At 37.7% G+C, this 72089-nt stretch overlaps 3 protein-coding genes across 3 annotated transcripts; 2 read left to right on the forward strand and 1 right to left on the reverse strand.

Moving 5' to 3' along the window:
• Nucleotides 1–29337: 29337 nt before the first annotated feature.
• On the forward strand, nt 29338–44973 carry LOC125816264 (probable anion transporter 4, chloroplastic). The gene is made up of 8 exons (XM_049495850.1): nt 29338–29820; nt 31631–31857; nt 31984–32350; nt 35134–35178; nt 35281–35427; nt 36821–36958; nt 37047–37080; nt 44585–44973. Exons 1-8 carry the CDS (start codon nt 29416–29418, stop codon nt 44767–44769), a joined length of 1548 nt encoding a protein of 515 aa, XP_049351807.1. The 5' UTR covers nt 29338–29415; the 3' UTR covers nt 44770–44973.
• Nucleotides 44974–45171: 198 nt separating this feature from the next.
• LOC125816504 (uncharacterized) lies at nt 45172–47761 on the forward strand. Its single transcript, XM_049496119.1, has 5 exons — nt 45172–45894; nt 45995–46335; nt 46471–47065; nt 47179–47344; nt 47493–47761. The coding sequence occupies exons 1-5, from the start codon at nt 45172–45174 to the stop codon at nt 47759–47761; spliced, it is 2094 nt and encodes a 697-aa protein (XP_049352076.1).
• A 10626-nt stretch (nt 47762–58387) lies between these two features.
• LOC125816541 (uncharacterized) lies at nt 58388–59794 on the reverse strand. Its single transcript, XM_049496161.1, has 3 exons — nt 59741–59794; nt 58793–59545; nt 58388–58624 (listed from the first exon to the last, which is right to left on the reverse strand). The coding sequence occupies exons 1-3, from the start codon at nt 59792–59794 to the stop codon at nt 58388–58390; spliced, it is 1044 nt and encodes a 347-aa protein (XP_049352118.1).
• Between the last annotated feature and the right edge of the window lie 12295 nt (nt 59795–72089).

Genomic DNA, 72089 nt, shown 5'->3' on the forward strand with positions numbered 1-72089 from the left:
GATTTGGGACAAGACCAAAAAGTCCTTAAAAATAATTGATGAGCCCTCACCGACGGATTAAACCTACATTCTGTAGGCCCTACTACGGACTGTCCTAGTCGACCATAGGGGGTTCAAAGACTTGAATTTGGAACTTCAAATGATGAGACCCATGTACGGTCCGTAGGTCCACTTACAGACCATGCATACTAATTGTAAGTCCCAATTTTGACCCCTAAATTTCACCAAGTCTCAGAATCACCTACGAGACCTATCTACGACTCGTACATTGAATGACGGACCATCCTGGTGAACCATAAAAAGTACTGGACTTGACATTTTAAAATTATTAAAGGTTCCCGCCTATAATTCCCACCTATGACCCGTAAGTCAGATGATGGTCCGTTGGTGGTTCAGTTTGTCACGCCCCAAGGCTACCCCTTTGATGTAACACGGGACCTAGGATAACAAGTGACTCCAAGCTAACCCTGTGGCTGGCATATATCAAACATATTGAGGATAACTTAATAAGACATGTACTATGCGGAATCTAAAACAATGGATAACTGAAAGTGGGGAAATACCAAACTAGTCTGAAGATATAAAACATACTAAGAGTTTACTAATAACTAAAAGATAAACTTACCAACTCAATTTGATTCTACTACTATGTCTGAAAAACCTCTAACTGATGTTGAGTTGCTGGGACATGCCCCCTAGCTAACCCTAACAAAACTGAAAACTGAATATAAAGACTAAAATGAAAAACATGTCTATTGTCCTCGAAGTATGAGGACTCACCACTGGAGTTGCTGAATGTGGACCAAGAACCGATCTAAGCGCGGTCTAGATGCTGAATACCTAAACCTACATCATGAAAGGATGTAGCGTAGAGTATGCGCTAGTACTTGGAATGTACTGACCATGCAAGATATACATACTAAGCTGAACAAAGCATAATCGAGCAATGACATATACTGAGCAAGAATGTAAATACTAAAAACATAAATGAAAAGCTAAATTGAATGCAACGATCAAGTGCTAATCATGAACATGAAATGCTAAATTGAATACTGAAGTATATACTGAAAACCTGGTCAAATGCACTAGGAGTCTGACTGTGGGAGCTACTATTAACCGACATAAACCATATGAGCTAAACGTGGAGTCCGATGTATACGCCCCATCGAGAGGACCCAATATACCTTTCCAGGGGGTATAAATGCTTGACTGGCGTGATCACTAAATCTGATGCCAACATAGGGGACTTATACTCCTACGGGGGCACGTAGTTCTGGGATTATAAGGGTATGTTAACCCTAGTCCACTCGGTGCTAAGTCTACTCCCTAATGAATATGTATATAACACAAATGTAACTGAATAATTCAAAATACTGACATGCAATCTGAGAATGCAACTTTTATATACTGATAATGTAACATTCAAAATATGGAGCATGATTATCTGTTTAATTGACATAGCAAGTATAATTCGTGAACTAAAAGAATTTATACAAACTAGGGTTCTGAGTTTCATAAAAGAATTAAGAAAACTTTCCAATAAACAAGCTATTTTGATTTAGGATACTACAATAGCTAAATCATAGTAAATATCTAAGGTTTTAGAAACCCTAGGTCTAAACAAGATATAGAGAATCAAGGAACTGACTGAATTCTAGGGACCTAGTGGATGAAAGGAACCCACTAGTGAAATCCCACATAGTTGGTGATGAAATTTACAAAGAAATCCTTCGAATGTTGGTTCTGAAACTTGAAGAACATAACTGGTTGTTCTTGAAAGAAACTGGCGCCTCTTTCTCTTCTTTTCGTTCTAAATTGGATGACTTTTGGAGAATGAGGGTTCTGGGTATGTTTGACTAGGTTATCAGGCTTAGACCGAGTAAAACGACATAGTTTAGGCATCAAACGACATAGTTTAAGTGCCTAATGCATAGAGGAAAGGACCAAAATGACCCTGACTTAAAACTGACGAGTGCCATTTACTATAGGATTGATGGGCCATCGTTTGAACTACCAACCGTCATTTGGGGTCATCGTTCATGCTCTTCTCGATAGTGCTTCACTAAAACGAGCATAACTTTTTACTTTGAGCTTGGATTTTATCAAACTTGGTGGTGTTGTAAAGAGGATTCAATTATCTTTAATTTGATAGGTCATGGGCCACCTAATTCATTTTGTGCTAAAATATATGACTTTTTGAAGTTGACCCAACACCCATTTTCCTCCAATTGGCTGTTGACCCTCACCTACGGTCCGTAGGTCTAACCACAGACCGTACTGGTCGACCGTGGGTGGGATCAGAGACCATCAAAATTTAGACCTTAATGACGGAACCCTACCTATGGTCCGTGGTTCTACCTACGGTCCGTTGGTGGTTCCGTTGGTACTGGCACCAGCTTTTCAAAAAACTAGGATTTTCTTCATTTTGAGATCCGAGGTGTTACACCATCAATGCAAACACTAGTTTTAGAAAACTTTCAATTTTCCTTCGTTTCAAATTCTTGGTGTTACATTTATGAAACCCTCCTATAGTGGGGGAAAGCTTTAAATCCAATCACTGGGCAATCATGCCATGGTTGGCATTTGAGCTTTAGATTATTTAGAAATTAGACATTATACAAAATAGATGGCAACCGGGTCGTGTTCGCAGTGAATTTAAATTAGTGGGTTGATTTAAATTTATTTGATTATCAAATTAATATTGAAGTTTTAACATATTGAGTTGTATAATTAAATATTAGGTGTATTGTATTATATGAATACAATAAGCATGATATTTAGAGGAATTAATACTTAACTCTAGGCTTAAAATTTAGGAATGTCAGACTTCACATATTTAGTTGGCACAAAGATTTATGAATTTAATTATAGATTAGAGTAAGTTTTGGATCTAGGCCAGACCTATAGTAATATGGGTGTCTATGGACTCACTTGCTTACTGATATTACATATTTGATAGATTTAGAACATTCTGAAGTTTTACGAAAGGGAAAGGTAAAATCTTGAGGATTCGTGACACATTTTCAGTATTCAAGGTATGTTAAGACTTTCAGACTTCGTTGAAGGACGTTTTACTAATTAAAGATTAAAAATGGAATAGACAATGGGTAAGGGAAAAATATGGGGGTCTCGTACCAATGGTGTAACAGGCATTGGTATGAGTACTAGTGTTATAAAGGGAAAGTTTATTACTATAAAATGACGGATTTTAATCCGAGAATGCCAAAATATGGGCATAAGTTGATGTATTATTGACTTGAATTCTTTTTGTGCTTATGTTTCTTTATCAAACCCGTACATTGATACGCTCAAATTACACCTCTCTAAAGAAGCATAAGTGATCATTATCAAGTAAAGAACCCAACTTGTAGGTTGAGATCGATCCCACGAGAAATATGATTTAGACTTAAACTTAACTCACAATTATATCTTTTTAGTTAAACTATTTCCGAGAAAAGTAAATAGGGGGGTTTTGTAACTAAAGTAACAAATTGTTGATTTGAATCAATAAGTAACAAGTAAGAAAGATTCATAGTTTGAGATATCAATATAAGATGGAAACTAGGGTATATGTGTTCCCCATAAACTCTTAACGCAGTAATCCTAATAATAGTAATTTTATCCTAGTGTTTGACATGCAAAGTCGATAAGTTATGTATCCCTACGTGATTGGTAACCTTAGTAGGAACTTTCACTCGTGACATGGTAAATCTACGAGTGCGTACTTTACTAACCCTTACCTTTGCCCAGATTTGTCATCGTGTCAACTTAGTTGGGTATTCACCCTCACGTCAATTGATTAAAGTCAGACTATTAGATAACAACAAATCCTTAACTAAATCTCTGTTGTTTAAACCTTTTCTCATTCGTTACCCCCTTGGTAAGGCAAGTAGGAACAAGGCATGTTCTAACATTGTACATCACTAGAAAGACTTCTAAACGAAAAGATTAACAATACATGCGTAAACATTTTTCAAGAACTACTTAGTTATTGTTCATACATTGTTAATTGCTCATGGTTCCCACAACCCTAGTTGTGGATTTAGCTACTCATGCTTGAGAGTTCACAATTCATAATTAGGTTACAAGAAATACAATTAGAATAGATGAAAGCCGAAATATTGAATTCAAATTCAAAGTGCAATTGCATAAACCAACTTCCGAAAATTAAATTGCTAAGAGTTTGCAAAATAATTCCAAAAGACCAAAAAAAAAACTGCAATAATGTCTAACTCCAAAAAATGGAAATTACAACCCATATTTATAGAGTTTAAATCCTAAACCAACTAGGAAAGGAAAATAAGGAAAATTATTCCAGGACGCGGTTTCGACTTACGGCAGGACCTACGGTCTGTGGGTCGCCTCCGTGGTTCAGGTACTAAAACTCCATATCTCTGATCAAATCAACGGATGTGCAGGACGATCCGTCACTCGACCTATGGTCCTTCATTGCTTATGTGGTTCCACACTTGGTCAGAATTCCTTGAAATTCACCTACGGTCTATGGTTGGCTTCGTTGGTTGTTGCTGCTGCCAATTTAGTCCCGTTTTCTCTCAACTGCTTTCGAACCAATTTCCTGCAAAAGTTACATAAAAAACATTACATCTACTAAAAAAATAGACCAAGATACACACAAACTCTAAGTTAAATGCATCAACAATATCATAAACTCACGGTATATCAACACCCTCAACTTAAATGTGTTCGTTGCCCTCAAGCGACACACTAAAACTCTAAACGACACTATTGTAGAAGCAAACATACAAACTCAAGCAATCACATGGCTTTGTCAACCAATTTTATCCCTTAGAGCAAATCTTTTCATTTAGACTCAACAAGCTAACTCATGCGGATCAAATCATGACATAGACCGACAAATAGATATCACCACATACACTTTCAACAACCACCAAGGTACCAACTTTCCAACAATGTAACTAGTGCCCTCACTTCAAAGAAATCCTCATTCACACAACAAATATGATTTTTAAGTTGAAGGATTTAGTCAACACTCACAATCAAAAGTGAACTCAAATACAGTTAGTGCTCAATACCATAGGCTTGCCCTTATTTTCACTGCATAGACTGTTTAGGCAAGTCACTAGGATCACCATATGATTTTCTTAGCTTGTAACGTAGGCTCAGGGTCAGGTAGGATACATTTGGGTAGTTTTAGTGATTTTTTATGCCCTCCTTGACATTACATTGGCTATTTACCTCTTTTCTCAACCAATTATGACATATTTTTTTCTTCTCTTTTCCTTGACTTTCTTCAGCACATATGTGACTTTGATTTTTTCATTCTTCTTTTTCACTTTTCTTTTTTCAGTTTTCTGTTTCACTTTTCTTTTTCTATTATTCAGCCTCATTATCACTCTTTCTTTGTTTCTTTTGAACTCAGTCACATCTTTTTCTATCCTTTTTCTTCTTCTACACACAACTCTTTCCATACCCCTTTTTTAGTTTTCTTTTCATATCCATCCTCAACTTCTGTATTTTGCATGAGTTGGGGTGCACAATGTCCACGGTCGGACCAGGGGCGAGATATATGTAACTTCTGAATTAGGCACCCTTAACTTAGGATTTTGGCCTAAGTCAAGGTGCACATGTCCAAGGAGGGACCAGGGCAAAAACAGTCTTTTAGGGAAGGGGAGTTAGGTGTATTGAAAGAAGTGGTCAACATTAGGCTCAAACATTTGGATTAAAGAGAGAATTTATTTCTTTTGGTTGGATCCTTTTAGGCTTAAGTGGACTCATTTGAACAAGGGCTTATGATCATTTCCTAATTCCTAGCCAAGATTGTCTTAACAGGACCAATGGGGCAAGTTCTAGATTGACACATACTGCATCAACATATACAATCATCTCACACACTTTTGGCACATTGTTTCACTATTGAATTATAAAATCACCTAGTTCAAGTTTTACCTTAAGCATGTTATCATACCAGTTCCTATCATGTCATATGAAGATCCAATACATTCAACTCATTCAGACTATAGATCTAGCACATTTTGAATTTTTTTTTAGGACATGTATCAATTTTTATGCTTCTTATGCCATCATGCTTTCATTCTTTCTATCTACTTCTATACATACAATCCTACACATGCCGATTCAACAGAAAAGTAAAACAGTCCCTTGGGGAAAAAGAACATAGGCAAGTAAACCCCAAGGGAGAGTTATGAGTTGGGTTACTCAGACTTCACCCTATCACTCACAACCCATTTACCCCACCCCCACGAAAAATTGGAGCACTCAATGCACAAAAATGAAAAATAAAACATAGGGTGAAGCAAACTTATGGCGCATAAGCGCCGATGACCCATTAAGAAGCGGGTGGGTACGGTTTCCCGGAACACGCTGGATCAGTAATTGGAATGCCATCAGTAGGGCCCTCATCAACAGTGGGAAAGTGCTCCTTGAACCTGATGGACTAACACCTATCTCACGGGTCCTATTCTATCTATATCTTGCCAACGCTAAACTAAAAATTAATAAACGACTATCTAGAAAACTTCAAATTTAAGAAAAACTCCTTATATCAAAAAGTAAATTCCTATAGTTGGTCGGATTATACATCTTGGGTTGCCTCCCAAGAAGGGTTTGATTTAACGTCGCGGCATGACGCAGACCCCTTGGTTACTCAGACTTCACCAAGACTCCATTCCTCTATCACCTCATTTACACTCTCAGCTTGCCTGACTTTGTTCCTTCCTTGTTCTTGAGTTCAACCACTCCATGTGGAAATACTTGGGTTACTCTGAATGGCCCGGTCCATTTGGTCTTGAGATTTCCAGGAAACAAGAGCAACCTTGAGTTAAATAACAACACCAGATCATGGTACTTTGTCATCTTCGCCTTGTATAAGGCTGAACTCTCATATGCTTTTAGGCGAAACTCATCGAGTTCATTCTCTCATTCAGTATTTGACTTGAAGTGGCACCGCAATCTAAATTCAACTTCTTGAGTGCCCACATTGCTTTATGCTCTAGCTCTACAGGAAAATGACATGACTTCCCAAATACAAGTTGGTAGGGGGACATACCTATGGGAGTCTTGAGTGTAGTGCGATAGGCCTATAGAGCATCATCAAGCCTTCTTGACCAATTAGTTAAGTTGGCGTTCACAGTCATTGCAAGAATTTGCTTTATCTCTCTATTTGACACCTCAACTTTCCCACTATACTGTGGATGATAAGGAGTGGCTAAATTACGACGATCACCATATTTTTCTAGCAACGCCTTGAACAACTTGATACAAAGTGAGAACCTCCATCGCTGATAATTTCCCTAGGTGTACTAAATTTGGAGAAGATACTCTTTTTCAGGAATGCGGTGACGCTCTTTCCCTCATTGTTTGAAAGTGCAATTGCTTCTACCCATTTTGATACATAGTCAACCGCAACAAGAATATACTTCATCATATGCGAACTCACAAACTAACCCATGAAGTCAAGGCCCCACACATCGAATAACTCAATCACCAATATCGGTTTCATAGGTAGTTCTTGCTTTTTTAAAATTCCTACTTCTCGTTGGCAACGATCACAAGACTTGGCAAAATCATGAGCATCTTGGTGGATGGTAGGCTAGTAATATGCACACTACAAGATCTTATGAGCAGTCTGAATACCACTATGGTTCCCACTAACACGTGATGAATGACACGCCTCAAGTATACTCATCATCTCAACCTCAGGCACACAACGACGAATAATCCCATCAGCACAAACACGTAACAAGTAAGGCTCTTCCCAAAAAAATTTCTCCACATCAGACATGAACTTTTTTCTTTGGTGAAATGACAGATCCAAAGGCACCAAATCACTTGCCAAATAATTAGCAAAATCTACGAACCATGGAATAAGGTCATAAGAAGCAATCAATAGCTTCTCATCAGGGAATGCATCATTAATCTCTGCCCCATCTCCTAGCTTAAGCATAGATTCCTCCTCCAATCTGGACAAATGATCGACGACTTGATTTTTTCTTCCCTTTCTATCCTTACCTCAAAATCAAACTCTAGCAACAAAAGCACCCATCTAATCAACCTTGGTTTTACATCCTTTTTAGCCATGAGATACCTCAATGCAGAATGGTCAGTATGCAGTATGACCTTAGTACCAAGCAAGTAGGATCTAAATTTCTCAGATGCAAAAACCACATAAAGGAGTTCCTTTTAAGTCACACTATAGTTCTTTTGAGCCACATTCAGAGCTTTGTTGGCATAGTAAATCGGATGAAGAATCTTCTCTCGCCTCTGTCCTAATACCACACCAAGCGCCACCCCACTCGCATCACACATCACTTCAAATGGTTGTCCCCAATCCGGTGAAATAATGATAGGTACCGAAGTTAACTTTTCTTTCAACTCTCCAAATGCTCTCATACAAGCATCATCAAAATCAAACTTACACTTCTTTTCGAGTATCTTGCACAATGGGTGTGCAATTTTTGAGAAATCTTTTATGAACCTCCGGCAGAAACCTGCATGCCCAAGAAAACTTCGAACACCTTTTACAGAGTTGGGTGGTGGAAGCTTTTCTATTACCTCAACTTTGGCTCTATCAACCTCAATACCTTTCTATGAAATTCGATGACCCAGAACTACTCTCTTTACCATGAAGTGATACTTTTTCCAGTTGAGCACAAGATTGCACTCTTCACACAATTTTAGTAACCTCAGCTAAATGTTTCAAACAATCATCAAACGATGCACCTATCACAAAGAAACCATCCATAAATACCTCTATCGTACCCTCCATCATATCTGAAAATATCGACATCATACAACGTTGGAAGGTCGCTGGAACATTACATAACCCAAATGGCATTCGTTTGAAGGCGAAAGTCCCATAAGGACAAGTGAAATTGGTCTTTTCTTGGTCTTCCAAAGCTATGGAGATTTGATAGTATCGCAAATACCCATCTAGAAAACAATATCAGCCCTTGCCAGCGAGACGATCCAGCATCTGGTCCATAAAAGGCATCGAAAAGTGATCTATTTTTGTCCATGCGTTTAGCTTGCAGTAGTCCATACACACTCTCCACCCAGTCACTGGACTCATTGGAACAAGTTTGTTTTTAGCATTAGGAAGCACAATGATCCCTCATTTCTTAGGTACACACTAAATAAGGCAGACCCAACTGCTTTTAGCAATGGGGTATATGACTCCAGCATCCAACCATTTAATAATCTCTTTTTTCACAACCTCTTGCATAGAGGGATTTAGTCTCCTTTGAGGCTCAATACTTGGCTTATTGTCCGGCATGAGTTGGATTTTGTGAGAGCAAATGCCCGGGGAAATCCCAATAATGTCCTCAATAGTCCATCTAATAGCCCTCTTAAACCACTTCAGTACTGATACCAAGGCCTCTATTTGCCCTTTACTCAAGTCACCAACAATGATTACAGGCAACATGCTATTTTGTCACAAGAATACGTACCGCAAGTGGGATGAAAGAACCTTAAGTTCCAGTTTTGGAGGCTCATCAACAGATGGTTTTGCAGGTGGTGTGTCACGATTCTTCATATCTAATTCCAACCGTTTTGGCTTGAAACGAAACTCGAACCTATCAAGTGCAGCAACTAGCTCATCAGACTCATATATACCATCACTGTCAAAATTCATCATCGCCACTTCTAGAGAATCAACCCCTAACCTTTCCTCAATGGATACCTCAATTCTTTCCCCATAATGTGATTCACCACGGATATCAATTTAAGATCACGTTCATACTTCATAGATCTATAGATGTTAAAAGTTACCTCCTCATTGTTTAATCATAACTTCATCTATCCTCTCTCCATATCAACCAAGGCACACCCAGTAGCAAGAAATGGTCTCCTTAAAATGATGGGAACCTCAAAATCAACCTCACAATCTAATATCACAAGGTCCACCGAAAAGATGAATGACTCTAATTTCACAAGAACATTTTGCAACACTCCAATGGGCCTCTTCACAGTTCTATCAGCCATAAGTAAACGTATCACAGTCGGTTTTAGAGCTCCTAAACCCAAATTCTTATAAATCGGCAGTGGCATCAAATTAATGCTGGCACCCAAATCACACAGGGCCTTCGCAAAGTGCAACATACCAATGGTACAAGGAATAGTGAAAGCTCCAGGATCCTCTTTCTTATGCACAAGTGACCTAGTAGCAATAGCACTACAATGTTGTAACTTTTCTTCATCCTCAAAACTGACAGCCCACTTTTTGGTCACCAAGTCCTTCATGAATTTTGCATACCCAGGCATTTGCTCCAAAGCTTCTATCAACGGGACATTTATGGAAAGTTGTTTCAACATTGCTATAAACCTGTGGTATTTTCCTTCTTCGGTCTATTTCACCAACCTCTGTGGAAAGGGAGGTGGTGGTCTAGGCATGGGAACAACTTTTTGGGTCACCTCAACTTCTTTTTCTATAGCATCTTTCGAATCTCCAGTAACCTCAATCTCATCCGCATCTTTATCTACCACTTCTTCAATCTCAGACGACAAGGGGGGATCAATAGTCTATTTTCCTCCGCGAGTAGTGACTGCCATACAATGCCTATCATTTTGTGGATTTTGGATGGTGCTGCTAGAATGTGTGCCAGGCTGACGTGGATTCACAATAGTGGACAACTGACTAAACTGTTGATCAAGTTGCTTGATCGACACTACATGGACATCAACTTTCTGACCAATCCTAGACAAATCATTACGCATCTCCTTTACATTTTCATCAGTTGCATCAAACCTCTTCATCATCTTCTGCATCATATCTTCAATGAGATTCATACTAGTACCACCCTCTCTATTACCAAATTCTCTATTACCAGGTGGAACATAAGGCCCAACTTTCTCATTCATGTTGTCATAGTTGTTTCGGTTGTAGTTGTTATCACGATTGACGTTCCCATCCCAGACATAATTCCCCTCTCGATTGTAGTTGCCATAGTTCCGACCTTGGTTTCCTTGACCTTGGTGCCAATTATCAAATTGGAACCTTGGGTGTTGATTTGGAAACCCCCATCTGATCATTAACCAAATTCGCATCCTCCTTATAGTAACATTCCTCAACTGGCGGTGGTGGAGTTCTAGTTAGATAATTTTCCACATTCACTTGTTATGCACTCCCACTCACATGCTTTAGGACTAATCCAATTTCTGTCCTCATTTGAGCCATCTCTTCACGAATGTCAACATTTGATTGACTTGGTGCAGTTTGGACAACAAACGTGCTCCTACCAGTATTTGCCTTTCTAGTGCTCCATGCCTTATTTTTTTGTGAAATCCTTTCAAGTTTTTCAGCGATCTCCACAAAAGTGCACTCACCATATGATCCTCCAACAATGGTATCTAACACAACCCTTCCATTATCATCCTGTCCTGTGTTGAAGTACGCCTTCAATGACTCATCATTTATGCGGTGATTCAGAACACTCCTCATAAACCCAGTGAACCTATCCCAAGAACTGCTTATCGACTCTCCGGGCAGTGTCATGAAGTTATTCAGTTTATCCTTAAGATTTAATTTTGGGACACCGGAAAATACCTTTCTATGAACACCTTATACAGTCGGTCCCATGTATAGATCGAATTATATGGAAGCTCAGAAAGCCATACAACAGCATCACCAATCAACGACAGTGGGAATCTCTCAAATCTATAACATCCATATCCAACTCTGGTCGTCCTACACAAATCTTACAAACAGTTGACAATTTATCCATGTGAGCATATGGATCTTTCAAAGCCAACCTAGCAAACAACCCTCTTATCGTAAGCATTTGTATAAGACTGCTGGTCACCACAAATGTATGTCTTGTAGGTAGAAGAGGGAGAACAATAGGCCCATCTTATCAAACTAAATCATAGACAACCTTGTAGTTATCATGAAACCTTGGTGCTGGCGGATCTGCACCCTTTCTTCATTTTTGATTAGATTACCACCATGAACCTGAGCAGGCACATTAACAACTCCAGGAGGCTGCAATTCAACTCCATCTCCTTGACCCTCCTCGATTGGATTATTGTGTACCCCTAGATTTTCCATTTTTCTCAAAGTTTTTTCTTAGTTCAGGATCGTAGTGGGTCAAGGGTTTGCCTCGGCTCTGTGTACTTGGCATACACTAGAGTATAAACCTGTAGGAAACAAAAACAAAAAAAAAACATAAAATCAGGAAATACTTGACTAAAATTCAACAATGTAGTTTATTTAATCTAAAAGTTGTATTCCCCGGTAGCAGCGTCGAAACTTGACACGCTCAAATTACACCTCCCTAAAGAAGCATAAGCGATCGTTAGGTGAAATGATCTAATGGACCCGTGTACTTGTATGTTTTTGCATTGTGGATCCTTCTACTTAACTCCTTACCAAATAAACCCTTAAAGTCAATCAAAAGATGATTTTTAAACCCCTTATATCATGTGTGTAGTCCACTCTCCCTTAAATAGATGACATGTCAAATCCATATCACATAAACTAATAACACATCTTAGTTATCTTCATTAACTATTTTTAAAAATTATTAATCAAATATGAAATAAAAGGTAAAATAATTCTTTAAACTAAATTCTTATTTCTGTCACCTTCCCCCAATTTCCGCCCACCCCTCCTGACTAACAACCACCATCACTACCACCACTTACACCCTCATAGTATCTTTTTCATCCATTTGAACTTGTCTTCATACAAAAAAAGATGGTTTCTTCCATTTAACTTGTCTTCATACAAAAAAAAATAGGGACATTGAAAATGAAAGTCTTGAAAAGAAAATCTTGAATCTTAAATTATATCTAAATTAATCTCTATTTGTTTCCTTTTCTTTTCCTTCCTTTGTAAGCCTTTTGTATTTGAAAATTTTACTCTTTAATTGTGGTATTTGGTGAAACTAAAATGAATTTTTTTTAAAAAAATAAAAAATAATTGGGTCTACTAATGGGGTGGGGTGGCTGAAAAAGTGAGTTGAGGCAAAGATGGAGTAAGGGAAAGTTAAAGCCTTAAAGAGGGAGTTGAGGCGGATATGGGGTTGGAGATAACCGAAAATGGGGGTTAGGGCAGATATGGGAGGTGAGGGATGACTGAAAAGGGGGATTAGGGTGGAGGGTGGGCTGAAAAGGAAGGTTGGGGTAGGGATATGGGTGGGGGATGACTGAAGAAGGTAAGCTGAGGGGAAGAAGAAGACTTTTTTTTATAAAAAAATTATTATTTTATATTTTTGAAATTTAAATATGTTCTTCACTTGCCTTTACATGTGTGTTACACTCTCTCGCCAACTCATTCATTTTAATACCACATAAGCATGGTCAATAGTCAGAAGGTTTTGATATACTGTATTTTAATGAGTTAAAGGGTTCAAATAATAATTGGTTGAGTAGAAGGGTCCATAATACAAACACATACAAGTATAGGGGTCCATGAGTTCATTTCACCCCGATCGTTATCAAGTAAAGAACCCAACTTGAGGGTTGGGGTCGATCCCAGGAGGGATATAGTTTAGACTTAAACTTAACTAACAATTATCTCATTTTAGTCAAACTATTTTCGAGAAAAGTAAACAGTGAGTTTTGTAACTAAAGTAACAAGTTATTGATTTGAATCAATAAGTAACAAGTAAGGAAGATTCACAGTTTGAGATATCAATATAAGATGGAAACTAGCGTATATGTGTTCCCCACAAGCTCTTAACGCAGTAATCCTAATAATAGTAATCATATCATAGTGTTTGACATGCAAGGCCGATAAGTTATGTATCCCTACGTGATTGGTAATCTTAGTAGGAACTTTCACTCACGACTTGGTAAATCTACGAGTGTGTGCTTTACTAACCCTTACCTTCACCACATATTAGTCATTGTGTCAACTTAGTTGGGTATTCACCCTCAAGTCAATTGACTAAAGTCAGACTATTAGATAGCAGCAAATCCTTAACTAAATCTATGTTGTTTAATACTTTTCTCATTCCTTACCCCCTTGGTTAGGCAAGTAGGAACAAGGTGAGTTCTAGCGGTGTACACCACTAGAAAGACTTCTAAACGAAAAGATTAACAATACATGCATAAACATTATTCAAAAACTACTTAGTTATTAATCATACATTGTTAATTGCTCATGGTTCCCAAAACCCTAGTTGTGGATTTAGATACTCATGCTTGAGAGTTCACAATTCATAATTAGGTTAAAAGTAATCATGAACTTATAATTGAATAGATGAAAGCCGAAATCTTGAATTGAAATTCAACGTGCAATTGCATAAACCAACTTTCGGAAATTAAATTGCTAAGAGTTTGCAAAATAATACCCTAAAGACCAAAAAAAAGTCTACAATAATGTCTAACTCCAAAAAATGGAAATTACAACCCATATTTATAGAGTTTAAATACTAAACCAACTAGGAAAGAAAAATTAGTCTAAGACGCGGTTTTTACTAACGAAAGGATCTACGGACCGTGGTTTGACCTACGGTATGTGGGTCGCCTCTGTGGTTCAGGTACTGGAACTCCATATCTCTGAAGAGATCGATAGATGTGCAGGATGATCCATCACTCGACCTACGATCTGTTATTGCTTATGTGGTTCCACACTTGGTTAGAATTCCCTAAACTTCACCTACGGGCCGTCACTAGACCTACGGTCCATGGTTGGCTTCATTGGTTGTTGCTACTGCCAATTTAGTCCCATTTTCTCTCAACCGCTTCCGAACCAATTTCCTGCAAAATATTACATAAAAAACATTATATCTACTAACAAAATAGCCCAAGACACACACAAACTCTAAGTGAAATGCATCAAAAATACCATAAACTCACGATATATCATATATTAGTGATAGTTGAGGTAATTATACATGCTAGAATTGCATTTGCAATTACAATTCATCAATTAAACCTCAACTACTAATTGAACCCCTTCAAATCAAAAATTAAATCAGTAAATACTAACACTCATAAGCTAATTTAAGCATTCAATCACATAATCACACCCCCAAGAATGGAGATTTTAGCTACACATAGTAAAGAGCAAGAAATAGTTACCAACTAAGTTTTCCATTAGTTTGGGTAACAATCTACAAGTCTTCCAAGTTGTTGAATTAACTTCCAAAACAATAAAATCCTAAATATATACTTACAGACTTAAAGAACGGTGTTAGGGATCAAAAACCCAATGTAGGGACTATAAAAAATTCAGAACTGTCACTCAAAACTTCAGATCTCTACAACTCTCTTTTCAAAATTGCATTTATACTCTTTCAGATTTTTAGTTTCTGAGCCATTCAATGAAATTAGTCGGGCATCGCCGACCTGGTCGGCGATGCGCTGAATGTTCCTTCCATCGCTTTCTTGGCCTGACTTTTCACCCTCTATTTGTTGTAACTTTAGGAGATCGAGGTCGGGCTTGCCGACCTGTTCGACGCTGCGCCAAGTGCTCCTTCTTCTCATCTTTTGACTTGCCTTTTTGCCAGTCACTCTGTAACTTTAGGCGACCAGAACGTCCTTCGCCGATCCAGTCGGCGATTCGCTGATTTACCTTTTCAATCGCCGAGTTGTCTTTGTCCATGGGCTAGCCTGCTGGAACTTTTAGCGATCATCAGTCTTTTTTTTCTTCAGCTTTTTCGCTCTTTTTTTGTCCGGTAATGTCCTTGCCTTGCTCTTTTGACTTCATTGCTGAAAAATAGCATTTAAACATAAGTTTAGAGCCTAAATAGGCATTTAGGACATTAAAACTCTAGATATTAAGCCTTAAATGAGTCAAAATCCCCGACTCATCAATATATCATACCAATATTTAATTGATTGAGATGCGTCATCATCCCCTTTTATCGAAATCATATTGTGCACATGCATTGACATGAGAATGTGTATAAGTTGGTCACATGGAGATTGTTCGGGCTGGGATTGTGAGATGTTATGATTATAAGTTGGGAACACGGAGATTGTCCATGCTATGGATTGTTTGATTTTATGATAGTGCTTTGAGATCGTCTACACAGACACATGGAGATCGTCTGTGTCGGTATATGGACCTCGCGAGTCTCTCATGGGTCATGAACTCTTGATGTATTTCTGAGAAGTATTATGTATATACGGTTGAGAGAGTACTTGGTATCTGAGGTATATCATTTCATGGTATTTCATTGCATTACATGTCATTACATCTTTTATTTGTATTTTCTTATATATTTATTGGGTGATTGGACATTACGTGATATTTGATTACCCCTATTTGATAAAATTTGAATGATAAGTATAATGTAGACTTGTAAAATTAAAGGATGATTTTCTTAAATATTGTTTTACTATTTTTTTAATTGTCGGTCTATGAGACATATTGTGTACACGTGGTTTCGTACTCATACTACACTTGTTTCACACTTTTGTGCTTCATATTCGATTCTGAATACGAGCACATCTTGTGCAACTTTTCTTTAGTCTGAGTTTGGAGTATCTTGGAGTTGTGGTGAGTTGATGACTGTTCCGCAGGTCACACCTCACTCTATCTTATTATTTATTCTGTTGTTTTAGTATTCAGATAGGATTCCTCTTACGTTTATACTTGTCATTTTAGTTTCAGACTTGTACCATATTTTAGAAGCTCTTTTGTTTATGACACCAAAATCTTGGGTGGTATTTTACCTTTCCGCATTTCGTACTTATTAAAAAACTTAGTGTTTGAGATGTTCTACTTATTGTTTATCTTTTAACCTTGATTATTTAGTTAAAAGTAGTGGGTTGGCTTACCTATCGGTTGAGAACATAGGTGTCATCACGACATGTGAATTTTGGGTCGTGACAGAAGGGGATAAAAATGAAATTTTCTTTGTGCAAGAATTTTGGACATGATAAGACAGGATGTCCAATTGCTGTAAGTTTTGCTTTATATTTTTCAATTTTATTAATGAAATTTATTTTGTCAATACTTCTGAATTCAATTTGGAATATTCTGTAGACAAATGGCTATAATACTGGAATTTCAACTACAAGAATTGCTACAACACATGTTAGCAGAGCTGACACTACTTTAGAAGCTTATACATGTGTAACTATTGGTGTAACTACTTCAACAGCTGCTCGAAGTGCACGATGTAATGGTGGAAGTGTTGGTGCAACTACTAGAAGACCAACCACTACTTCAAAAACTACTTAAAGGGCAACAACTACTGGTGAAAATGTTGGTGCAACTATTAAAAGACCAACTACTACTTCAGCAACGGCTGAAAGGGCAAAAACTATGGGTGGAAGTGCTACAAATATTTCTGTAAATTTTGCAAGTGTTACTCAACCAACAAGTCAATTTATTACTCAACAGTCAACTACTGGTACTAGTGACTCAAAGAGGAGTAGTAAAGTTAAAAGAGGTGGTGCAAATCCTGGATATAAGAGTCCAAGAACAACTGGTTTTCGTGTGCTATTTGGAGCAACTGGTAGTGTCATAAAGAGGGTAAGTATTTTCATTTAAGGACCTTTAGTTTGATTCTATAGAATCTCTAACTGATATTATTATTGTCCTTTAGCAGTTTGGAACTACTGATACATTGTTACATAGTGCTATATTGAAGATTTCAGCGCCTACCAATATTGATCTTGGTTACAAACCCAATGGACTAAGGTGGAAGGGTGGAACTGCAATTACTCAAAGGCAACTACAAGAACAAAGTTACAAATGAGTCAACTCTTCTTCACGCACTCATGCCACTACAAGCACCCAGTCCAAAGGAACTCATGTCACACCAGCCATGCAGTCCACACCAAGCACTCATGACACATAGTATGTCATAGTAAAGACTCATGTTTTGTCTAGCTTAATTCTCAATGGCATTGTCTATGGTATTTTTCAATTGTAATTTTAAACTTTTTTTTTATTTTAGTTTACTTTTCATCTATTGTGTTAACTTGCTATGACAAACAAGTTATATTTGTTTATGAATTTGTGGATAGATAGCCATAAGCCTTAAGCTGGATATTTTTATTACATTATATTTCATTACCATAGTACTCAAATGAAAAAAAATCATCAAGACATCTTAAATACAAAAGATAGAAACCAAATGACAACAATCACACAACATTGATATCAATACTAAAGCTTGATCTCCCCTGTCTCTCTTGCCTTCCATGTCTTTCATTCTTGCCTACCTTCCATGATCAACATTTGTTGATGGATTCTTCATGTAGTATTGTTTTTGGTATGTAGTATCAGTCATATCAGCCCATCGGAAAAAATCACATCCATTACCATTTCAGTATTATTGATAGCCCCTAAACATTCTTCCTGAATTAGTTGATGTTTTTGACATCTTAGGTTCAACATGAAGCCTATGTTGTTAAAATTGAAAATTCATTGTGAAGAACAAGAAAATTGAACGAGTAAAAAATTAAAGTAAAAGATCGACTAGGCTTGATTGATTGTGGATAACAAGAAGAAATTTGGAGAGAGATAAATGAGTGAGAGATAAGAAATTTGGGGAATTTGAAGAGAAAGATGTGTAACGACCCTAAAAATGAACAAGTGAAACTAAAGCCTAACGTGTGTGCGTTTGTGTTTGTCATGAGGTTTGATATTGTTGTATGTTGTCCCGAGCTTTGGTTGAGGGGTTTAGGGGTCCAACGTCAAGGTACGAATCCCCAAGGACCACCCTAGGGGTCCTTGATGAAGACCCTTAGTCTAACCCCCAAGCCCCTAAAGAATCACCAAAGTTGGCCAAACTTGCATGACCTACAGATAGGGTTCACGACCCATAGGTTCATCCACGCCCCGTGGATGGCCTCCATAGGTCATCACCCCCAAAACCATGCCACATCCCCAGACCACGGAGCAACAGAATGATCCGTTAATGGACTCACGGTCCGTGAGTCCAGGGATCGTGAATGGTACCTGTAATGTCAAGGGACGTGACCAACTTAGGGGTGAAGTGGTAAATTCACCCCAAGTCCCAATTAGTATGTGGATGGTTATTTTAAGTATTTTAAGGTATTTTAAGAGTATTAAAACATTAAAACACTCATTTAGATTTCATCTCTCAAATCAAACCCTTCCCTCCTAAAAAGTTCTCTCTAGAAACTCCATTGGAGATCAAGGTCAAGTTCAAGCTAGGGTTGGGGATTTCAAGGTGTTTATTCTTCAATTTCATGGGATTATTCAAGTATAAAGTATAGTTATCCTTCATCTAGGGTTAGTTTTCACCCTAGAGTCAATTTCAAAGAAGTTTCAAAGTTTTCAAGTTCATGAAAAACTCTAGGTTTTTACTCAATCTCATGGGTTCTTGCATCAAACGTTTTCAAATGACAAGTTAAGATTATATTGATATTTAATTGATGATTTAAGATGAAAAAATCTATGAACCCATGGTTTCTCTTGATTCCTAAATTGTGACTTATGAAGTGGGTTTGTTGATCATGAATGAATGTTAATGGATTTATGCTTAGATTGATTTAGATTGTTGAATTGATCATCATCTATGCCTAATTATGGTGAATTGAGGATTGGTGATCATATCCTTGAAAGGGCAAGTTTGACCTAATTTCATGTTAATGTAGAATTGTGCTTGAATTGTTGATCCACTTGAAAGGTAGAGGTGTTTAATTACTATGTACATTGTGATCATGGCTTTGAAGGCATAGTGTGATGAATTGAAGTATTATCATGATGTTGTATAATGTGAAGGATTTACATGTGATTCAATGATCGAATGATGATTTTGTATTCACTGTATTTGTGTTAGTATTTCTCAATTTGACAATCATGAATGAAAATGATGGAATGTAAAGGGTTTCTATAATGTGAATGTTGATTCTAGAATTGGTAGGAATTATGCATTCCATTCATATATGAATGATGAATGTGTCTTGACTTGATGGCTATGAATTGATAGGCTTTATGCATTCTTTTCATAAATGATCTAATGTAACGAAGACTCTAGAATTGATAAGCTAGTGGCATTCCTTTGTTAATTATTCAATGTACTATGAATCGATAGGCTAGTGGCATTCCTTTCATGAGTATAAGAATGTAATAAGGGACTATGAATCGATAGGCTTATAGCATTCCTTCTTTGGTAATGATGTATCATGGGTCGATAGGCCTATGGCATTCCTCCCTAATACACTAATGTAATGTGAATGAAATAATCTATGGGAATGTAGGATAACCACCGAGTGGATATGGTTAGATGGAAACTCTCCCAATGTTAGGTTAGAGTTCTAATGAACATCTTCCTATCCCATAACTATATGCCCACATAGGATATTAGCTAGCGGATTCCATCCTAGCTAATGTTAACCGGTTTACCTTAGGCAAGTAGACCAACCCTTACGATGTGGGATAGTACATCGGATTCCATGATCTAGCTCTCATGGTCTATGTCAGTTAAATGCTTATTCCCATCATGTGAGATGTGCACTCTAGTTACTTGATAGGTACTATAAAGTGTAGGTAGTAGTATGAGATGCTATTTATACATTGCATGAGTAGGCTTTAAATGGTCTATAGAGAGTTCTCTAAGTGCTAATGACTAAATGTATGAAAGTCCTCTAAATGCATGAATGTGTCCTAAATGAACCTAATGAAGAATGTTGGTTTAAATGCTTAAATGTAAAGATGCATGCTATACTTGGATTATATTATGAGTTACTTCCTTGTCATGTCTATTGTATATGAATATGCCTTGTCTAGGGTGACTTCAAAGAAGTAGTTAGTGTGAGTAGTAGTATGTGATGCTACTTGCACATTGCACAAGTATAACTTAGAGTTGTCTTAGATGTTGGTCTTAATGTGATAATGTTATTCATGTAATGTTTGTGTCTCTTAAATTCTTTGTTGTGTAAAGGTGGAACAGATGAATGGTAAGTTCACTTTTGGTGACCTTAAGGTGGTGCCTTAGTGTGGGTGGTGGTATGGGATGCTATCCATACATTGCACAAGGTATAGCTTGAGGGTTACTTGCGGTGGAGGTTCAAGGTGAAGGTAAATGGTTATATGTTATTTTGCTCAAATGTGAATTATGTGACTTTGTATGTTGGTGGTGACTTATTTTATGCATCTCTTGTATCAATGTTCATGAAATTTTACAAAAATGGCATAAAACATGACTTTCAACAAAATGTCCCTTTTAAAGCATGTTTTTGCATGGTCATCATACTTAGTACATTTCTGTGTGCTAACCCATATTTCTTTACTCTTATGAAGTGTAGGGATTGGCTCTCGATTTGATTCTCCATAGTGAAGCTTTTGATTAGAGTTCTCTCAAGAACTCTTTTGGTAAGTCCTCATATGTCGAGGACAAGGACTTTATGTTTCTAGTTTTTTTTTATGTTTTAAGACTTTTGTCTATACTTCGATTGTAAAGGGGCGTGACCCTATCTTGTTAAAGTTTGTCTAAGATGGCCATGTGAGACTTAGTATTCCGCTGCTTTATAATCGAGTTTTTGATAATTTGGTTTTAAATAAAGTGTTATTTCTGCACATTTACAATATGTCAAATGCAATGAATGAGCTTAGAGGCTTGTATTAGACCCCTTCGGGGTTGAGTCCACCGTGTTACGACTACGAGGTGCTTTCGTGTCGTGACAAACTTGGTATGAGAGCATAAAATTTTGGAAATGGTCTTTAGGATCAATGTCTCACAAGCCACGTCTAGTAGAGTCTTGTTCATCGGTGTGGGTCGCGACACATCTATGAGCGAGAGGCTATAGGACGTTAGAAAGTTACACTTCTTTCATATTTTCAAAGTCGTGCCTTAGAGTGAAGTTCTATAAGTGTCCTTTTCCTAATCCTTATCTTGTGTTTATAGGAAATGAATACAAGGGCTAACCCGAGGAAACTGGAAGAAGAGATTGTTAATGACGGAGTTCCTCTGCAAAATGATCAAGGTCTTCAAGGTGACCAAGTGCCTCAAGAGAATGAAGTTTCGGTGGTTCCCCTGGACATGACTAATGAAGAGATTAGGTCGGCTTTTCTAACCCAATCCTGAGCCATGATGGCTCAAGTGAATAGAGATGTGGGTCCTAGGGTGAATGCTAATGAGAGTACCGTCACCTCAAGATTGAGAGACTTTGTGAGGATGAATCCTCTTATCTTTCTTGGCTCTAGAGTGGGAGAAGATCCCCAAGAATTCTTGGATGAAGTTTATAAGATAGTACATGCTATGTGAGTAACTTCTAGGGAGAAGGCGGAGTTGGCTTCCTACCAATTGAAATATGTGTCCCAAGTGTGGTTCACTCAATGGAAAGCCAATAGGCCGGTTGAAGCGGGTCCTATAGAATGAGAGGAGTTTAAGAAAGCTTTGTTTAGTAAGTACTTTCCTCGTGAGAAGAGGGAGGTGAAGATGAAAGAGTTTATAAACCTTAGGCAAGGTACTATGAGTGTGGAGGAGTATTCCTTGAAGTTTACCCTATTGTCTAAGTATGCACCATCCTTGGTGTCTAAGCTTAGGGATGAAATGAGTAGGTTTGTTACTGGTGTATCCGACCTAGTTAAGGAAGAGTGTCGTACGACGATGCTCTATGATGATATGAACATCTCTAGACTTGTTGTGTATGCTCAATCTATTGAGGCGTCCAAACTCAAGAAGGTGAATAGGGGTTTGAAGAGGGGAAGATCCGATGAGCAAGGTCAACCTAGGTTCAAGAAGCGAGCTCCAAACCAGGATTCTTCAAGTGCTCCTAAGGCTAGTGAGGATAAAGGTGGTGGATCTCAATTTTCTAAACCTCTTTGTGCCACTTGTGGGAAGAGGCATCATGGGAAGTGCCTAGCCAGTACTAGTGGGTGTTATGGGTGTGGCTAAAGTGATCATCAAGTGAGAAATTATCCTACTCTTACGACTAGAGGAAGGGAGGCCAAACAAGCTCCTTATGATGGCATGGATCCCAATGCTCCAAAGAAGAACCGTTTGAATGCCCTTCAAGCTAACAAGGACAAAAGAGCTAATCCAGATGAAGGTACCGGTGATTTATAGTTCCTTTTTGTTGGGATGAGATACCTATGTTGTTTCATGATAGCCTTAGTTGGGTTTTCTCCAGTGGGGGATGGTATGTTGAATAGTAAGGTTGTTGAGAGTGTTGATATCATTTTCTCTTTCCTTCTATTCTTATTCAAGCTTGTGACCAAGAGTTCCTAGTAGCTTGTTGCATGTTTTGGAGTCTTAAATGAATATGAGTTTCCATGGTCTCCTTCTGTTGTGCATGATCTAATTGAATTCTTGCATAAATGAGAAATAAATGAGTTTTCATGAATTGTTTTCCTCATGTTAATATGCATCTATGATGAGTTGCCTAAATGTTTCATGAGTTGACTTGTTGAGCATGGTTAAATGTGTTCTTGAAAAAGTCGCATAATGTGCTTTTATGTGAAAATTGTATAATGTGCCTAATGATGTTGTAATGAGAATGATCTGAGTTTGAGAAGGAATTTCCTCCAATGTAATGAGAAATGTGAAGTTTTGATGCATAATGAGTTTGTAGATGTAGCTCATACCTTCTTTTAGTGTTTTGAGCTTATTGATGTGGAGTTAATGTTTTCTCCTATGTTTATTCATTTGTATTGATGTTGCATGCATGATTGTGGGCTGCTAGTCATGAGTCGATACCCCTTAATGCGTTTCAAGTGTCATTCGAGGACAAATGTTGCTAAGTGGGGGATAATGTAATGACCCTAAAAATGAACTAATGAAACTAGAGCTTAACGTGTGTGCGTTTGTGTTTGTCATGAGGTTTGATGTTGTTGTATGTTGTCCCGAGCTTTGGTTGAGGGGTTTAGGGGTCCAACGTCTACGTACGACACCCCAAGGACCACCCTAGGGGTCCTTGAGGAAGACCCTTAGTCTAAACCCCAAGCTCCCAAAGAATCACCAAAGTTGGCCAAAGTTTCATGACCTACGGATAGGGTTCACGACCCGTAGGTCCATTCACTCCCTGTGGATGGCCTCAATAGGTCAACACCCCCAAAACCATGCCACATCCCCAGACCACGGACCAACAGCACGGTCCATGATTGGATTCACGGTCCGTGAGTCCAGGGCTCGTGAATGGTACTTGTAATCTGTCAAGGGAGACGACCAACTTAGGGTTGAAGTGGTAAATTCTCCCCAAGTCCCAATAAGTATGTGGACGGTTATTTTAAGTGTTTTAAGGTATTTTAAGATTATTAAAACATTAAAACACTCATTTATATTTCATCTCTCAAATCAAAACCCTTTCCTCCTAAAAAGTTCTCTCTAGAAACTCCATTGGAGATCAATGTCAAGTTCAAGCTAGGGTTGGGAATTTCAAGCTGTTTGCTCTTCAATTTCGTGGGATTATTCAAGTATAAAGTATGGTGATCCATCTTCTAGGGTTAGCTTTCACCCTAGAGTCAATTTCAAAGAAGTTTCAAAGTTTTCAAGTTATTGAAAAACCCTAGGTTTTTACTCAATCTCATGGGTTCTTGCATCAAACGTTTTCAAATGATAAGTTATGATTATGTTGATCTTTAATTGATGATTTAAGATGCAAAACTCTATGAACTCATGGTTTCTCTCAATTCCTAAATTGTGACTTATGAAGTGGGTTTTGTTGACCATGAATGAATGTTAATGGATTTATGCTTAGATTGATTTAGATTGTTGACTTGTATCATCATCTATGCCTAATTATGGTGAATTGAATTGAGGATTGGTGATCATATCCTTGAAAGGGCAAGTTTGACCTAATTTCATGTTAATGTAGAATTGTGCTTGAATTGTTGATCCACTTGAAAGGTAGAGGTGTTTACTTAATATATACATTGTGATCATGGACTTGAAGGCATAGTGTGATGAATTGAAGTATTATCATGATGTTGTATAATGTGAAGGATTTGCATGTGATTCAATGATAGAATGATGATCTTGTATTCAATGTATTTGTGTTAGTATTTCTCAATTTGACACTCATGAATGAAAATGATGGAATGTAAAGGGTTTCTATAATGTGAATGTTGAATCTAGAATTGGTAGGCATTATGCATTCCTTTCATATATGAGTGATGAATGTGTCTTGACTTAATATCTATGAATTGATAAGCTTTATGCATTCTTTTCATAAATGATCTAATGTAACGAAGACTCTAGAATCGATAGGCTAGTTGCATTCCTTTCTTAATGAGTCAATGTACCATGAATCGATAGGCTAGTGGCATTCCTTTCTTAATGAGTCAATGTACCATGAATCGATAGGCTAGTGGCATTCCTTTCATGAGTATAAAATGTAATGAGGGACCATGAATCGATAGGCTTATAGCATTCCTTTCACCCTAGAGCTATCCTTGAATGTACCATGAATCGATATGCTTATAACATTCCTTCATTGGTAATGATGTATCATGGGTCGATAGGCCTATGACATTCCTCCCTAATACACTAATATAATGTGATTGAAATAATCTATGGGAATGTAGGATAACCACCGAGTGGATATGGTTAGATGGAAACTCTCCCAATGTTAGGTTAGATTTCCAATGAACATCTTCCTATCCCATAACTATGTTCCCACATAGGATATTAGCTAGCAGATTCCATCCGAGCTAATGTTAATTGGTTTACCTTAGGCAAGTAGACCAACCCTTACGATGTGGGATAGTACATCGGATTCCATTATCTAGCTCTCATGGTCTATGTCGGTTAAACGCTTATTCCCATCAAGTGAGATGTGCACTCTAGTTACTTGATAGGTACTACAAATTGTAGGTAGTAGTATGAGATGCTATCTATACATTGCACGAGTAGGCTTTGAAGGGGCTATTGTGAGTTCTCTAAGTGTTAATGACTAAATGTATGAAAGTCCTCTAAATGCATGAATGTGTCCTAAATGAACCTAATGAAGAATGTTGGTTTAAATGCTTAAATGTAAAGATGCATGCTATACTTGGATTGTATTATGATTACTTCCTTGTCATGTCTATTGTATATGAATGTGCCTTGTCTAGGGTGACTTCAAAGAAGTACTTAGTGTGAGTTGTAGTATAGGATGCTACTTGCACATTGCACAAGTATAACTTAGAGTTGTCTTAGATGTTGGTCTTAATGTGATGATGTGATTCATGTAATTTTTGTGTCTCTTAAATGCTTTGTTGTGTAAAGGTGGAACGAATGAATGGTAAGTTCACTTTTGGTGACCTTAAGGTGGTGCCTTAGTGTGGGTGGTGGTATGGGACGCTATCCATACATTGCACAAGGTATAGCTTGAGGGTTACTTGAGGTGGAGGTTCAAGGTAAAGGTAAAGGGTTATATGTGATTTTGCTCAAATGTGAATTATGTGACTTTGTATGTTGGTGGTGACTTATATTATGCCTCTCTTGTATCAATGTTCATGAAGTTTTACAAAAATGGCATAAAACATGGCTTTCAACAAAATGTCTCTTTTAAAGCATGTTTTTGCATGGTCATCATACTTAGTACATTTTTGTGTGCTAACCCATATTTCTTTACTCTTATGAAGTGTAGCGATTGACACTCGATTTGATTTCCATAGTGAAGCTTGGGATTAGAGTTCTCTCAAGACCTATTTTGGTATGTCCTCATATGTCGAGGACAAGGACTTTATGTTTCTAGTTTTTTATGTTTTAAGACTTTTGTCTATACTTCGATTGTAAAGGGGTGTGACCCTATCTTGTTAAAGTTTGTCTAAGATGGCCATGTGAGACTTAGTATTCCGTTGCTTTATAATTGAGTTTTTGATAGTTTGGTTTTAAATAAAGTTTTTATTCCGCACTATTTCTATTTGTCAAATGCAATGAATGAGCTAAGTGGCTTGTATTAGACCCCTTCGGGGTCAAGTACGCCGTGTTACGACTAGGGGGTGCTCTCGGGTCGTGACAAGATGACTGATGTAATAGCCAAAAATGACTGTTATTAGCTTTTTAAAAGCCTATCACGCTTTTAAAGTGAGTGTAATTCACGCACTTGAGCTGTTTTTGCCACATATGATGACAAGTCAGAAAAAAAAGGATTTAAAATGTCATGTTTCAGTGGGTTTGAGGGTTCAGTTGACAAAATCGTGAATAAAAGGATGGCAGGCGACAAATGGAGCCAAGTATAGGAGCCTCCTAGACCATTCCGCCTTTATAAAATAACGTTTGGCTTTAAAACAACATGTAGCTTATGAGATTTAAAAAAATTATTAATGCATTGCTTGATTATATTGAATTTTTAAGATACTTTATAATTTGTCTTTAGAGATAAAGGCTAGATCAGGAACTTAAAGTTAACATGAAGTAATAGAAAAATTATTTACTCCCTCCGTCCATTTTTATTTGTCATGTTGTGTTTTTTGAAAGTCAGTTTGACTAATTTTTAAAGTTAAATTAGATTAAATTAATTCGATATTTTAAACAAAAAAAATTAGATATTCAAAAACTATAAAAAAAATGTACTATAAATTACTTTTTTTTTTTTTTTGCATATTACTATGATGAAAAAATACATCATAAAATATTAATGAAAATTGTTTTTATAGTTTTACCTTAAAAAAAGGAAACTATGACAATCATATCATATATAATATATTTATATAAAAGAGAACCTAGATCCGCCTACGTGGTGCCACCACAAGCAATAATTTCCTTTTAAATTTATTTATCTCCAAAAATACCCTTCCCCTTTCATGAAAAGATGTGACTTTTATGAAAAGTTATGACTTTTATGAACATTTGCGACTTTTATGAAGAGTTGCGACTTTTATTCCAAAGAATTGTGACATTTTCGATAAGGCACAAAAAACATTTGTTCACACTGCCCTTTATGTTTATAAATAGAGGGATTTCCTCTCATTTTAAAACAACGAAAATTCTGAACTTCTTCTTCTTCTTTTGCACAATTAAATATTTGTGTACTTTGCTCCTGTTGAGTGACTCACTAACACCATTGTTTCTGTATCAATACACTTGTGAATAGAATCGTTCCATCCTGAGAGGATCTATTCCTTCAAACCTCAGGTACTAGAGGGGAATAATTTTCTTAAGGGGGACATTGTGCATTCAGTGGACTCATTTTTTCCTTTCTGTTTCATTCTATTGTTATAGATCCTGGTATATTTTTAACAATCATTAATTTGTGCTTATGATATTAATTGTTATTTTTGAGTACATGTTTTAAACGTTGTTGTTTATGTTTCCATAAAGTTATTGGTATAATTGTTAGTATAGATAAAGATTATAGAAAATTTAATATCACATGTTGATGTTCATCTAATTTCCCAAAAGTATCAAATAGTAACACTTTCTAGAGGCAAATGATAAATTATAAAATCAAATTAAAGATGATTGATTGAAATAAATGATAAGATGTTATAATTATCATTTTCCTTTATATTATTAATGTTCTTTACTACGTAATCAGACAACATAGTGTTTTAGCTTTAATGACTGATATGTTTTAAGTATTATTTTATAAATTTTGTAATGTCAAATTTCCGCGTGAAGCGTGGGTAATTTTACTAGTATATATATATATATATATATATATATATATATATATATATATATATATATATATAAAAGAGAACCTTATGTCCGCCTACGTGGTGCCACTACAAACCAGAATTCCCTTTTAATTTATTTATTTCCAAAATTAGCCTTCTCCTTTTATGAAAAGTTGCGACTTTAATGAAGAGTAGCGACTTTTATGAAGAGTTGCGACTTTTATGAAAATTGCTACTTTTATGAAAAGTTGTGACCTTTTCGAAGGATTGCAACTTTTCCAAATAATTGTAACCTTTTCGATAAGACACAATAAACATTTGTTCACATTACCCTTTGTTGTCTATAAATAGAAGAATTTTCTTTCATTTTAAAACTACAAAATTTTTGAACCTCCTCTTCTTATTCTTCACAATTAAATATTTGTATACTTTTGTCCTGTTGAGTGACTCACTGACCATTGTTTATGTTACATATTCTGGTATGTATTTTTATCGTCATTAATTTATACTTATGCTATTAAGGATAAATGATAAGATGTAATAATTTTCATTTTCCTTTACATTATTAATGTTTGTTACTATGAAATTTTGTATGTAAGATAATATAGTGTTTTAGTTTTAATGACTAATAGATTTTAAGTATCATTTTAAAAATTCCGTGATATTAATTTTAGTAGTTAAAAATGAAAGGAAGTAGTATATGAATTATCTAATTGAAGGACGCCTGCAATTATGTAATAATCCAAATATAAGAAGAAAAATTGAACGACGCTAACAAATAGCAATTATCTGATCCATGGAGCTGAGTGGAACAAACGGACTCCGTAACAGCATTTGCGAAAACTGAGAATTACGTCAAATCACATATGCTATTTATTCATCATCAAGTTCAAGCCGCCGTGACATTAGGGAACAAAATTAAATGCCTTGAACGAGGTATCATCCGTAATTCAATGCAAAATCATTTTCGATAACACCACAGCACTATTCTCTAGATGAATTCTCCAGCGACTCTCCGATATCTAAGCCCTAGTTCGAGCTTTAGGAAACCTAATTCCTTTGGTAAACAGTTAGTATTCAACATCAAGTTGCCTTCAAACTGCAAATTTCCGCCCAATCACAACTGTTGTTTCAAATTGATAACTGCTAACACTTTCTTCAGAACCGAGGTTCCGGTTCGGAGTAATCGAATACGAGCTTCTTCCAATGATTCTCAATCTCAATCAGTACAGCGACAAGGGAGCTTTGTGGAGTTCATCACATCGGAGAGAGTGAAAGTTGTGGCAATGTTAGCCTTGTCTTTGGCTTTATGTAACGCAGATCGAGTTGTCATGTCAGTCGCTATAGTTCCCCTATCTCTTTCTCATGGTTGGCGTCAATCTTTTGCTGGTGTTGTTCAGGTACTTTCATTAATTTTTTTCTACTCCACACCCTATTTCTTCCCCAATTCAATTAATTACATTCTGAAATATTCTAGTAAATAAATTTGGAAATTGCTCACATGGATGGTTGTGGATTTAATAAGAGTAAATATACATATTTTTATGAATATACCAGTAAAAAGTTTATCTCTTATATCTTACATTCAACTTAGTAGAACATCATATCTTAAATTCATGACCGCTCCAAGTGTGGATACGTTAGAGTGCTTGTATATAAACTTGCAAGTTCAAAATTTTGGCTTGGAAAATGAAGTCCACAAGTTCATTGGCCAAGTTAAAGAAGCATTCTCTTGACTAAAAGAAAGAAAGAAATAAGTCAACTAGGATAATTCTGTCTACATTGGCTAGTGTCAAAGCTGACTTTCTTTGATTTTCATCAGCAATGCCAGTCAATCAACCTTTTCTCCTTTTACTTAACATGGTTTTTCGTCTCCTTGATTGCTTGAAGAGATCCAAGCTTAAAATGAATTATTATGTGACCTTTTCGATGATATCAAGTCACTAATCTTTTATGTTGCTAACTTTTTCTTTGAACTATTATAGGGTGGATCTGCTGTAAGAAAAGTTCGATTTGATTCATAAATTCAATTTTTACCTCAGATCCTAGGCGTCTACCTAGTTAGGATTCAAGTCAGAGCTCTTGTAAAAGTATCGTCAAGGTGTAAAGAAGAGGGAGGGTTTATATGAAGTAGATCAGTTAGTAGATTTCCTAGGCTCTTTGTATTCATGACTTCTTGCCTTGTAATTTTTGTTTGGTTGCGAGCATTCCCTCATTGCAGATGAATACAACTTTACCATTTTCAAAAGTAAAATAAAATATCATCAAGGTGTGGAAATGCTTGTCTTATATGAGAATCTGATTTCATTAATTTTAGTTCCAAAGTTAATTTTCTAAAAGGAAAAAAGGTGATGTCCTCTGTTTTAGTCTAGGTTTATCAGAACCGTCGTAATAGATTTTCATCTAACATTTTATGTTTTCTGTTCACTTCTTTCCTTTCTTTTCTTCTAGGTGGGGTGGGGGTGTGAATGGGAGGAATTAAATGTGACAAAATCTGAGGGTACAAATCTGATATTCACATGGTCTGTTTTAACAATCTATGAAAGCTAACAACTCATAAATCAAATTCAAACGAACACCTTCCCCATGTCCCACCACACCATATAAAATCCGTGGAGGGTGTGGGGGAGAGCTTTCTTAATTTCCTTCTCAAGGTCCAATGGCTCACATGCAGCGGCACCTCACATTGGGCAACCAACATATGGTAAATGCCAAAAAAATTTCATAGACTTATATTGAACACTTTCAACGTATGCGTTATAAGTGCGAAAAAACTTCTCATAAACTTTTAGGTAGAGAAGGGCAATAAATCCCAACCAATCGAACTCATTTGGATTGGACAGTTGCTGAAAATTGTTATTTCTTTCGGTGCTCTTATTTTCTGATGTGAAAATTTGAAAACTAAACTATTCTCTCCCAAAAACCTGATGTTGGACATCTAAATGCAGTTTGAATTTGATTGTGTGAGTCTTTTATGGTAAAGCATTTTCCTGATAAATATGCATTTCTTGAATTGAGCCAAAGAACTAGATTTTCAAGGTACTGACCAATTTCTGAATTCACATGTTACTATAGTAGCTATAATAACATACGAAAAAAAATCTTTGACTTGAAATGAAAGAAATCGACTAACAAATCATGTTTCCACTTCTGTTCTGACCTTGCATTTGATATTCAGTGTTCTGATTGATAAATAGTTACTAATGGCAGTCATCATTTCTCTGGGGATACCTGATCTCGCCAATAGCCGGGGGGACTCTGGTGGATTACTACGGAGGTAAGTTAGTGATGGCATGGGGTGTGGCTTTATGGTCCATGGCGACACTTCTAACTCCTTGGGCAGCAGAAGCATCATTATGGGTCTTACTTGCCATGAGGATGCTGCTAGGAATTGCCGAAGGGGTTGCTCTTCCTTGCATGAATAGTATGATTGCAAGGTATTGAAGTCAAGAAACTTTTGAATTTATAATATGGTCTCTATACTAAATAGTTGTGATAGTAGTCTGTAGAACTGAAAGATCTGGTTTAACATGTTGCTTTAAAACTGGTGCTTTTCCCTGTAGATGGTTTCCTCCTACTGAGCGCTCAAGGGCTGTCGGACTTGCCATGGCTGGTTTTCAACTTGGAAGTGCTATTGGACTTACCTTTTCTCCTATACTTATGTCACAAGGTGGCCTATTCGGACCATTTGTGATATTTGGCTTGTCCGGATTCCTATGGGTTTTAGTGTGGGTTTCTGCTACCTCTAGTACTCCTGAACATAGTCAGCAAATATCCATTCATGAATTGAGGTATATACAGAACAAGGGGCAGATACACACTATAGTTGAGGGTAAATCAAAAACAAGTAAAGGGATCCCTCCTTTCAGGCGTTTACTCTCCAAACTACCGACATGGTCTATAATTGTTGCAAATGCCATGCATAGCTGGGTACGCATATATATCTCTAATAGTATAATTATAACTCTATGAATGCAAAACTGTCTACTTCTGTGCTAGCTTGCTTAATTTTATAGAGGTGCTAGTCTACAGTTCCTTATCAAGAAGTCCATATCTTATTGGATCAAGAATTTGTAAAGCACCATCATATTAGGTGTAAATATTACAAGTTATTGATATCCTGAAGGAAATTCACTTTGTTTCAAATTATTGAGTTTCATAACATGCTGAAGGTACTTATATGTCTCCTCTTAGTGCAATACATATTTACAATAGACCCTTGCGGTCAAGCCTGTCCCCGGACCCCACGCATAGCTAGAGCTTTAGTGAACTGAGCTGCCTCTTCTATTTCTAAATATCTGTCGATGTCTTTTGGTTTGCTAAATTTTAAAAATTGTGAGCAAGTCTCACGCCTCTAGCCTAGACACTAGGCGGCACCAACACTCGATGCCTTCGCTGGCCCGAACGAACCCATATCATGGCATAAACATAGAACATACATCTAGACATGAGCAGAATGCATAATTTAAAAGAACTTGAGGGATTCGTTTAACATAAGGGAATAAGTCTTGTAAATAAAGTATTTTTCATAAATCATTGTTTAAGTTCGTGAAGTAGCACATAGGTCAAAACTGGAATACAGGTCATAAGAGTACACTAACTGACCATCTATAAAGCCTCTAACATGACTGAATAAACTGTTTATCGGGACAAGGCTCCCTGCCTAGCCATACGCTTAACCAACCGAATGGACTTACTATATAGTCTAAGAACTAATGGAGCGCACCAAGAGCTGAAACATAAAACTTAACATTCTGCTCAACCATCTTGAATACCTGATTCTACATCATTTAAAATGCAACGCCCTCGACAATAGGTAAGTACATATGGAATTGAACTGTATGTAAGATAACATGATGTGAACTGCATAATTGAAGATCATGAGTAAAACATAGAGTAAACGGATCATAACTCAAAAAGAGGGTCTTTTCTTATCATAATGTACTCTACTTCTTAGGTTAACCCGACATAACCACCATGGAAACACATGGAGTCTGATCTCGGCCTGATTAACTAAGTTGCCTCATACCTTGTTGGATATGAGACGTACATAAATGATTTGCTAGCAAATGATCCGTACATGCTCTTCGGAAAACATGAGGATTTACCCAAATCAACGAAACGATCCTAAACCTACCGCGGCAAATGTAGTTCCGGGCATTCATTATTTGAACTCATCCTTCTCAATGTTAACCATTACTCCAAAAACTTGCCCTGAATAACTTTAAGCTCATATATCATAATTTGGTGTAATGCCCATGAAAAAAATGTTTAGCTTGGAAACCCCATAATTCATGACGTGAATCATGTGTATATATTGTAGAGATTATGAGAGATACATGTTTGGCCTAAAATCCCATAAGCCATAGTTCATAAATCATATTGTTGAGCCTCGGCTTAAATCATAGTTCATAAATCATATTGTTGGAGCCTTGGCTCAAATCATAGTTCATAAATCATATTGTGAAGACTTGGGTCAAATCGTATAGGTTTTTCTTTTATAAGCAAGTTCTTGAAAGAAATTATGAGAAATCTGAAGAAAATATTATTGATTGTGAATTTTCATTATTACATAGAGAACCCTATTTATAGACACTATAATACAATTCTTTACCAGTAGGAGACTATAAACTAATCCTATTCTGTGTAAGATTGTGTAAACCTTTCTCATTCTAACAGAAATTATTAATATCCTCTTTGAAGGAAAAAAACATATTTTTCAATTTTCATAAACCATACTTTGTATCAAAATTGTGGAGCTCATTGAATCGAATAATTATGAGCATATACATATAATTCATACATGAGTTCAAATTAAATTATTATTACACAGAGAACCCTATTTATAGACACTATAATACAATTATTTACCAAGTAGGAGACTATAAACTATTCCTATTCTGTGTAAGATTGTGTAAACCTTTCTCATTCTAACAGAAATCATTAAAATCCTCTTTGAAGGAAAAAAACATATTTTTCAATTTTCATAAACCATACTTTGTATCAAAATTGTGGAGCTCATTGAATCAAATAATTATGAGCATATACATATAATTCATACATGAGTTCAAATTAAATCTACATGAACGAACATCACTGAATTCATAGGATATCCTTAATTGGTTCATGAATGGAAATTCATGGAAAACATGGTTTTTTGTACATAACTTAATAGTTCATGAATGCAATTACATAGACATGGCAAAAACGGATTGTAGGGAGGAACAATGATGCTCCCACACTTAGAGTTAGCCTTACACACCTTAGATCGCTCCAATTGAAATTCTAATGTTGAAGAAGAGTCCCAAAAGTCTATTCTTGAACCTTGAGATGTGTTCTCTTAGAAACCCTAGAATGATGATAGGTTCTTGCTTGGGATGCATAAGTATGTGGATGCTTAGTGAGCTGTTATGACAGCGAAATAGATGATGTATGGGTTTTCTATGGAAGAAAAATTTGGAGAAAAGAGAAGAAATTCAGTGGTTCACTCGCCTACATTGTAGTAAGAGCCAGTGATTGTGCCACATTTGCATGAGGTGCTTATAATATATATTTTGTATTATGTTAGGTGTCGTATAGATTACAGGCTTTGTAAAAGTGTCTAACTGAAAATTCTGTGACAACTTAAAGGAGCTGTCTATGTATTGCTCCTATCTTATACTTAGTTTCTAAATTATTCAGTCTTAGTTGGTAATTCTTTGTTCTTGATGCAGGGATTCTTTGTTATATTATCATGGATGCCCATTTACTTCAAAACAGTGAGTAACTATTGCAGATGGGTGTCGTTATTACATCCTCTAAGTGACTTCAATATATTTTTTGTGATGATTGTAGTGATATAGCTGTATCTGTCCTTTTAGATATATCATGTTGATCTTAGACAAGCAGCATGGTTTAGTGCTGTTCCGTGGAGTATGATGGCGTTGACTGGCTATTTTGCTGGGGTTCTGTCAGACTTGATGATCCAAAGAGGCATAAGTGTGACCCTAACCCGGAAAGTTATGCAGGTAAATTTTCTCCATATCCCTTGTTTTTTTGTTGTCCTCTGGATCGTTGTTTTGATAACTGATCATGTTCAATCCTTCCCCTTGACTTGAAGAGTAGTAAGGTCATATGAAATATATAAAGCCGACGAGGTTGGGGTCATCCCATGGGAGAGAAGTGTAGGTGATAATTCACTTTTCTTAAAGTAATCCTTGAAACAAAGTTGGCTTTGCAATTACATCTAGGGATTATAGCTCAAGAAAACTAGAACTTGACTAGGGAATTTAAACAAACACTTGGTATGCAATTTACTAGAGAATGTAGTAAGAAGAAGAGAATGGCACTAGGATTGCTCCTCCTTCCTGTATGCTATATTATGGGTATAAGGGTGTCCAATTCTTTTCATGTGACATCAATATCACAAATAATCTTGTCTTTCAACTTCTTGGTTTGAGATCTTGTCAAGGGCCTCATTGGAACTTCCAAAGCTTCACAGTTGTCCTTCAAGGAGTAGAGCTTCTATGGATGCTATCGCATGTGGAGCTTAAGTTTTGCAGGGACTGACATTTTTCTAGGTGGAGCATCAACTTCTGTTTTCCTGTACATGCTTTACCTTGGGTTGTATGCCCTATATACCCAAAAAGGTTCATGCATGCTTTATGGCTTATGATGAGTGTCCCTTACACTACGAGCTAATTGCTTTTTAGTTTTTTTTAATGTATTTGATTAGAATTTTGAATAATATGTTTTTTCACTCTTAACGTAGGATTTGTAGCTTAGTATTTAGTAAGTTGTATTAGACCCCACTTGTGGGATTTCACTGGGTATGTTGTATTTAGTAAGTTGTATCCATTTTATACTACATGTACTTATAAATTAACTTTATATACTTTTGGCTTTTGAATTTTATCCAATTTTTAATGTATTCCATATTTTTTTCGTAGCTTATACATTTTCAAATTTTATTCTTTTAATAAAGCTAAATTTACATTAAATGTTGCCTACATTTCATCTTGGGGACGTCCAGCCCCAATGTTTTGGAAAATGGCATTTCCCTTGTATCTCTGCCTTTAAACACAGGCTATCGCAGTTGTAACAAGCCACATCTCTTTACGTGTTAAAAGTTGAATATTTTCTAATAGCATGTGGTAGAGATGGGTTGTCATCAGAAGCCACTGGTTCTACGGGATAGTCTGGTCAAAGTACAAGCTTAAAGCAGCCTTATTCAGTAGTGGAACTGTTAATCTACTTTCTTTCAAATTATTTTTGTTCGATGCTCAGTTAAATCTTGTTGAATATTATTGATATAAGGGAATATTTAATTATTGTTTCTTCTTTTTCTGGTCTTTGTTTTGTTTTTTCGTGCCACACTCGGTAAGACTTGTATCAAACACAACTTATTTGTTCCTTTTGCAGTCAGTTGGTTTTTTCGGCCCCGGTTTTGCTCTCATTGGTTTAACCACAGCACCAAGTCCATCCATAGCATCTGCTTGGCTTACTTTAGCTGTAGGACTGAAAGCATTTAGTCATTGTGGCTTCCTTGTCAACCTTCAGGTTAGCATTTAAAGATATACACTTCATGAAACAGTGAAGCAAAAGTTTTCATTTGTGGAACTGATTTTCCATTTATATATATTGACAGGAGATTGCCCCGCAGTATTCTGGCGTTCTCCATGGTAATTCTTGTTCATTTTCTCGAACTTTTTCCACTTGTTGGAATAGGCTAGTCCTGATCCTGATGTTAGTTACTTGTTCCCATGTCTCTATTTATCTGGCAAACATGAAACAGCATTTTGTTGTTATTGTTTAATGTTAGTTTATTTTGTTGAGAGGCTGTTCCATATTTTCTGTCTGTCTGCATCCACTTCTCATTTGATACATACTGAAAGAAAGGGAAACATTTTTGAAGTGGTTACTAGAAAATAAGTAAGAAAACAGGCCCCAATATCTTTCAGAACTTCTTTTTCTTGGTCACTGTGCACAAAGTATTCTCAAAGGAGACTCCCACAACATCCTCATAATAGTTTCTGCTCTCAATTTTTTATTTTTTGGATTACTTGTATTTTGCCGATTAAAGGCTATAAGCCGCACGACCATTCAAGAGTTCATGGCACCACTGCCAATGCTGCTGTGATCTTTTTACTCCTCTTTTTCAGGCTTTCTTTTTTGTATATCTTTTTACTGGGTTAACTTTGAACAACTAATAAGCAGATAAGTCTACATTGTATGAGGAACTCTGATTTGATTTTATCATTTCAATTCATATAAAAGTTTAACTTGCTTCCTTGGCATTATCTGTACAACAGCTAATGTATTGCTTCTCAATTATCAAAAAAATAAATAAATACCATCTTATATGGCATTGTTTCCTTTTTGGTTCAAAAAGTCTGAACATCTTTTTATATTTGAGAACTCTACGATCCAAAATTTCCATTTATCCCTAAAGACATGCTCTTTTATAAATTGACATGGCATGTTGAACCACTAGCTATTTAGGACACTTTTGGTAGTTACATATACTTAGTTTATCTCTATATTAATATATATATAAATCTCTAACTAGGCAAAAAAAGATATTCGTTTTCAAATATTAGGTACACACTACTTTTATCATTTGAAATTTCAATTCTTTCATCATATAATATAATAAGTATATAACAGTGCCATAATTTTTTTTTAATTTTTTTTTAGAGAATTGGTAACATTGTATTCTTAAGCATTAAGGATATGCAGGGGACCTTTAGAAAATCAGAAAAGAACAAAAAACATAATACTTACAAGGGTCCTAAGAATTCTATAAAGTTGATCTGAATCCTCTAATCCTATCTTTTTACACCAAAAATATAGAGATACAATGCAATTCCATTTAACCTTGTGAATGGAATTGGATATATCTTTAAAATTCCTACTATTCCTCTCCTTCCACACTATCCACTAAATGCAATGTGGAATCAAATTCCACCAGGTCTTGCGTCTCTAGCTACCTCCTCTCCTGATCCAACAACTAAGTAAATCAGCTGCATGTTCTGGCATAGTCCATTTCACTTCTGAAAAGTTGAGAAACATGGACCATATTTGTGCTGTGAAAGTATAATGTAAGAATAGGTGATTGTTAGTTTCCCCTGTCTTCCCACATAAAGAGCGCCAAGGAAGTAGGATCTTTCTTTTCTTCCTCAAGACTTCATGTGTCAAGCATGCCTTTCTAATGACCAACCAAGTAAAGCACTTAACTTTTGTTGGTGCTGCAGGCCTCTAGATATTTTTCCATGAACTCCGGTATCTGCTACTTTGCGAGTTGCACTCCTTTTTATACGCCCTGCCAACTGTGAAGATACCATCCTTACTGTGAGACCATCTAACAACATCATTGACAGTATTGGTGCACAAAATAATAGGTCAGGAAACATGTCTTTTAGGGGGGGTTTGTTTGATCCATACATCCCACCAGAATCTAGGTCTCCTTCCATCCCCCACCTTGATATGTAAATTTGCTTCTAACTTGGGCCATAAGTTTCTAATAGCTCCCCAAACCCCCGCTCCATAAGCATCCGTGCTTATGTTACTACACCAGAATCCATCCTCCCCATATTTACATTTAATCAAATCTTTCCACAAAGCTTGCTTCTCATCAGTGTATCTCCACAACCATTTCATCAAAAGACTGTTGTTATGCTTCCTCAAATCTCTGATGCCCAAACCACCTTTATCTTTTCTATGCAAAACTATCACCCACTTGACCAAATTGTATCCTTTGTTCTCTTTGCATCCATGCCAAAGGAAATCTCTCCTAAGTTTGTCCAATTTCTTAGCGACTTTTGCCGGTATAGTGAAAAGAGATATAACATATATTGGGAGAGAATCTAGAACAAAGTTGATAAGGATGTGTCTACCACCAAAAGAAATGTATTGAGCCTTCCATATGGCTAGTCTTTTTTCAGTCTTCTCGACTATGTTGTCCCATATCTCCAAATCTTTGTGTTTATTACCTGAAGGCATACCCAAATAGGTTGTGGGCAATTTCTCCACTCTGCAGCCCAAAATGTCAGCTAGCCTTTGGATGTTTGTCACATCCTTAATAGGATATAAACTGTTCTTTCCCCAATTAACTTTCAAACCTGTACAAGCTTCAAAAACAACAAAATTAGTTTGATGAGTCTGAATTGCTCCTCCTGTGGCTCACAGAGAATCACGGTGTCATCTGAATAAAGTAGATGGCAAATCTCTTTAATATCACCATTGTTTCCACTAATCTGGAAACCTCTGATCCACTTGTTTTGAGTAGCAATCCTTATCAAACTATCAAATCCCTCCATTACCAGGATAAACAAAAAGGGTGAAAGAGGATCACCCTGTCTGATTCCCCTTCCTGAAGAGAAAAACCCTCCCGGTTCTCCATTTACAAGAATGGAGAATCTCACCGTGCTTATGCAAAATTTTATCCATCCCACCCATCTTTCTCCAAAACCCATTTGTCTCAAGGTATTTAGTAGGAAACCCGAATTTACATGATCATATGCTTTTTCAATGTCCAGCTTGCACATTACCCCAGAAATGTTTCCTTTCAACCTGGAGTCAACACACTCACTTGCAATGAGAGTTGCATCCATTATTTGTCTTCCTTTAATAAAGGCCATTTGGTTTTTGTTGACAAGCTTATCAATCACTCTTTTCAGCCTTTCTGCCAGTAGTTTTGCTATCACCTTGTGAACTCCAGTAATCGGACTTATTGGCCTGAAATCTTTAAGTTCAGCAACACTGGCTTTCTTGGGGATGAGTGCTACAAAAGTAGCATTAAAGCTCTTCTCAATAATCTGTCTAGCATGGAATTCTTGTATAGCCTTTATAATATCCTCTTTTAGGATCTCCCAGAAAGACAAGTAAAAGGACATGGGAAAACCATCAGGTCCAGGTGCTTTCTCCATAGCACAGAGCTTTGAGCAGCCTAAGATCTCTTCCTCCTCAAAAGGACCCTCTAGTTCTATCTGCTCCTCCACACTAATGGTTGTGATCCCATGTAATTGTAGCCTAGGCCTCCACTCCTCTGATTCTGTGTACAAATTTTGGTAGAAGCTTTTGATGGTCTCTTTAATGATAGAAGGGTCATTAGTATTGCATCCATCCACCATCAGAGACTCAATGGAATTGTACCTCTTATGGGAAGTAGCTATTCTGTGAAAAAACTTAGTATTTTCAATAATTAGGACTCTTCTCTAAAGATCCATACTGGGTGAAATCAAGATTATATTTTTAGATCTTTTGGAAGCTTAAATTTATGCGTTTTCAAGTATTTGCGCCCCCGCATTTTTTGTCCGAATTCTGAAATATTTTAATCAAAATTTAAGATGGTCCTATTTTCCTATTCTTTTTCTATATGAATTAAACTGGATTATAAAAAACCTATATGCCAATCACCCAAGTCATTGTCCATCTATTTTGTCAGGAGAAGTAAATGGTTGTAACTTATCACCAACTGGCTCAACCCCTTCTATAAATCACTCCTGCTGAAGCACCCTTTTTGCACCTTCATCAAAACTAATTCATTCTAAAACCGCCATATATGATTTCCTAATTCTTTCTTCCTTTGTTTCTTTCCTTGTTTTTTCCTTGCTCGGACTCAGATGTGGGTGTCCGGTACAGGTGTAAATCTAGAGTCGGATTGTTCATGATCTAAATTTTAAGGCCTGGGAGTACGAATCTAGGTTTGGATACAAGTGCGGGGATTCAGTTAAAATAATTCAAATATCTAAAATTAGAGTTATAAGAATGTGCCTAAACTATGGTGGACTATATTGAAAGAAAGGAATGTACCAATTTATGAGAGTATTTTTGAATCTGGAATTATTTCCAAGTATAGTTGCATCTCTTTTTTTTGGTGTGCAGCATGGCTATTTCTAATGATATCGAGGTCAAGATAGAGTTCTTGAGTTCATTGCACTTCTGGTTACCAAATATTTTATATAAATTATCTTTTAACGTGAAAAAAAATCATATGCCTAAATTATGATTTCACTCTAACTTTTGTTTGCCCGACAAAGAGGCAATCAAGAAAGCTGCATAAGTGGATATATAACCTACAGAAAGTAAGCTAATCCAACCAATCTTGCTTGTACAATGAAAAAGGTCACTGACTTATCTCTCCGGCGAATTAAATTGGCCAAATTTGTGCGTTCATGAACCATGCTAAAGTTTCAATCAATTCCTGACAATATCCACACCGAGAAATTAACATAAATCCAGTAGTCCAAAGTCCAAACAAGATGTTCAAATAAGAACATGTCTTTTCTTCACCAGATCGATACTAACTTACCTACTCTTGCTCGTACCAGATCTAAGAGGACGAGGCCTGATTCCCAGACCCATAACTCATTCCTTCCTAACTCAGAAATCATTGTATGTGTTTCGGGTTTCTCTATCGATTTTGGTCAAAGTACCCAAAATCATTGACCATATTTGGTATGGATTCCACACTTACACCCACGCCGTGTCAACATGAATGTGACATTGAAAGTGAAGAGTCCGAGCAACTTAGCCAATATCACAATCACCAAAGTCATTGTCAGTCTATTTTATCAGGAAAAGCACAATGGCCCAACCCCTCTAAAAAATACTTCTATTGAAGCACCTTCTTGCACATCTCTTCTAAAACCACCATAACATAATTTCCTATTTCCTTCCTTTGTTTCTTTCCTTGTTTTTCCCTTATGTTTTCGTCATGTGCAAATATTTTTTGGGAGCCTTATATTTATAGTTGGGGTTGGTGTGGCGGTGGAACTGCACCTATATGCAAATTAATACACCTCAGTAGTGCAATGTAAGTCATTGCTGAAGTGATCACATCTACTACATACTTTAGGCATTGGAAAATCAGAGCAAAGCATTCAAATTTGATAGGCAATGTACATTTCACAAGGAGATGAAGGAACATATCATTTATAAGTAATACTTTTGCTTTCCTCGGGCAATTTTATCTCTTCGTTCCTTCATTCTTTTTTATGTAGAAATTGATTTTGGGCTTAACTTAACTCAAAAAATTAGTTTAGGAAGGAGAATGCCTAAGTCCGTATAACTATAAGAAGATCATAACTCATTCCCTTAATCCATATGGAACATGACACTCCCCTATGCCCAGGACTGTAACTGGAGTATGGATAACAAAACATAGGCCCAACATTGAAACACACCAATAAGGATTAATGAGTCTTGCTCAGATACCAATTGAAAAAATGAATTGGGGCCTAACTAGGGATGGCAATGGGGCGGTGTGGGGCGGGTTTAGTCAAACCCACAAAATTCTCAACCTGCCTTGCCCCACATACTGTTTTTTCCCTATTTTTAACCTGCTCCGCCCCGCATAAACCCGCTCCACTTACGTTATTACTGCATTATGCATAGAGTAAGTAATTGTCGGTAAATTCACTGTTGCAACTTTTCTTCTTCTTTATGTTATGTATGTATACAAATATAATTCATAAGGCTTGTATCTCAAAATAAAGACAACTCTGATTTTGGCTCCTGTACTTTTACGTCATATGACTTTTTTTTTGGTCTTTTGCGAATGATTTGAAAATAGAGTTGTAGCCTAGAAAAAGATCGTATTACCACATTTTTATTCACTTTTTTTAATCTCACATATGATATCAAAAAAACAAGTACTCTTGAACATTAACCATATGTTCTACTCAGCAGCTTTTTAAGTCAAACACATGTACAAGAGAAGAACCAATTCTATTATTGATGATGATTCCTTGTCCTTTTAAGTCAAACACATGTAAAAAGGAAGAAGCGTTTCTATTGTCATTGGAAAAAAAACTCAAATAAATTTACCTTGATATTTTGACAATGATTCCTCATTTCCTTGTTCCACTTTATTTTTCCTCCGCCCTCGGTTGCCCATTGTTTTTCACCTGTGTGCACAATTTAAAAAAACTAAGGTTTTGATCCGCCCCACACCATCCCGCATAGTCTTAAACCCGCACTGCCCCGCACCCACATTGCCCCATTGCTATCCCTAGGCCTAACTCAACTCCTAAAGTTAGCTCATTAGGGGAGGATTGTCAAAGTCTATACAAGAAAATCACAACATTTAGCTCATGAGGGGAGGTTTACTAGGGATGGCAATGGGGCGGGGTGGGTTAAACTTAACCCGCAAAATTTTTAATCTGCCCCGCCCCGCCCCGCCTAACAATTTTTTTCATTTTCAACCCGCCCGCCCCGCTTCGCATAGACCCATTCCTCATGATCCCGCCCTGCATACTTTTTTTAATATTTTCTTTTTCTAGTTAAGTTTGACACTAAAAATAAAATTCATAAAAATAAATTCATTTTTTCATTAAGTTGTATTAATTTAATAGGATTGTGACTTAAAATTTTATTTTTTAGAGGTAAATTGGGAAACATGTAAGAAATTGAATTTTTTTTATTAAATCATTTTCATTTACTATCTTGAATATTTTAGTATAGTAGCTTTAAAGAAATTATCTTAATAAATAATGATCCATCACTCTTATAACATGTAAAAATTAAGTTAAATTTAAACCCACATAAAATCACACATACCCCCGCCCCGCCCCGCCCCGTATTAGTTTTTAAAAAATCCACTTCAACCCGCCCCGCATCACCTTAAACCCACCCCGTCTCGCATAGCCTTAAACTCGCCCTACCTCGCATCCGCCCGCCCCATTGCCATCCCTAAGGATTACCCAAGTCTACATAAGGAAATCACAACATTTTTTATATTAGTTTAATAACTTTTTTAGTAATTCAAGTGCCAATAGTTTGGCAACCCTTTCTTCCAAATAACTTGGAAAACCAATGAGAAAAGAAAAGCAATCATTGTTTTGAAGATGTTAACCGTGGAGGTTAGAGGACTCTTTTTGGGCTTGACGTTAGGTCTTTGAGATAGTGCATTACTGAATTAATCAATACTCAACCTGGTGGTATTGGTCAGAGGCCCGATATGTTATTTAGGGTATTATTTTAAAGTAAGTTGGCCTAGTTTGTGTTGAATTGCACTTGTGTTAGCATAACATTTTGGGTTTCGATATGATCTTACATGCATGCTTTCCCATGAAAGCAATTTGTATTATAGAAAATTGCATGTTGTGTTAGCAGCTCAATCTGTATTCATATTATTGATGCTGTTTCAGTGAGCTAACTGAGTAACTTATTCTTTGTGTATAGGTATATCGAACACTGCTGGTACTTTGGCTGCGATAATTGGAACTGTTGGTGCTGGATTCTTTGTTGAACTGGTGGGATCTTTCAAGGGATTTTTGGTGCTTACATCAGTCTTGTATTTTGCTGCTGCTGTCTTCTGGAATGTATTTTCCACCGGGGAGAGAGTAAAGTTTGATGATTCCACTTAGATTAATTTTTTGATGGTTTGTTTTCCTGTTTACTTCATCAGTCCAAAAGGATGGATAGGTGTATTATAGCCAAAGTTTCTTTCTCAAAAGAGGAATGGAAGGACCCGTAGTCCTTGTTCTCCATTATAACGATGTAAATATAGTCAAGTTCTATGAGATAACTGATGATTGTGTTGTTTTTATTTTTACAAGTTGGGAATGCACACAGATTCACCACTAAACTTGCCTGTAAATGTTTAATATCACGTCCAATTCATTATTCCCCAATTTCATTTGAAGTAAAATTAGTACCCCTGTGATTGATGTGGCGAAAAAGGTTAAATCAATCCTATTATTGCGTCTGGAAGTGAAAATAGAGTTGAAGAGTCCAAATGACATTTTCTAATTGGATGTTAGAGATCAATGTATTATGAAACTTGGTGGAGATTCAGCCAAAAGCTGAAAAAGTGCCTAAACCATGGTCTCACTGAGAGGCATTTAAAACAGGCTTTCTATAGATCTTTGAATTATGTCACTAAACTTCTTGTTGATGCAGTGTGTGCAGGATCATTTATGAGGAAGCCATTCTCAGAGAGCATACAACTGATGGACAAACTGTCAAAGAATAACAGGGCACGGTACACCTGGGATACAAAAGTAGGAGATCTGGGGTACACATTTGAACTGTCGGTTGAACAAAGGAAGAGAGAAGAAGAAAGAGATCAAGATACGGCACACATGAGGACCCAAATAGATCTACTCACGAAGCATATTTTCTCCAAGTCTGAAAAGATAAGTGTTGTGAGCCAACCAAACAGGTTTGAAGATCAGGATATAGATCTAGATGAGGAGGCAAACTACCTGGGAAACCAAGGAGGTTTCCGGAATTATAACTCGGGGAACCAAGGTTACAATTCTGGAAATGTAGGTCGGAACTTCTCAAGGGAAGGACAGTATGATAGGCTAGCAAACAGAGAGCATGGAAACTGGCAGAATAGAGATGGGTATAGAAATGACCGCAGTGGTGTATATGGGCCCCAAGGTAATAGTGATCGGGCAAGTGGTAGTTCCAGTGGGTCTAAGCTCGAAGACATGTTGGCCAAGATGCTACAAAAAGTGGAATCAACTGATGCAGGGGTGAATGAGGTGAAAAGTAATTTCTCCGAGTCAACTCGTAGACTCTCACACCACCTCCATCAAGCATATTGAGCAACAGTTGGGGCAACTTTCAGACTCATTAAATCAGAGGAAGAATGGGTCACTACCAAGTGACACGATTCAAAACCCTAAGAAAGATGGGCATTACATGGCTAGCGCCACCAGGAGTGGTAAGATTCGTACTGACCCAATTTCTACAGGTACTAAACATGAGCAGGTATTGGAGCAAGCTAGAAGAGATGAGGATGAAGCTGAGCAAGTAGATGACTTGGAGGATTCTCAACCAATAGCTAACCCAACAAGAGTGAAAGAAAAAGAGGTTGAGGGAACCTTGGCTTTACAACAAATCCCAAGACCACCTCCTCATTTCCCTCAAAGGCTTAAAAAGAAAGTCGAAGATGGGAAATTTGCTAAGTTCAGCACCATGTTGTGACAGTTGTCGGTAAACATCCCACTGGTGGAACCACTAGAACAAATGTGAAGATATGCCAAGTTCATAAAGGACTTGGTCACAAAGAAAAGTGTTGTAAGTATTGATTTAACTGACAATGTTCATCACTGCAGTGCTATTGCTACCAGGTCTATGGTACAGAAGAAGGAGGATCCGGGTAAATTTACCATACCGTACACTATCGGATCAATTGAATTTGCAAAGGCCTTGTGTGATCTAGGGGCTAGTATCAACTTGATGCCGCTGGCCATCTATAAGCAACTGGGGTTAGGAGTTCCAAAACCCACAACAATGAGGTTGATAATGGCAGATAGGTCAGGGAAGCGACTTGTAGGCATTCTATGTAATGTGCTCGTGAAGGTGGACACGTTCATCTTTCCGACAGACTTCGTGATCTTGGATTGCGAAGTGGATTTCGAGGTTTCCATTATTTTGGGAAGACCATTTCTGACCACAGGACGAGCAATGGTAGATGTTGAGCGAGGAGAACTGAAGTTCGGACTCAACAAAGAAAAGGTAAAGTTTAATATTTGCAAGTCCATGAAGCAGCCACGTGATATGAATGTGGTGTCTGCAATAGCGGTTTTTGATGAAGAAGAAATAGGAGAAACAATTGAAGAGAGAATGGCTGTTGAAACCTTAGTTGCGGTGTTGATGAACTTTGAAGTTTTCCGTTTTGACTATGTAGAGACTGTGAATGCTTTGAGGGTATAGGAGTACACTCTTATGCTCCAAAGAAGTTGGACCTGGATCTGAAAAATAGGTCAAGTCCTCCAGCAAAACCATCCATTGAGTAGACACATATGCTGGAACTGAAACAGTTACCCAGTCACCTGAGGTATGTATTTTTGGGAACTAACAACACTTTACCTGTGATTTTGGCTGCAGATTTGAATGATGAACAGGTCCAAGCTCTGATCAAAGTGTTGATTAGATACAAGAGAGCCATTGGGTGGACCATTGCTGACATCATTGGGATACCTTTGGGTATATGCACCCATAAAATTCAACTTGAGGAGGACTGCAACCTAAGTATTGAACACCAGCGGAGGCTAAACCCACCTATGCAAGATGTGGTCAAAAAGGAGATCATCAAGTGGTAAGATATCGGGGTGGTATACCCTATTTCTGACAGTCACTGGGTCAGTCCAGTGCAATGTGTGCCCGAAATGGGGTGGTATGACTGTGGTTGCAAATGCCAAGAATGAGTTGGTCCCGCAGAGGCCAGTCACTAGATGGCGAGTGTGCATGGATTACAGGAAGTTGAACAAGTGGACCTTGAAGGATCATTTTTCAATGCCTTTCATGGACCAAATGCTTGACAGGTTGGCTGGCAAAGGGTGGTACTACGTTTTAGATGGATACTCTGGCTACAACCAGATATCAATTGCTCATGAAGATTAGGAAAAGACCACATTTACATGTCCCTATGGCACCTTTGAATTTAAACACATGCCATTTGGACTATGTAATGCACTAGCAACTTTCCAGAGGTGTATGATGTCTATCTTCTCAGACATGGTGGAGAATACTCTAGAAGTCTTTATGGATGACTTTTCAGTGGTAGGTGATACCTTTAATGATTGTTTGCTGAATCTTAGCAGGGCCCTACAGAGATGCGAGGAGGCCAACCTAGTGCTGAAGTGGGAGAAATGTCATTTCATGGTCAAGGAAGGCATAGTCCTTGGGCATAAGGTGTCACAAAAGGGGATAGAGGTCGACAAGCCCAACATTGAGCTGATTGAAAAGTTTCCTCCACCTATTTGTGTGAAGGGTGTTCAGAGTTTCTTAGGACATGCCAGATTCTATAGGTGTTTCATCAAGGACTTATCTAAGATTACACACCCCATCTACAATCTTTTGGAGAAGGAGGTGAAGTTTGTTTTTGATGAGGCATGTCTCAGAGCTTTTGAATGCCTAAAGGAGAAGTTGATTTCTGCAGCGGTGATCATTGACCCAGACTGGGCTGAGCCATTTGAGGTAATGTGAGATGCTAGTAGTACTTCTTTGGGAGTTGTGTTGGGGCAGAAACGCAACAAGATGTTTCATCTGATTTACTATGCTAGTAAGTCACTGAATGGAGCACAGCAAAATTACACAGTTACTGAACAGGAATTGCTCGCCATGGTGTATGCTTTTGAAAAGTTCAGAGCTTACTTCCTGGGCACTAGAGTGATAGTCCATACAGACCATGTAGCTCTGAGATACCTCATGGCAAAGAAGAATGTCAAACCAAGGTTGATCAGGTGGGTATTACTTCTTCAGGAGTTTGATTTTGAGGTTAAAGATAGGAAAGGTTGTGAGAACCAAGTAGTTGATCACCTATCAAGATTGGAGGCTGAAAATAAAGAGGAACTCGAGCTCGACATAAATGATTCGTTTCTGGATGAATAGGTATTAGCCGCTACTCTTGATCTTATTCCTTGGTTTGTTGATTTTGCTAACTATCTCGTTAGTGATTTAATGCCTAAGGGGCTGACATATCAACAAAGAAAAAGGTTCCTGCATGATGTGGGTAAGTATTTTGGGATGAGCCTTATTTGTACAGGGTGTGTGCTGACAACATCATTAGGCGATGTGTTCCTGAAGCTGAGATGTTGCATATTCTAGAAGCCTGTCACTCCTCTCTGGTAGGTGGTCATCATGGAGGTGCTCAGACAGCTCATAAGATACTTCAGTGTGGTGTCTATTGGCCCACAATTCATCAGGATACGATGGATGTGGTAAGAAGTTGTGATGTGTGCCAGTGATAAGGAGCCATCTCTCGGCGCCATGAGTTACCTATGACACCTATTCTGGAGGTGGAGTTGTTTGATGTGTGGGGAATCGACTTCATGGGCCCATTTGTGAGCTCCTATGGGCAGAAGTACATATTGGTTGTAGTGGACTATGTGTCCAAATGGGTTGAGGCAGTTACTTTGCTTGAGAATGATGGCAAGAGTGTTGCTGGTTTTCTGAAGAAGAATATCTTCTCAAGGTTCGGCACACCCAGAGTTATTATCAGTGATGGCGCGTCCCATTACTGCAATAAGGTATTCAGTTCTCTTCTGGCTAAATATAGAGTTAAACAGCACAAGGTAGCAACACCTTATAATCCACAGACCAGTGGCCAAGTGGAGGTCTCCAACAGAGAAATTAAAGCAATTCTGGCTAAAACGATGGATCCCAACAGGACAGATTGGGCACAGAAGTTAGATGATGCTCTATGGGCATATCACACAGCTTTCAAGATGTTTATTGGTATGTCTCCATATAAGTTGGTCTTTGGAAAGGCATTTCATTTGCCGGTTGAGCTTGAGCATAAAGCACTTTGGGCATTGAAGGAGCTGAACCTTAGTTGGAGCGAAACTGCAAGCTTGAGATTGGATCAGATTAATGAGATGGATGAGTTTCATCTGAGAGCTTATGAGAGGCCTGCACTGTATAAGGAGAGGATGAAGCTATATCATGACAAGCATATTGAGAAAAGAAGCTTCACTCCTGGTGAGTTGGTATTACTTTTTAACTCCCGACTTTGTCTGTTTCTGGGAAAATTGAGATCCAAATGGTTTGGACCTTTTAAGGTAACGCAGGTGTTTCAGTCTGGTGCTATTGAGCTGGAAAATGATAAGGGCGAGATGTTCAAGGCCAATGGTCAGCGAATCAAGGCATACTTGGGTGTTCCTGAGGATGTGAAAATTGTGGAGGAATGTAAACTTGATGAAATCTGAGTAATCAAGTAACCTGCATCGCGCCGCGACGTTAAATTGTGCGCTTCTTGGGAGGATGTTAACTTTCACGGTCCGTCGTCCACAACCCAGTACTTCCAGGAAACTGACCCAACCCGCGTGAAAGAAAGATTGAATTTAAATGTATATATTGCTCTTCAAATGCCAAAGGGCAGTTTCTCTTTATTTTCTCTTCCATAACGTTTATCAAAATCATACCTAGGCTTTCATCATCCATAAGTTCCAAATTCTTGGAAATTTTGAAACCCTAGTTCTAATGTCAAAGAATCACAGTGTGGGTCATTAGTTCTCTGAAGTAGTCGAACCATAAGTGTGCTCTTATTCAAAGTAAGTCTCCAAATTCACTTGTTATATGCTTAATTTTATTTAGAAACAAGTTAGAATTGCTTATATTTGATCAAAATTAAGCATGATTGTGTGAGTACTGATCTTTGATGATATCTACTTAGGAGGGTTTGATGAATTGTTGTTGGTTTATCTGAATTTTGTCTAAATTGGTTGTGATACTTTGTGGGGTAGTTAAATTCATGGAAGTTAGTGTTTATGTTTGGGTACGTATTTGGATGGATGAGTGTTATTATGGTTGGCTTTGTGTATAATTGAGACTCAGTCGTGTTAGTAGTGCATTTTGATCCTGTGTAGAAAAGGGTTTGGTGTTGTAAATATGTAATATAGTGAATGTGGGGAAGAAGATGACTAAATAAATGGCCAAGTGTAAGACCACGATAGGTTTTAGGGACCGTGGAAGCTACCACAAGCCGTGAAACCAATCGTGGATCACACTTGAATTCCTTCCAGCTATCAGGTAAGTTCACGGCCAGTATCACGGACCGTGGTTCAACCCACGGGTCATGTAACCGTCCGTGAACATTACTTGGTTAACCTCCTACTGCACACTAAGTCTGTGTTAAATCAACGAGGGGTATAACGGATCGTGGTATCTACCACGACCTGTGAAAGCTTTTATAGAGTGTACTTGGTTTTGTATAATTTTAATTTTTCTATATTTTTATTTGTCTTCTTTTGATTCTATGGCCCTTCCCAATGATAGATTGGGTGACGACATTTTTAAGGTAAGGCGTCACAATGTAATTACACCGGGGAAGTCTGAGTACCCAATAGTGTGTCATTTTATTAAGTTTTTTACTAACTGGTGTTGTGTTTATCAGGTACTATAGCTCCCCGGAGAAAGAACACAACCAAACCTGCCCGCCCCCCCCCCCCCCCCCCCCCCACTACTTCTCAATCAGAGTGTCATGATGGATCCAAGTGTAGTAGTTCCGAGGTGCAAATAAATACCACCATTGAGGATCACTCACGTCAGGATACTAGAGGACAAACAAAGAGGGCTATTCTCTAGGACACTCATCCCCAGTCTGAAGAGGGAGGAAGTCGTTCCGGTAGCAATGAAGAATCGGGTGGTGAATCTAATGTTGGTTCAGATAGCCAGTCTTCTGATAATTCGGGGGGCAGTGCAGAGTCTGAAAGTGGCTCTCAGGAAGATGCAAACACCTCTCCACCTGCAGTAAATACAGAAGCTGAAACTAGAGTATGAGAGGAAGCAACTGCTATAGATGAGGATGTAGAGATCACCACTGATGATACCATGGTGATGTATGTGAACATCAATGAACCTGTTCCTGTAGTGAGACCGCATCTGATTGAATGTTTCCATTCCATGTGGACTGTGAATTGGTCCGAAGAATTCTTCAACAATGGTATTGTGACCAAGAATGGCAGCTTTAAGAAACGATCAATCATGCCTAAGGCTAGGGTTGTGGTAGCTAATATCAAAGCATTCCCCGACATTTATCGGACATTTCAATTTCATCAGTTCGACTGGATGAACAATGCACCTGGAGAATACTCTAGCCACCTGGCTAGAGAGTTTTATTCATCTTATGCAGCTATACTGATAAACTTTGCGTAAACAGAAACAACAAAGTGTGGACAGAGAGACATTGCCATTACCTGGGGTCCACTCAACTCAATTATAGTTCGGGGCAAATTGATTTATATCTCTGAGGCCACTATTAGCAGGATGTTGCATGGCCTGAAATACACTGCACCAACTTTAGTTGGCCTTTTTTAGGGCAAACATCATGAAGTCATCAATGATACTACAATGGAAATTTGGGATTCTCAAGAGAGGGTCTTGCGCTAGATTGCAAGGCATATTGCCATAGATGGGGAGAATGCAGTTTGGGTCACAATAACGCCAACACTTATTACAAAAGCTTCACTTTCTTTTCCAGCCAAGTTTTGGTGGGTTGTTGTCCATGCGCAATTGAGACCGACAGCTAATGATAACACCTTGTCTCCTTCACTGGCGTCTTTGGTTGCATGCCTCATGGTTTGTTATCCGGTAAATATGGGGTGGATCATATCAACTGATCTACGAGACAGGGCACTGAATGAGAGGGTTGGACTTCCATTTCCCTGTCTGATAGGGAAACTATGCCGCCAAGCGAACATTTTGCCAAACAGGCTGATCGACAGATGGGGTGAAGCAGCCAGCCTTATCCAGGTTTCTAAAATCAAGGATGTCAAGAACCATCTCTTTGGTACGAAATCTGCAGAGTGGGTACTTTAGTTATTACTCCCCCAGAGCAGGGGGAGTAATCACAGCCTTCCACAAAGGCACCACCACCACTAGCTTCTGCCTCACAGGCTCCAGGTACCTATGTCACTATTCCTATGATTTTTCTTGAGAAATTGGTTACAGATCAGTGCCAAACTAGGACATTAGTAGACCAGATTGTACATCGGATGCCTCAGCAAATAGAGAGAGATGTGTTAGCAACGAAGAAAGAGATTAAAGATGAGATGTAGAAGGAGATGGCTGTCTTAAAAGACAGGATGGATGGTTTGGAGAACCTTGTCCAAGATCGTTTCCATGCCGCCGGTTCAGTAGATACTGAAGAGTTCAAAGCACAATTGGCCGAGATGCGTACTCAGGTTGCTAAACTGGCTGAAAAGCTAGTGCAGGTGCCCACTCCAGTCATGTCAGAGTCGTTGATGCAATTGCTAAATCAAGCACCCTCCACACAATCACTTGACAAGTTTTGGGGTGAACTACCTAAGAGTAAGTCCGGCAAGAGAAAACACAGAGCCAGAGAATCTGATGAGGAGATACCTGCTAACCTATCCAGAGAGGAAAGAAGGAAAGAAAAGAAAGTCCGCAAGGCATCAAGGAAGGCAGTTAGAGAAAAACAATCCCTTGAGCAACAACAACGAGATGTAGTGTTAGCTGGAGTTTCTGGTAGCGGAGCACCTGCCCCGATGAGTAGTAGCCAACCTGATCATGTGCTGAGTTCTGAGAATACACCCATTGATAAGGGTGCCGATGCTGAGTTGACTACAGGCACGTAGAGCGTCGTAGGTATGATCCCTCCTCACAGCCCTGTTTGACTTTCTCAATTGACTTTGAGGGCAAAGTCCTTTTTTTTGGAAGGGGGTCGTGAGAAACCTTCCATTCTAAGTTGTTAGAATGAATGGAGGTTGACTTTGTGTTTACTGTAAAAATTGATTTTGTGTTTGTGTGTTGAGCTGTGCAACAGCTAGTCTGTTAAAAATGACGACCTGAATCTGAAACTTGACTATTAGGATCTTTAGATGACATCTTAGATACTTACATGTTGAGCATTGTTAGTCTGATCAATAAATTGGTGAACCAAGAAACTGGAGAATGTAGTCCTGTGTCATGTGTTTGTGAGTGTTGTTTGAAGTCTAATACTAGCTGCAGAAACTAGAACTTTCCCAAGTAGTCTTGCTTAAGTATGAGAATAACCGGATAAGAAAGGATCAGTAGGCCATTTTTGTAAGCCAATAAAAAGCCAAAAATAGAACTACCAAATAAAAAGATTACCACTTGAACCCGATTTGAGCCTAAAAGTCAGTTTTTGTTCTTACCCAGTAAATATCATATTCTTTGATTTCTGAAGATACGATGTCACAACTTAGGCCAAAAAGAAGAAGTGAAAAGAAGGTTCAACCAGTGAGCTGAGTGCATATAAAAAAAAAGTGTGAAGAAAAGAAAAGGAAAAGAAGAAAAGAAAAAAATGGTTGCTGGGATGTGCTGAAATGAAGTAAAAGAGGGAATCGCTTAGAAAAGAGTTGTGTGCAAACGAAACTTTGGAAAACCAAGGGACTAGTCACTCACAAACCCAAATATCTATTCCCTAGCCTGAGACTATGTTACAAGCCAATAAAGTCCTAAAGTGATTCTATTCCGGGTGTTTGAAAGATAGAGCATAGATATCAAGGGCAAGCATATGGTAGTTTGTTGTTAGTGTTAGAAGTTCTTTGAGAGTGTGAGCGTAGTACTTAGTCCCAATTATCATGAGTGAGGGACTTCTTTGGTGTGAGGACACAGTGATTGTATTTGAGAGTAGATTGTGTTAGTTGATAATTCACAAGCATAAGCATGATTGACTGTAAGTAATGAGATGTCATAGATTGATCCTTGCATGTTAAATTCATGGTGTTGGATACAAATTGTGTTTGAGATGGCTGCTGCGTAGTTTCAAAAGGGTTTGAATTATTTGAGGACCGAATGTATTGTTTTCTCATCACTTGAGGACAAGTAATGGTTCTAAGTTGAGGGTGTTAATGTGCCGCAAAATCTTGGCACATTTGATGCTCAAAAACTAAGGATTAATACTAGAATTGAGTGCATTTTTGTAAGCTTTGATGTGTTTGTTGAATGTGTACACAGATTCTTGCTTGTGTGGAAAACTGAAAAAAAAGAAGGTGACCAAGTGAAGACCATGAGCACCTAGACAGGTAGTGTCCTTGTCACGAATCATGGTACTGGTCATGAAGCTGAACCAGTGAATGGGAAAGGAGAAGTTGAAAAAGGAACTGAACCAAGTGAAGATCACAGACGACTTCATGAGTCATAGTCCTCACAACGGCCCGTGGTGCATGTCGTGCTAATGATGCAGTGAGGGGGATTTGGAAAGTTGAAGAGAGAAGTTACCAAGTGAAGAACATGGACAACTACACGGTTTGTGGTCATTGTCACAACCCGTGGTGCATGTCGTCATAATTATACAATGAAGGGGCTTTGGAAAGTTGAAGAGAGAAGTTACCAAGTGAAGACCACATACAACTACATGGCCCGTGGTCATTGTCACGACCCGTGGTGTATGTCGTGGTGATGACACAGTGTACAGGTCTTAAAGAACCTGCTTTGGGGGATTCCAAGTGAAGACCACGAAGGGCTTCACGGACCGTGAAGCCCTTGACGGGCCGTAGAAGTGGGCGTGAAGGGTCCTACTTCGAGTAGGACTCTTTTTTAAAACGCTTATTTGAATTAATTAGGTCAATTTTTTATGTTTTATCTATCTTTCATCGAACAACGAACGAATTTCCATAATTCATAGCTTTTGGTTTTCGATTTTAGATATTGAATTAAGTTTGAAGTTCGGTTTTCCAGTTCTTGAAATATCAAAGTGGTTGTTGATTGCTTATTCTCGTAAGTACTTTCTAACATGTTTCCATTCGATATTTCTAAAAATTTACGTGAAATCATGAGTGGCTAAGCACCACAACTGGGGTTGTGGGATCCATGACGGAATTCTAATTGTGATTTCGTAAAACGAGTGAAAGGCAATTTGTGCTTACAAATTGTAGTTTAGTTTTCATTATTCATGTATTCTAATGAGTGCACGCATTAGGATGAGCCTGTATGTGTCATTTGTTCGAGAGAAAAATGATAGTTAGGAAAAAGCTAAACTAATCTAACTAATGGAGTCAAAGTTCGAGTTCGAGAGAAAAGGACCTTAACACCATTATAGGCGAGGGTAAATCGTGTAACACTCTAGGACCGAGAGGAATTGACTGAAGATTATCTAAGTAGACTGAGAAGTGTCAGATATAGCTAATCGCATGTAGTTTGTAGATGTAAGTTTCTTGAAACTCAATTACGTAAGGACATTAGAGGCAACGTTATAAGGAACACAATCCTAGTTTCAGTAATTATTGAAACAACTTCAAAACTGATATTTTGTTCATTGTTGAATTAGACTTTACTTTATAATTTTGGTTACTAAAGCGTTAACGCTAAACCCAAATTTACTTTCAGCAATTATTTATTAAGGAAATAATAATGACATTAGAGTAAAACGCGATAGTGAAATCATTTTTGTAAAGAAATTCTCTGTGGGATCGACCTCAACTCACGTTGAGTTCTGTAAATTGACTTCGACCGTTTATATCTCTTGATTGAGGTGTAAGTTTGGACGTATCAATAGAGCATCATCAAACTTTCAAGACCAATTAGTCCTATTTGCATTCACCGTCTTGGCAAGGATACTCTTGATCTCCTGATTCGAGACTTCAACTTGGCCGCTCGTTTGGGGATGATACAGAGTCGCCACTTTGTGTTTCACTCCATATTTTCTCAATGCGGATGCGAAATTCTTGTTGCAAAAATGGGATTCCCCATCACTAATAATAGCCCAAGGAGTACCAAATCTAGCAAAGATGTAGCGTTTCAGGAATTGAACAACACTTTTCCCTTCATTGTTTGGAAGTGCAACAACCTCCACCCATTTAGAAACATAATCTACGACCACCAAAATATACTTATTACCAAATGAACTCACAAATGGACCCATTAAATCTATTCCCCAAACATCAAATAGCTCAACTTCTAAAATGGGTGTAAGAGGCAACTCGTGTCTTTTAGACACTCCACCTTGTTTTTGACATTGAGTGCACTTCTTAACAAACTCATGAGCATCTTTGTAGAGGGACGTCCAGTAGTAACCACTTTGAAGGACTTTAGCAGTTGTATGTACACCACCAAGATGACCCCCAACCGGTAATGCATGACAAGCATGGAGAATTTCGATGGCTTCTTCTTCCAGAACACATCTCCTAATAATATGGTTTGCACACTCTCTAAATAAATATTGTTCATCTCGAAAGTACTTCTTAACATCGAACAATAACCTCTTTTGTTGGTAGAAGTTCAGTTCTTCCGACATTAATCCACACACTACGTAATTGGCAAAATCAGCATACCAATGAGGTTGTTTGAGAGTTACCGTGAATACATGTTCATAGGGAATGGAATCATTTATGTTGATCTATAGCTCGTTATTTTCCTTTCCTTCCAATCTTGATAAGTGGTCAGCCACCTGATTTTCACAACCTCTCATATCTTTTTTACTTCAAAGTCGAATGATTACAATAGTAGCACCCACCTTATCAATCTTGGCTTGGCATCCTTCTTTGCCATCAGATAACGTAGTGCAGCATGATCAGTGTGAACAAACACTTTAGTACCTAGCAAGTATGCCCGGAACTTCTCAAACGCATATACTACCGCAAGTAATTCTTGTTCTGTAATTGTGTAGTTACGTTGAGCACTGTTAGAGTTTTTCTTGCTTCATAAATGGGGTGAAATAGTTTGTTGCGTTTTTGCCCCAATACAACGCCTAATGTCATGCCGCTTGCATCACACATCACTTTGAAGAATTCTGACCAATCGGGAATAATGATAACCGGGGTGGAGACCAATATTTCTTTCAAGCACTTGAAAGCCACCATGAAACCATTATGAAAGTGGAATTTCACCTCCTTCTCCAAGAGTTTGCATAGAGGATGTGCAGTCTTTGAGAAGTCTTTGATGAACCTCCGGTAAAATCCGGTATGTCCCAAGAAACTACGAACATCCTTTACCAAAATTGGTGATGGTAACTTCTCAATCACTGCAATCTTCGCTTTATCAACCTCCGGCCCCTTTTGCGACACTTTGTGACCAAGAACTATACTTCCTTGAAGTGGCATTTTTCCCAATTTAGGACCAAGTTTGTCTCCACACATATTTGGAGAACTTGTCCTAAGTGTTTTAAACATGCTTCAAAAGTGTCAACCACAACCGAGAAGTCATCCATGAATACCTCCATTGAATCCTCCACCATGTTAGCAAAAATAGATAGCATGCAACGTTGAAATGTTGCCGGAGCATTACATAACACGAATGACATATGTTTGAAGGCAAAAGTTCCATATGGGCAGGTGAAGGTGGTTTCCTCTTGCTCTTCTGGAGCAATGGAGATTTGGTTATAACCGGAATACCCATCCAATAAGCAATACCAACCTCTCTCTAAAAGTCGATCAAGCATTTGATCCATGAAAGGCATAGGAAAGTGATCCTTTTCGGTCCATGAGTTTAATTTCTGGTAATCCATGCATACTCACCATCCGATCGCCGGTCTCATAGATATAAGCTCCCCATTTTCATTTGGGACTACTGTGATGCCTCTTTTTTTGGGTACACATTGCTTACCTATTTGATATCCACAATAGGGTAGATCGCACCCACGTCCAACCACTTTATTATCTCCTTTTTCACCACCTCTTGCATTGGTGGGTTCAATCTCCGTTGATGTTCAACACTCGGCTTACAATCACTATCAAACTGAATTTTGTGAGTGCAAATGCCAAGAGGAATGCCCACTATGTCAGCGATACTCCAACCTATAGCTTTTATATGCCTCCTTAACACCTTAAAGAGAAATTTTACCTACCATTCAAGCAAGTCAGCTGCAATGATCACCGGTAAGGTGTTATATGCCCTCAAGAAAGCATATCGGAGATGGGAGGACTTTCTCAATTTTTTAGATCAATGTCCAACTTCAATGGGATATTTTAGTAACCCCCCCCCCCTTATGCCTGAAAGAGCAGCTACTACCTCTTCGTAGCCTTGAATTTCAAACTCATCATAGTTAGCAAGCACGGCTTCAAGTGGTTCACTCATACACATCAAATGGCTCACACTAGCCACTGCCTTATCAATAACATCAATAGTGGAAACCACATGAATATCTCTTGGGTGTTTCATTGACTTACAAACATTAAAGGTTGCTTCATCTTCGTTCACCCGGAACTTCAGTTCTCCGCTTTCAACATCAACCAATGCTCTCCCGGTTGCCAAGAATGATCTTCCCAAAATGATGGGAATTTCAGCATCTATTTCACAATCGAGAATGATAAAATCATCCGGGAAAATGAATCGGTCAACCTTTACCAAGATGTCATATAGTATCCCTACAAAATGTTTAATTGATCGGTCCTTCATCAAGAGTCTCATTGTTGTGGCTTTTGGTTCACCCAACCCAAGTTGTTTATAGATTGCATATGGCATTAGGTTGATGATTTCTCCCAAATCGCATAGGGCTTTAGCAAATTGGAGCATGCCGGTGCAAGGAATAGTGAACACTCCGGGATCTTCTCTCTTTTTTATCAGCTCATTAGTCATAATTGCACTACAACAATGAGAAACTTCAATTGTCTCAAAATCCAAGCTCCTTTTCTTTTTGACTAACTTGTTCATGAACTTGGCATAACCCGGCGTTTCCAACAATGCTTCCACTGGAGGGAGACTAATTGGCAATGTCTTGAACACCGATAAAAACTTCGTGAACTTCTCATCCTCATTCTTCTTCTTGAGGCATTGGGGAAATGGAGGAGATAGTTTGGGCAAAGGTTTCTTAACTTTTGGGATTGGATTGTGTTTCTCCACATCTTTTTATGGCCCTTTGGCAATGCTTTGATGGATGGGTATTTCTTCTTCCTCCATATCTTTGTCTTCTTCATGCATTTGAGCTTCTTCATTGCCCGTCACATCACCTATTGCTACCTTTACACTACGAGTAACCATAGCCAGCCCTCTATCATCATCTTTCATTGTCATTTTTGGTTTCAATTATGCTGAAAGTAAACTCAATTGACCTTCAAGTATCTTGATTGCATCTACATAAGAGTTCACTTTATTGCTCAATGATGAAAAATCAGCTTTCATCCCTTTTAACAAATCATCCAAACCTTCAACTCTATCAAGGATACGTGACAGCAAATCATTCACCCGGGGACTACTTGCACTCCCTTTCGACTTTGGGCTCTCACTCAATTGAATGTGGTCCTCTTCATGGTCATCCTCCATTTTCCAATAATCACTTTGCTCAGCCCAATCTTGATAGTATCTTCTTTGTTCGTTCCCCTTGTGATAGTTCCAACCTTGATTCCCACCACGCTGTAAATAGCGTGGGTGGAAACCCTCCTCATATCTCTTGGAATTCCAACCTTGATTCTCCCCCGGCTTTGAATAACCTGAGGAGGAACCCTCCTCAACTCTAAACACTCCACTTGTTCCCTTAGGATTTCCCACATTCTCCAACATATTCTCTTGTAGTAGCTCCATTTGGGTCAACATCTTCTTGATGTTCTCATCCCTTTCTCTTTCCTTATTAAGTTGCTCTTGTGTCATTCTAAAATAAAAAGGAGAGACTTGATCCTCTTGAGTGTACCAAGCTTGATTTATTTTCATCATGTTATCAAGAAGAAATGAAGCCACCTCAAATGATTGCAACATTATTCCATCTCATACCAATTGATCAGCCTCTCCTTTATTAATCGAATCAAGACTTCGGTAAAAATATTAGAGTAGCAAATCATTTGGTAGCCCGTGAGTTGGGCATTGAAGTAAGAGTTTCTTAAACCTCACCCACGTTTCATGGATAGGTTCACCCTCCCATCGCTTGAAACCTTGAATGTTATCTCTAACTTTCATCAGCCTTGATAGAGGAAAGAATCTCGCATTGAATGCCATAATCGGCTCCTCCCATGATGTGATGGAATTGCTTGGTAACTTTGCCAACCACTTGCTAGCCTCCCCCGTCAAAGATAGTGGAAATAACCTAAGCCGGATTGACTCTTGTGACACATTCTTGAATGAAAATGGGATGCACACCTCGATAAAATTTCTTACATGCTCATGTGGATTTTCGTGATCTAGCCTCATTTGGAGGAGATGAAGAGGCATGCTAGTGACCTTAATATTGCAATCCCATCAGTTTGTGGTAGGCAAATTGCACCCATTTCACCCGGTTGAGATGGGTTGTAACCACTATTGATACCGTCCCGATGACCTGCTTGGCTAAAATCCACCTCTACCTCACTCATCCTTACTTCTAGTCACCCACTCAACAAAAGCACGATGTCATCTAAATCGATTTAACTACAGCCAACAGATTCACAGGTCAATTTTTTGATAAAAAAACTTTAAACAACGCTACTCCTCGATAGCGGCACCATTTTGATTAACATTTCAAAGACACTTTATCCAATTCTAAGTGTCAACGGTCGTAAATCAGTATAAACCCAACTACATGAGTTGGGGTCGATCCCACAGAGAGTAGCTTTCTTTTGAATTCAAATATGAAAGTATGACAGTGACCTTTTTAGCTAAACAAGCACCACACTCGAGAGTTTAGGATTCATAGTCTAAGTTGTAGTTACTAACCCACTTCAACAATCAAACCGAAACAATCAAATAACGAGGAAATACTTGGGGGGTTCACTAACCAACAATTGAATTCAACTTAATGGGTGAACATCATTACCAACAATGTCAATTTGTTGTGGGTAGAATAGGCTATAAGTAATGCAATTTTCTCTCGAACAATTACCTTATTTATGATGAATTCTCTCTAACTTCAACACTAGCCATAAGACGCCTAGCCCACTTTCTCATCAAGTCTACTCTTTCGAGCTAGACACAAAGGTTGAATCTTGAGTTTCACTTTCTTAAGCTGAAACCGCAATGACCCACTACTAATGATGCCAAATTACCACGTTGGTTTTATACCTCTCTCTCGACCAAGCACTAAACTCTAAACTATATTGCACTAAGCATGCAATAGTGAATTTAAACCACGATAATAATTCAGACCCACTTCAAATTAACACCACAATTTTCCAATTGATGACACCCACTTAGTCAAATGCAACAATTTGTCACATTGTCAAACCCCCAAGGTTAGGGTTTAGGGCAACCACGGTAAAAAGATGAAATTCCATACCTACCACATTTTCCATAGCTGAGTAAATGAAATTCAAAAGTTAAAATTAACTAAAATCTTTTCTATTAAAAAACTGAAATGATAAACCTTGCTAAAATCACTTGAAATCCACAATGGTAGTGTTTTTGCGCTCAATCTTTTGTTCCTCATGTTTCTGAATACTTTCTCTCTCTTACAAAAATTAATGTATACAAGTCTGGTGTGAGGATTTTTGGGACTAATCGGCGAGGAAAGCCACGTTTCACCGACCATTTGGTGACTCGCCGATTATCCTTCTTCTCGCCTTAATATTTCTTATCTTCATAGTCCAGCTAGTCTAAATTTAGGCGAGCCATATCAGGATGGCCGTTTCTGTAACACCCCGACTTTTCAAAACATCTAAATTAACTCGTATCTTCGTGGAAAGACAAGGAGGGTGAGTAATAAATTAAGAATGATGTGGTATGTCCTATTTTAAGTGTTCAAGTGTTGCATCTCAAGTTTTGAAGTTAGGTAAGTGGCAAAATAAAAGTTGGTGGAAGTTATCGTAAGTTCCTTCTTAAAGATTTCTCTGACATTTGGGTCAAATGTCTTGGAGGTTTTCTCCCAATCTATGAAGAGTTATGGGGCCCACAAACTATCGAATCGAAGGTCTACGAGTCTAGTTTCCAACGATTCAAACCGTTCATTCATACGACTTCAGAATAGAGATATATTTGCATTTTCGTGGGACTGCGAAAGCAGGCACGTGAGGTGGGGCCCTAGGTCGGTGGAAGGTTGTATATATCTTCTTCTTCGAGTTTTTTCTTCATTTTGAGCTAAATATACATTGAAAACATAGAAACCCATTTTTAGGATCAAGTGAAATATAGATTTTCTCGACGTAAGTCCTTGACGAAAAGTTGTTCTACGCGTTGGGCTCAACATCGTGGTATAATTTGTTTTATCGATTGCGTAGCATATCACATTTTAGTGTTGGTACAGCAGGGGTTTGAATATATTTGAAGGTTGTGAGGTGAATTACGAACCTAAGATCGAGGTAAGACCCTTCTTTCATCGACTCTAGCTTTTATAAGCAGCAAATAACAATTTACGACAGAAATACATATCTTTTATTGTATTGTCATGGTATCTTTTATTTTGTGTGTTGATTATGGTCCTACCTTGTTGTAGTATCGAGGGAGTTATGAGTTAAAGTCTTTAGGCCACGTGAATTTAGCGAAAAAGGTATGTTAAGGCTATTCTCTTCCTATGGCATGTTTCCTTAAAGCTTAGGAGCAATGTAACTGAGTTGTTATCGTTGTTATACTTATAGCTATTATTGTTGATTGTTGGCTGCTCGAGTGCGTATAATCCTCTCTTATCGATATTCTTACTCAGTAGTAACATTCGTATGTTGGACGCAACTTAGAGGCTATTTGTATAGGTTGCCTATCACTAAATTGCTCACTTTTAGCAGTTGGATTGTTATTGTTGCCTTTGGGCTATTGTTGTTAGCTGCAGGAATGTGATCTATGCCTAGCAGGGTTATGTTCTGCCTACAGGGCTATATGGATGCCTAAAAGGGCTATGAGTTGCCTACGGGGCTATATTGATGCCTAGAAGGGCTATGAGTTGCCTACAGGGATATATATTGATGCCTAAGAGGGTTATGTGCTTCCTACAGGGCCATATTGTTGCCTAAGAGGGCTATGAGTTGTCTATAAGATATGTTGATGCCTAAGAGGGCTATGTGACGTCCTGCGGGGCTAGGGGACTACCGATAGGGGTATACAGGCTGATTGGCACCTTCCGGGCTTATGGGGACCTGAGTAGGTGGTCTTGTGTGCTGTTTGTACCTACCGAGCTTATGGGGGCTTGGTTAGGTTGTTGTTTTATTATTTTTGATAAATTTAGATTTAGAAGCAGGTCAGTACAATTATCTTATCCTTAATTTATTTATCAGATTATTCCAGTATATCAGGATACCTCATCATAGTCTATTGCCTTTCATACTCTATACATTATTTTATATTGATGCCCCATTGCCTTGGGGGCGCTGCATTCATGCATGCAGGTCCTGACAGATGACCGAGTAGACCTCCATATCAGCAGGATTGACTTTTATCCGATTGGTCAGCCCTTTTCCTCCGGAGCTGCCAGAGTTGGGAGGTTTGTTACCTTTTGTTGTATATATTCTCATGGGTAGGCTGGGGCCCTGTCCCACCAATCTTTACTACTCTTAGAGGCTTGCAGACTAGTGTGTGGGGTTTATAGCTACGTTATGGCCATGCTGCCCTATGTTGTTGGTTTGCTGAAGCTTGTGAGCTGTTTGATGTATTGTACTGATATTTACCTGTTTTTAGTTTTGGTATAGATATCATGGTGGCCTCGACGGCCCAATCAGGACTTCTGTGCTAGTTGGATATTTTTTTATATGAACTCTTGGGAGTAGCTGGTTCTTTTGTAGATCTGTTGACAGGGGCCTTGCCGGCCGAGGGCTTAGTTTTAAGCCGAGATATACTTGTTTGTTTTCTTAATTGCATGTGATTGCCATGCGCTAGTAGCAAATGGTTCAGTAGGGTCGGCTCGGGCCTGAGTTTTGGCTTTAGTAGTCAGTTGCGCCTCTTGAGTTTGGGGCGTGACAGTTTCATTCCGCGATTTGCCTTTTTGCCTTTTAACTAGCCCATCAGCATTTATCTGGATTTCCATGAGGACTTTTGGTGATGAGGTCATTCTTTGCCGATGTTTTCGGTGACACGCCGAAAGGAACTTCTGCTTGCCGAAGTTACCCCCAATCCAGTCTCAGAGTTCTGTAATTTTAGGCGATAGAAGAGCAACTTGGCGACTCACCGAGTGATCTCGGCGATCACCAGGCTTGTTTTTCTTCATTCTTTCAACTTGCTTCTTTCCTCTTTGCCAATTAGGTGTCATTGTTTTGTTCCTCATTCCATATACCTGGAAATCAAGGATTTTACATCAGTTATTAGCACAAACTAAGTATTTGAGGACACTAAATCATTGTAAATAAAGCCCTAAATGAGTCTAAATCTCAGACTCATCAATTATACACTATTTAATTAAATTACATGTTTTCCAATTGATTTCATATGAACTCATGCATTATTACTTTTATGATGACGATGAACTTATGAATTATGATTTTGGATTTATGTGTGTTCATGAAATTGATCATTTATGACTAAAGGATGTTTTTAACATAAAGTGTTAATGATTTGTGAAAGGTTTTTTCACATTTGAATGGAATCATGGTTTAGATGCTTAGGAAGGTAAGTGTCTTAATATGAATTCATGGTTTGAAAGGATCTACTCTAACATGACTTATGATTGGATTGGTAGTCTTTAAGTTGTTTCCTTTTCAAGTATTTTGATATGATTATGATTATGTCTTTTTCCATTAGGGTTTACTTAGCACCAAGAAGACTTTGGAATGGAGGCCTTACCGTTAGAGGAGGTTTGGTTTTTCGTAGCAATTCCATTGTCCCAAACTACATGCTCATGTAGGATTGTCTTAAATGAGCTAACTAGTGGATCCACTTTAGCAATAATCGATGATATGGAGTTCTTACCTTGGAAATTAGACTCTCTCTTTCTAGTGTGAGGTTACATCGGATTTTTCCATGTTATAGCTCACATGGTCATATTGTGAGTTAACAATAAATATCCCACGAATAAATTATGTTTTTTTCAAAAGTCTTTTTAAAGATTTTCTATGATTTTAATATGCATTGACCTTGTTCATGATTTATGATTTCTCTTTAAAGGTTTTTTACTACGTTTTGTTTGGTTATGCATATCATGTTTAAGTTCATCATATTGTAATGCCAATGTTTTTATGCACTTCCCTATACTCACTACATTCAAAGTAGTAATCCATATTGTGCCTATATTATTTCATAATATAGGGTCCGACGCTCCTCCTCCGAGACGTGGCTAGATCAGGATTAATCCACTACAAATTTGATTGGTGAGTCCTCATGATTCAAGGGAAAGGCTATGGAAAGTTTTAGTGCTTTGACGTCTTTGCAATTTTCAAATTTGTTCGTGACTTAGGGGTTTGTCATAGTCATATGATAGTAGATGACTTATATCGGACTTAGTAATATTCTGCACATTCTCTTATTTAATCTGTTGGTATCTTTTGTGTTATCTTATGAGTTGAGACTTATATTGCTGATATTTCTCATTTTTTGTATTTCAATACATCAAGTTTATGTTAAGTGGCTTGTTTAGAATCTCTCGGGGTCCTTCACCATGTCACATCTAGGGTGTACTTTGGGTCATTACAAACTTGGTATTCAGAGTATGAGGTTTATAAAGGTTCTAGGATGTCTAACAAGCCGTGTCGAGTAGAGTCTTGTTTATGAGTGTGAAGCGCGCCACATTTATGAATAAGATGCTACAGGTGTTTAGGAAACTTCACTTCTTTCATTAATCTTAAGTCATGCCACAGAGTTTAACTATATAAAGGTCTTTCTCCTAACTCTAGTTTGATGCTTTTCAGGACATGCCTCCTAAAAGAACTAACACAATAAGGAATACGGTACAAATATAAAGGCCGAGATTCCTTGAGTGCCAGTCAATCCTTTCGTCAAGAAAGTGTCACATTCTAAGTTTTGAGTCGTTTTTCAAGTGTTGGCTCAATATATAACTGCTCAAGCTTATAGAGAAGTCATTGCTCCCTTGAACCTAAAATGTGGGCATAACATCAACAAGGGTAAGTGATTTCACTAGGATGAATCCCCAAAGTTTCATGGGTCAAAAGTTGAGGAAAAATATCAAGATTTCATCAAGGAAATCCACAATATTGTGGAGATTATGGGAGTTATAGCGACGGAAATTGAGGACTTGGCCGCTTATCAACTTAAGGGTGTTTCTCAAGTATGGTTCAATCAATGGAAAGAAGATAAGGCAATTAATTTGGGTCCTATTGATTGGGAAAAGTTCAAAGGTACTTTTCTTGATAGTTTCTTTCCCCTTGAGATGAGAGAAGTGAAAGTGCTTGAGTTCATCAATCTTTAACAAGGGAACATGAGTGTGAACGAGTATGCATTTAAGTTCACTCAATTGTCAATATATGCTCCTACTATATTTGCTGACTCTAGGGCAGGGATGAGTCGGGTGTGTCCAAGATGGTGGTCAAAGAATGTCAAGCCACCATGTTTATTAAGGAGATGGATATCTCTCGTTTAAACACATGCCCAACAAATTAAAGATGAAAAGCTAAAGGATAAGGATAGAGAGTGAAAGAGGGCAAGGACAGGTGATTGTGACTTCTCTCATTCTAGGTCTGATGGACATGGACGTTCTCAGTTCCGGCAAAAGTTCTCTAGTTAAAATTCTTCAAACGTTTTGGCTCAAAAATTTAACAAAGATACGGTGTCAAAACCTAAGACTCAAGAAGGTGGTGGTTGTGGATCTTCTCTTCCTGCTTGCCAAAAGTGTGACAAGAGTCACTGGGGAAAATGCTTAGTCGGTATGAATATTTTCTTTGGCGGAGTTTGCGTACAACAACAACTACCACTCTACTATTTAGATGGTGCTCGTTCGAGGCAATATATGGTAGGTGTTATCACTCTCCAGTTGGTTGGTGTGAATCTTCATAGCCTAGTCTGTGTGGTATTAATTTACTTCATGAGGCTTTAGATCATGTGTATGTGATTCGGAATAGGCTCAAGATAGCTCATAGTAGGCACTAGACTTATGCCGACCGTAAGCGTCAACCATTGTGGTTTGGAGTTGATGATAGGGTATTCCTTCGTGTGTCATCCAAGAAGGACGTGATGACATTTGGAAGACAAGGCAAGCTTAACCCCCAAGTATATTGGGCCTTTTGATATCCTTTAGACAATTGGTGATGTCGCTTACGAGTTAGCTCTACCTCTTGCATTTTCAGCTTTTCACCTGTTTTTGCATGTTTCGATGTTGCACCGATATGTTCTTATTGAGTCTCATGTGATTCGGTTGAGTTAGATGACAGTTTGACCTTTGTGGAGGAACCAATTCCTATTCTAGCCAGAGATGTACAACGATTGTGTTTGAGAGTCATTCCTTTGGTTGAGGTCCATTGGAGGCATCCCAATTAAGTAGGCTATTTGGGCGACCAAGCATGAGATGTGAGATTAGTTTCCCTACTTGTTTGAGCCTTTAGGTAATTCCTAATTCTTACTTTCGTGGATGAAAGTACTTTTTAGTAGTGGATGTTGTAATAACCCTCCAAGTTATTTCTCTGTAAATGCCTTCTTTTTATCATTTAGAGCAATTCTATAGGGACCCCAAGTCATTTATGACTTGTTGGGACAAATAGTTCGGTCACCTAGTCCTTCATTTGGTTTTTGTCAAAGTTTCCTTGTTTTCGAGCTTCTAAAACTTGAATGGTTGACTTCGGTCAAAAGTTCAGAAAAACAGCCTCAGAATATGATTTTGACAATTTCGTTTTCTCTGGAATGTCGAGTTTGATCTAGAATGACCTTTTGCGCGAATTCCCAGGCTTTTAGGTCAATTTCGAGCCCCCTTGTAGAATTTGATTTAAAATGGAGCTTAGATATGGGACCCACTTTTTGTCAATTATATCAAAGAACAGATATTATAATTGAAAATATGTAGAAGATAAAAATCATTAACGAATAAGAATTTTACAATCTTTCAAGTTCTTAATATATATGATAATACCAAATTTCTAATAATCAGATATCAGAAAATGATCATTCATAATCTTAATGAGGTCATGGATTACCGTGCGAAGCACAGATAAGTTAACTAGTTGAATAGATGAGACTTACCTTGGCTGAATAAATCAGTACCTACCTTGTGTAAATGAGAGTAGTCTTCCTTCAAGCAATAAATCTTTAAAGAAAAAGAAAACCTAGCGGCGAGCTTTTCTTGATGGTAAGGAAAGAGGTTTATGTCACTGGTTAGGGCTTCAATAATGGGCTGAAAGAGATGGATTTTAAGTCAGGTAGAATTTGTGGATTGAGTATTACTCGAGTATTATAAAAAATATATTCAAAATTTAATATAATATTATGTGGCAATTAAAAGGGGATGTGGCAACTCCATTTATTTTTAAGAAAAAAAAGATGAAGAAAAGGGACTAGTTAATTCTAACAAAGTAACTAACATATACAAGGGTATTAATATGCAAAAACTTAGTGTTGACACCCAATTTTGGACCTCCACAATATAGATTAATCACCGTACTTCTTAAATTCCAAATGATTTGAAATAATTAGTTTTTATAAAATTCAAAATATTTTTCAAGTTACTTTTAATTAATTTTTTCATTTTATAATTTTTAAATAATATATATGTTTTTATATAATTTTGTATATAAATAGTATTTTTTAAAAGCATTTCAAAAATCTTCTCAAAAAGATTTTAATTTTAGTAAGTATTTTATTAAATTAGTTTAGTTTAAATTATGGTTATAATTTTGAATCATTAGTTTACAATTAAGTTAATTATTTATTTCATTAAGATTAATAATCTCGTTAATTAATTAATTTTAATTCGTCTTATTTAGGGTTTAGCTGAATTTGTTAATTTAACTCAATTTGACTATTTCTTAAACTCCAACATCTAACCCATCTTTGACCTCACCTTAAACCCATTTGGAAATCAATTTTGAGCCTTTTTTACCTCTTTTAAACAGCCCAACAAAACCGGTCCAGCCCATTCTCTTTATGCACAACCCAGAAACAACATATACAACAACAATTTCAGCATGCGTATAGCTCAACCCCTGACCCCTCAACGCGCCTCGTCTCCCTCACGCAAGGACAAGTTCACAAAAACATCAACAGATGTCCAAATAAACGCCAATATGACGTTAACATCAATTCAAGCGGTGGCAATTCAGAGTCATCTTCATAGAAAAATACACAACGAGTTCACGGAAAGCATGCGCGGTTCTCTTTTCCGTGGTGTCTTCCTCCTCTGCCAGAGCAATGGTACCATAGTACTGTTCCAGCACCGAAAAGCACCTGCAACAGCCGCATTTTCTTCCTTCCCAGTGTAAGATCGAGCCTCGTGGCACTTCAAGGACATGGGATGAATCATAAATGTCCACCTATCCTCATACTCGTTGGATTTGTTAAAAAATTTGGGTATCAAAACCGCATATTCCTTCAATTTTTGAGATAAGGTTTGAAATTCAAATTCGTTCCTTTGTTCTTACCCGTTTTACCCTCATCTTTTTTCCCTCTCAATCGTGCCCTAATTTCTCCTATAAATACTCTCTTCTTCTTCATTGGAAGGAGGTTGGAGGAAAGTTGGCAAAAAAATAAATGAAAGAATATAGAGGAGAAAAATAGAAAAAAGCTATAGACAGTATATAGAGGCAAACGTTTGCATATACGTAGAAAAGGACATACGTATTTAACTAAAGGTATATTACGAGGATTCAGAGTCTAGATTTTGGGGTTTTTCTTTCTCGTTACTGGTTCACCGAAGCTAGTCGGAACCTAACTCGTGGTGGAGAAGTTGTTTCTAACTCGTTTTGTCTCAGCTCGTTGCCCCAAAAAGGGTAAACTTCTTTCAATTGTAACTCTTTTTTTAAGTTGATGCTCTTTTTCGTGAATTGAAAGAGTGTGTTGATTCTTTCCTCCCATTCTCGAATGTCTCTGATTGATTCAAAATTTATTTTTTATATATGATAATAATCGTTGGAGTTCGATTTGGTGTTTCTTGGATGGTTGAGACATAAAATATGTCTTTTGTATGAGTGTAGTCGTCTTTGAGCATCCATGAACATTTTGGGTAGATTAAAAGAGTCTTTGGTCTTTAATTATGATTATTATTTTTGATAAATTTCCTTCTCTGTTCTTTACTTTGAGAATATGGATGACTCTTCCTTGTAGCCTCTTTCGGTTTTCATCATCTTGGTGGTTGTTACTTTCATGCTTGTTTTAAGTCTATTTCGACATCAAGCTCTATTGTGGTCTGTTAATGTTGTTTTCTTTCTAAAATAAGAGCATAACCTCGAATCCAAATAACTCCAATTTGCTCTTGGGTTGTAATGTTGTTTTAGCGTTAGTTCTGCTAGTGGCTTTAAATAATATTTCCAGTACAGTAGTAGTGTCTTGTTCATTTGTTTTGTGTGATACCATAAACCTTGGTTCCAGTTTCATTAAGAATGATGAAGGAATTAAATTGGTGGAGTTTCCATTAATACAAGTTGTCTATGTGCAAATTGATGTTTAATTCTTGATATGGTAGTTGGTTAGTATTTGTTTGTTGTGGATATTTTTAAGTGTTTAAACAATAGATTAAATAGTCATTATTTTATCATTAGCATGACCTGAGTATTTAGTGTCTTTGGAATTTGTATCCCGCTATCTTCAATCGAATTATTTGCTTTATATTGGTTTAGGGACCGCTATGATTTGCTTTAGATATATTGTTGCTCTATTATTCTTGGGTACTAATCCTTACTATCATTTTGTTGCATGTGGTGCCATCCGAGTCCATTATGGACATTTCTCCTCCTCTTTGCATTTTGATAGAGCCAGAAAGGCTCAAATTCCACCTTTGTTGACTCGGACATGCCGTATATACCAATGAACAAGTCTCGGAGTTGAAAATATGCAGCATATACACTAATATACAATGTGATACAACTCTCGTATACAGCAGAAATGGGCCCAAAAGGCTTCAAATTTCAGCTTTGTATTTTGTTATTATTGGGCCTAAGCCCTCTTCTTATTTATTAGAGCAATTTTCACATATAGCAAACACAAAATTCATATTTCTATGCTATAGCAAAGTTTGCATAATTGCGCTCTATAGCAAACATAAATATGTATATTTCGCTATACATATACAAAAGAAAGAAGTTTTATAATCTGCTTTGGTATACATATACAAAAAGATCAATTGTATAAAGTGAGAGAGGCGAGTGAGCGAGCAAGATCTAGGAGAGTGGCGAGCGAGATCTGAGAGAGGGGAGAGAGGGGAACGAAAATATATGTATATATACAATTTTCTCTCGCTTTATACAAACACAAACACATTTATACAATTTGCATTTTTTGTATAAAGTGAGAGAGGCGAGTGAGAGAGCGAGATCTGGGAGAGTGGCGAGCGAGATCCGGGAGAGGGGAGAGAGGGGAACGAAAATATATGTATATATACAATTTTCTCTCGCTTTAT

The sequence above is a fragment of the Solanum verrucosum genome, unplaced genomic scaffold (genome assembly GCF_900185275.1).
Source record: "Solanum verrucosum unplaced genomic scaffold, falcon-dt-bn FXZP01000023.1, whole genome shotgun sequence".
Classification (NCBI taxonomy): domain Eukaryota; kingdom Viridiplantae; phylum Streptophyta; class Magnoliopsida; order Solanales; family Solanaceae; genus Solanum; species Solanum verrucosum.

What these genes read in the sequence shown, in the direction of transcription:
- LOC125816541 (XM_049496161.1), bottom strand. Translation starts at nt 59,794, where the DNA reads ATGACAATGAAAGATGATGATAGAGGGCTGGCTATGGTTACTCGTAGT. An exon ending in TGGTTACTCGTAGTGTAAAG is followed by an intron (nt 59,546 to 59,740) that starts GTAGCAATAGGT and finishes CAATGCCTCAAG; the next exon opens with AAGAAGAATGAGGATGAGAA. An exon ending in AAATTCAAGGCTACGAAGAG is followed by an intron (nt 58,625 to 58,792) that starts GTAGTAGCTGCT and finishes CTTGAATGGTAG; the next exon opens with GTAAAATTTCTCTTTAAGGT.
- LOC125816264 (XM_049495850.1), top strand. Translation starts at nt 29,416, where the DNA reads ATGAATTCTCCAGCGACTCTCCGATATCTAAGCCCTAGTTCGAGCTTT. An exon ending in CTTTTGCTGGTGTTGTTCAG is followed by an intron (nt 29,821 to 31,630) that starts GTACTTTCATTA and finishes TACTAATGGCAG; the next exon opens with TCATCATTTCTCTGGGGATA. An exon ending in CAAATGCCATGCATAGCTGG is followed by an intron (nt 32,351 to 35,133) that starts GTACGCATATAT and finishes TTCTTGATGCAG; the next exon opens with GGATTCTTTGTTATATTATC.
- LOC125816504 (XM_049496119.1), top strand. Translation starts at nt 45,172, where the DNA reads ATGTATTATGAAACTTGGTGGAGATTCAGCCAAAAGCTGAAAAAGTGC. An exon ending in GCTAAGTTCAGCACCATGTT is followed by an intron (nt 46,336 to 46,470) that starts GTGACAGTTGTC and finishes TCATCACTGCAG; the next exon opens with TGCTATTGCTACCAGGTCTA. An exon ending in CATCATTGGGATACCTTTGG is followed by an intron (nt 47,345 to 47,492) that starts GTATATGCACCC and finishes TATTTCTGACAG; the next exon opens with TCACTGGGTCAGTCCAGTGC.